Raw genomic sequence first — 72,089 nt, forward strand, 5'->3', positions numbered from 1 at the left:
ATGGAGTTTCTTTATCCAAGTCTATGTGTCCCAAGACTGATGCAGAGATAGAGAATATGACACATGTACCATATGCGTCAGCTATAGGTAGTATCATGTATGGGATAATATCTACCAGACCGGATGTAGCATTTGCTCTGAGTGTCACGAGCAGATATCAAGCTAATCCCGGTCAAATGCATTGGAAAGCCGTGAAGGACATTCTTAAGTACTTACGAAGGACTAAGAATATGTTCATGGTATATGGAGGACGAGATCTGAAATTGGAAGGCTATACCGACTCTAGCTTCCAAAGTGACGTGGATGACTCGAAGTCAACCTCTGGATTTGTGTTCATGCTCAATGGCGGTGCTGTCTTTTGGAAGAGTTCCAAGCAGGACACCACAGCGGATTCCACCACTGAGGCTGAATACATTGCAGCATCAGCTGCTGCTAAAGAGGCCGTTTGGATGAGGAAGTTCGTCCAAGAGTTGGGCGTCATTCCTGAACTTGTTGGTCCAGTCCCGGTGTACTGTGACAACACGGGTGCCGTTGCTCAAGCAAAGGAACCAAGGTCTCATCAAAGATCCAAACACGTACTGAGGAAATACCACATCATCCGGGAGATTGTGGAAAGAGGAGACATCACTGTCGAACGAGTGGCCTCTGCAGACAATATCGTTGATCCGCTTACTAAGCCCTTGCCAGGACCATTGTTTGACAAACATCGCGAAGCAATGGGTCTACGTAGTATGACTAGTTGGATATAGGGCAAGTAGGAGATTGAAAGAGTGGGTGCCCAGTGAGCCAACTTGTGGCTATGGGCTTTGATGACTCTTTGTACAAACGATCTTTTGTTTAATATAATTTACACTTTTATTAATGGCAATGACTTTATCTTTCTTCATATTGTTATATTGTGATATACTATTGTTGTTTTGATAAAGACCTTGAATATACTATAGTGTATGTAAGATGTGGTAGAACATGGGGATGTCTATCATGAAATACATCTTATAGTCACTGTATATTCTAAACTGTTCCTAGTCAATTGAGCCGTCCGATAATAAGGATAAGGATCGCTCGAGTTTGAGACTAGCATTTGCGATGCGGAGTACCACGTTTCATTGGTAGGGAACATGGAGATGTTCGAAGCATGCAAATGGATATTCATAGGATGAATAATCGAAATACCCTATCCGGACTTTCCAAGTGGTTATCACTTATCGAGTGGATAAAGTCCGCGGTTTTGGTTGTACACCATTAGTCCTTACTACTTGAAACATCATGGAGACTCTATATGCTTGTACTGTGCTTTGACTCGTTTACCGACTCTATGGGGGTCATCAGGTGTCGGGATTGGGTACAGTTACAACACATATAGGAGTCGATGCATTGTTGTCAAGGATTCACCACATACTTGCGAGTGTGGATATCCTATGCGATCTGAGGAGATATTAGTGTGACGAATCTCTGGCCAGAGTACTTGATGTGATTTAAGAAATGGTTTCTTAGTAGCACATGCGATGTCACTAATTTGATCTTCAAGATGTATTGCATAGTTGTCGAATCTTGAGCGACTCTCGATATACCAATGGTTGTTGATTCGATCGGGATATATGGATGAAGGGACCGTACTGTACGCGAACCAAAATCTACTGGTTCTTGTAGGCACTATCAGTGATACCTAGGGAATCATGGGGCGATGTTGCTAGGCGCTTTACCATGATTCGTTGGGCAAGTCGGAAATCGTTGTTCCGAGTCACAAGGAGTTGTGAGCCCACGGCTAGCTGTATCCCTGAACCATTGAGGGTCACACAGTGTAATGGAGTTTTAATCCCCGTTGAGATAGTTAAATTTAAAGAGTTAAATTTAATGAATAAAGAAGTTGGACTTCTTAAATAAGAGTAAGGGAGTAGGATTTCCTAAAATGACATAGGGATGTACATTTTTGGAAACCACTGAATTCGGATTCAGGAAAATTTATCTTGACTTTAAAATGTGCAGAAATGGTTTCTGTGCACATTGGTAAAATCGGTTTATCAATCGGAGTCACGATGAATTTTATATTAATTTCTGAACATGCGGGCTTTGCTTGTCGGGCCTCAACTTATGACTAATGGGCCCTAAGGTGTTAGTGGCCTACATTATAAATAAGTTATTACAGTACAGAAATTACACACAACTGGTCATAATTTTGAGAGCAAAATTTCGAAAACCCTAGCCTCCTCTCTCTCAAATATTTCGGCCGCCCCTTCCCTTCTCTGCGTGAGAAATTCCGGTCTGTGATTTTGAATTGCAGTCTGGAATAGCGAATCAAATTCGTTTATTCTCTTCGTAGAAAACTTCTGATAGATTTTCTAGTGCAATCTATCAGAGGGATTAAACCTCCATTCGTGGACCTGATTGAAGGAGTTCATCGGTTCCAGGGAGAGACAACAAGAGCAGAGAAATCTGTTGGAGTCCAATAATCTCGATTTGAGATTGAAGGTAAAATTTAATAATTGTTATTTAAATTTTACACACACTTATAATTTAATCGTTGAACGGTTGATACCCACAATATGGAATTGTTCCATAATAAAATTTTTAAACTTCCGCTGCACCGGGTATCAATCGTGATTGATCTGAACGCCAGTTTTCCAACAATATGACCTCTGTAGCTTGAGTAATTTTATTTTTATCAAACCTGTGCAACACGTAAAATACAACATTTTTAGTAAAACATTTAAATATAAACATATAACACTAAAAAAATACAACTTCATAATTTTAATGAAACTTTAATTTTAAAACGCAACTTTTAACATATAAATAAATACAAATTTTAAGTTTCATCACACCTCCAAACCGGCTTATTACTTGTCCCTTAGTAATAAAATTTCATAAAATCACAAGTTAGATTTTTATTCCTTATTATATATATTCAAATTTACAAACTTTCAAATTTTAAAACACACTTGTGAGGAGATCATATGTTTCTTTATAAATCTTGTTATCAACTAATATATTAATATATAATTGGATGGGTTATACATATATATTTCACACAATATCAAAATATTAAATATATATATATATATATATTATAAATATTTTCTAAAAACTTTGAGTATAATATAATCAAAATGATAATTGAAATCATTTTCATAACATGTATATCATCAAGAATATTAATGTAAAAGTCTCAACTCCATATTCTCTCGGATTATGATATTTCGTATATAGTTGTTTTTCACTCATGGAGTTGGAAGAAAATTATACACTCATTGAAAATGGCTAGTAAAGCAGACAATCAAAATACCTAATATTGAAAATAAGATAGGATAATTTGCAAAGAATAAACCCATTTTCTTTCTATTTTTTTCTATTTTTTTCTTTTTTCTTTTTTTTTTTTGGTTGGCTGCAAAATTGTTTTTACATAACCAAATACCTCCAATAAATTTTGAAAAAGTAACTTTTTTTTTTCAAAGTTTATTTATTTGTTTATTTTTTATAAGGTAAATATATTACATAGATAATTATAGTAGAGATATTAATACTCTATATTTTTACAATCAAACTTCAAACAACTTTGCATCCAATTTTTATTTGCACAATTTTTATTTTTTTTTCAAATGGGTTTAATCTAGTAATTAACCATTTCTTAATAATCAATAAAAGCTTATAAGTTGTTTTCTCAATTTTCACCTCTCTCACTCACAAAATTTATGTGAGTATTGCACTTTTACAAATTAATTCTCTCAATTATACATGCTATTATTCATTCAATCAATATCACTTTAACTATATACTCATAAAAGTTTTAGAAAATATGTTATTTGAAAACACACAATTATATATTATTTATAAATTATATCCCATCAATTATATATTTTCTATTAAATTGATAAAAAGAAGAATAAATAAGCATCTATACACAAAAACTTCATTTTTTTAGTAGTTTGCAATTTAAATATATACGAAATATTAAAATCTAATATATTGTGATAATATGATAAATAAAAACTAATGCATGTCAGGAGTTTTTGACTCCTTACTCTGCCATTGAAAAAGGAAAAATAAATATTATTATAGCAATATTCTTTTTTTATTTTTAAAATTTTAATAATTTTTTTAAAAAAGAAAAACCCTCCCCCAAACCTGAATATGACATTTTTTAAAATACAAATAAAGAGTAAATGATGAAAGAGATATCAACTGGAATTTATTGAAGATGAGGAACAAACACAAACCATTTCGCGACATGTTGAATCAATGATGACTTCAACATCTTCTTATGATTTGAGGGTTGGCTTACCATCCAATTTTCTTATAAATTGGCAAATAGGGTCTTTTTTAGTCAGATTCCCAAGACTATTATCATGAAGCTGCCTTTGAAATAGTTTTCATAAATGGAGAAGTTGACCTTGCACATCTCCACTAGAATGCATCTCAAGAGTCAATGAGATATCATCTAATGACTCTTTACTCAAATCATTCTTAATGAAATTAATTTTATCTTCTCTATTTGTGGAAACATATCCCAAAGATCTGCATCGTCTATCACAAGTCCATCTGGCGCATTTATGACAAACATCTAACCTCTTGGCCCTCCTTTTCTTCGCATAGGTGATTTTTCCTAGTCCAGACATATTTCGAACAAGTAAGAATTTTGGAACTTCACCACCAATCGAACCTTGGCTTCAATTATAAGACGAATATCCTTCGGAATTCTTTTTTGCATAAGCATTCTCAATCTTTCACATCTACCTTCATAAATCATTCTCATAACTTTTTTAGAAACAGATGGAAAATATTTACCATGTTCTTTGATAGCTTCATCCATTTTGAAAATATAATTTTTTTTTCAGTTATTTTGGGAAATTGAAATAAAACCGACTAAAAGAAGTCACGGAGTACCATTATCTGCCACTTAACCGGGAAAGTGAACTCAATTCTGCAAAAATAAAATGAAAATATAAATAACAATTAATTTGGATCATATAAAGACATAAACTCATCATTAAGAATTTCATTTTCTAAAAATGGTTTAAGCCTTTGCCCATTAACTTTAAACACATTATTATTTTTAAGATTTTCAACATCAACAACACCATGAGGATAGACAAATTTAACAATAAATGGTCCAGACCATCGTGATCTAAGTTTTTCTAGAAACAAATGCAAGCAAGAATTATAAAGTAAAACTTTTTGTCCGATTTCAAAAGATTTTCTCATAATATTTTTATCATGAAAGACTTTCGTTTTATCTTTATAAATCTTTGCATTTTCATATGCATTATTTTTTAATTCTTCTAGTTCATTTAATTGCAATTTTCTTAATTTAGATGCATCATCTAAATTAGTATTAAATGCTTTAATTTTCCAATAAGCTTTATGTTCAATTTCAACAGGTAGATGACAATGCTTACCAAAAACTAATCTATATGGTGACATCCCCAATGATGTTTTAAATGCAGTTTTATATGCCCATAATGCATCACTTAATCTTAAAGACCAATATTTTCGATTTGGATTGACCGTTTTTTTCCAAAATTTGTTTTATTTCTTTATTTTCAAGTTCAACCTGACCATTCGTTTGAGGGTGATATGGAGTAGAAACTTTATGTGTAATACCATATTTTCTTAACAACGAAGAAAATAATTTATTTATAAAATGACTTCCCCCATCACTGATTATAGCTCTAGGTATTCCAAATCGACTAAAAATATTTTCTTTCAAAAATTTTATCACAACTTTATGATTATTAGTTCTACATGCAATTGCTTCAATTCATTTTGAAACATAATCGACAACTACTAAAATATAAGTAAATCCAAAAAATAATGGGAATGGACCCATAAAATCTGTTCCCCAACTGTCAAATATTTCAATAATCATGATTGGATTTAAAGGTATCATGTTTCGTTTTGAAATTGAACCTGTTTTCCGAAAATTTTTACAAGATTTGCAAAATGAATGTGCATCTTTGAATAAAAAAGGCCAATAAAATCCACATTGAAAGATTTTTGCAGCTGTTTTCTTTGACGAAAAATGATCTCCACATGCCTCATAATAACAAAATTTAATGACACTACTTACCTCATTGTCGAGTATGCATCGTCAAAAATTTGATCAGGAAAATACTTAAACAAATAAGGATCATCCCAATAAAAATTTTTGACATCTTTAAAGAGTTTATTTTTATCTTGTGAACTCCAATGAGAAGGCATTTTATTTGTCACAAGAAAATTTACAATATTAGAAAACCAAGGCATAGTAGTAGCATAAAATAGTTCATCATTCGGAAAATTTTCATTTATTGGTATTTCGTTTTGAGATGATTTAGAAATTATTCTTGATAAATGATCGGCTACTAATTTTCTCTTTCTTCTTCAAGTTGATTGTTTCCTTCAAATAATTTTGATTCAAAAATATTTTCGGAATCAAAATTTTCCATTAAACAAACATCAGATTGTTGATTTAATTTTTCTTGTTGAATACATTCTTCCATAATAGTTTCTATTGCATTATCATTTTCATCTTCATTAATACTTGGTTGTTTACTTAAATTGAACACATTAAGTTCTAAAGTCATATTTCCAAAAGACAATTTCATTATTCCATTTCGACAATTAATTAAAGCATTTGAAGTTGCTAGAAATGGACGTCCCAATATTACTGAAATTTCATTATGTACTTCTGTCGGTTGTGTATCCAAGACAATAAAATCTACATAATATATGAATTTATCGACTTGAACTAAAACATCTTCTACAATACCTCTAGGTATTTTGATTGACCTATCGTGTGACGCCTAAAATCCAATCTATTAAATCGCATGCATTAATTTAATAAATATTAGGATTATTGTTTTTATGTTTGATTGATTTAAATTCTTTATTTGAGTTCTGTGTTAATAAATATTTTTATTATTTATTCAGTGATTTTATTTTACCAACCATTTAACTAATGTTTTTATTTGTTTAAGTTATTTGTCTAAATGATTTTATTTTGTGCAATTTAAATTGTTTTAAATATTTTAAAGGTTTAAGCTTGCATACTTAAATTATTTTTTTTATTTTAATTTTTAATAGTTTACTTTATTCTTTTAAATGATTTTTAATTGTTTAGTTTATTCTTTTAAATGATTTTAACTGGTTAGCTTATTTTTTTAAATATTTTTGAGTGTCCAACTTATTTATTTTAAATATCCTAAGTTTAGCGGTTAATTATTTTAAATTATTTTAAATGTTTAGGTTATTTATTTAAATCCTTTTTAATCGCCCAAATCATTTTAAAGATTTTAATTTTTGCTTGTGTATTTATTTAAATTTCTTTTAAATGTTTGCCTAGTTAGTTTAAATTATTTTAAATCGCTTTGCTTGATATTTAAATATTTTACTCGTTGTCGTGACATCAGGATATTTAAAGTGTTTAATTCATAGAATTTTCAAGCTTGTGTTTTATTTAGTGCATTTTAATTCATAGTCTTACTTGCTAAGTTTTAGTAGCACTTTTAAAAAGTGTGTAGCACTTTTCTATTTCCTACACACTCTATTTTAATACATAACCCTAATCCCTAAAATAACACACACATACTCACGCCTAACACACACTCAACTTCACGACTTCTCCCCTGTTCTTCATAGAAAGCCATCGGCTTCCATTTTTCTCCATATCCGCCTTACCTCTCCACTCTTCTTCTTCTCCGGCGAAACTCCACCACAGCAGGCTGAGTGAGCTCTTCCCTTCTCCATTAAGCTCGACTCCAGCTCGTGCGACGTGCAGCTGTTGGAAATTATTGAATGAATAAATGGGCTTGAAAGCCTTGTACCAAAAGTTTGTAAGAAATGAGAAATGAGCTTGAAAGCTTGTCTCAAAAGTTTGAATTTCTTGTCCCAAAAATTTGAATTGTGGTGAATAATTTGGAGGGAAACAATATCCCACATTGGAAGATTTCCAATGTATTGTTCACATTATATAGTCCAACTTTGGACTATGGGATTGGGCCCTTAGGGCACCGATGTTTTGTAAAGGGGCAAGACGCTAATTGATGCAACTAACACACGCGCGCGGCCGGCCGGCTCAGCACGGTGAGGCGAGGTCTTCTGATCCGATTATCCTTTTTGGATAAAATTTGGTTCAAGAATAATATTTTATTATTTTTGTGAGTGCGATCGATCGGTTAAAAACAACCGACCAAGCGCGGCCCTCCTCTGCCGAGACAGAATGTTTCATAAAAGTTGGGCGCTTGGTCCGCTAAATTTAACCGCTATATATACGATAATTATAACACAAAAAATAGATACAGAAACATCTGATAACGTATACATCAGATTTCTGATTTCTGAAATATCTCTCCCTCACTTTCTCAAAGAAAAGTTGAAAAACTTATTTTCGTTCGCTGAAGTTTGTGATATTTGTAGTGCTGCTAAATCACGATCGTTAGTCGTTGTATCTTAGAAACGATTGCCGCCAACGTTGAGCACTGTTAACGGGCAATTTCGTCTTGCGGATAGAGAGATTCTCTTGCCTCGACTAGTTGTTGTTGCCGTTACTGCTGTTGTTGTACACGTTTTCAGAATTCGAAGTACACCCTATTAACAATTGCAAGACGAAATTGTTGTATTTCTCGGATTCTGAAGATGTCTACCATTTCATTCACTCCGCTCGCTTCCGCCCCCGCACATGGAGAAAAGTCACCCAAGGTTTCTGGTGCCGACTTCAAACGTTGGCAGCAGAAAATGATGTTCTATCTGACAACACTCAATTTGTCTAGATTCTTGAAGGAGGATCCCCTGTCGTCATTGATGGCGATTCAGACAACCAAAGGAGGACCGCAGTTGATGCATGGAACCACAACAATTTTTTGTGCAGAAACTATATTCTGAATGGCCTTGATGACACTCTCTATAGTGTCTACTCCTCTGTCAATATGGCCAAGGAACTTTGGGATTCCTTGGAGAAGAAATACAAAACCGAAGACGCAGGTATAAAGAAGTTCGTGGTTGGAAAATTTCTGGACTTCAAGATGATAGAATCAAAAACTGTAATGAGTCAAGTGCAAGAGATACAAATCATCTTGCATGACTTATTGGCCGAAAGGATGGAAATCAATGAACCATTCCAAGTCGCGTCTATCATTGAGAAGTTGCCTCCAATGTGGAAAGACTTCAAAAACTACCTTAAGCACAAACGTAAGGAGTTGAAACTTGAAGATCTTATAGTGCGACTTTGCATTGAGGAGGACAACAGAAATACCGAGGCCAAGTCACATAAAAAGATGGAAACCGAGGCCAAAGCAAATCTGGCGGAGTCTAGTATGAGTCAAAAGAGGAAGCGCCCCCATGATGGGAAGCAAAAGGGGAAGGCGAAGAAATTCCAAGGAAGTTGCTACAACTGTGGCAAACCAAATCACATGGCAAGGGATTGACGAATTCCAAAGAAAAACAACACAAATCAGAAACGAAATCAATCAAACTTGGTTGAACAAAGGTATGTACCTTTAGCAATTTCTGATATTGATTTAAGTGCCGTTATTTGTGAGACCAACATGGTGGATGATCCGAGAGGATGGTGGATTGATACCGGCTTTACGAGTCACATTTGTGCCGATAAAGATATGTATTCCACCTATGCCACCGTTGGGGATCGAAAGTTGTTCATGGGAAACTCCGCAACATCTGAAGTTGTGGGACTAGGAAACGTGGTGTTGAAGATGACCTCGGGCAAAGAGGTGACGCTCAAGAATGTGCTACATGTGCCAGACATTCGGAAGAACATAGTTTCGGGTTCTCTTTTGAGCAAGGCTGGATTTAGAATGGTATTTGAATCTGATAAATTTGTATTAACTAAATCTGGTGTATTTGTTGGCAAAGGGTACCAAGATAGTGGTCTCTTTAAACTGAATGTAATGAATGTTTCCCGCCTTGAGGCGAAGAATAAAGTTATTAGTTTTGCTTACTTGACTGAAAGTTATGAATTATGGCATGAATGATTAGAACATGTTAACTTCAATACATTGCAACGACTTGCAAATTTAAATGTAATACATACGTTTAAAAGAAATTTACAAAACAAGTGTGAGATTTGTGTTGAAGCGAAAATGGTTAAAGCTCCATTTCATAATGTCACGAAAAGTACTACGCCACTTGAATTAATACATACTAATGTATGTGATTTAAAAATGGTACAAACACGAGGTGGAAATAAGTACTTTATAGCATTCATTGATCATTGCACCAGATTTTGTTACGTATATTTATTGAAAAGCAAAGATGAAGCAATTGAAGCTTTCAAGAAATATAAGACTGAGATTGAAAATCAACGAAGTTCAAAGATTAAAATGATTCGAAGTGATCGAGGTGGAGAGTATGTAGCTCCTTTTGAAGAATTTTGCTCAATTTCGGGCATCATTCATCAAACGACAGCCCCTTACTCACCTCAATCCAATGGCGTTGCAGAACGCAAAAATCGAACATTAAAGGAAATGATGAATGCATTGTTAATAAATTCTGGCTTACCTCAAAATATGTGGGGTGAAGCGATTCTCTCAGCAACTCACATTCTAAACCGGATTTCAATCAAAGGAAAAGATGAAACACCATATGAACAGTGAAAAGGTCGTAAACCTTCTTACCAATACCTCAAAGTTTGGGGGTGTTTGGCTAAAGTAGAAGTACCTAAGCCAAAACAAATAAAAATTGGGCCTAAAACGGTTGACTGTATATTTATTGGTTATGCATACAATAGTAATGCATATCGATTTTTAGTACATAATTCAACGATTCCTGATGTACTGAAGGCACAATTATGGAGTCAAGGAATGCTGTATTCTTTGAAAATATCTTTCCATGTAAATAAAGGAAAGAAAGTAGTTCGAAAAAGCGAACTCATGAAAACACAACTGAAACTCCACAAAACAACGAGGAACCATGACGTAGCAAGCGTGTAAGAGTTGAAAAATCATTTGGTCCTGATTTTCTAACATACATGTTAGATAATGAACCAAGAAATCTTCAAGAAGCTTTATCAAATCATGAGGCTCCTTTTTGGAAGGAAGCCATACAAAATGAAATAGATTTCATCATGCATAATCATACGTGGGAGTTGGTTGATCTCCCTCCGGGATGTAAATCTTTAAGATCCAAGTGGATTCTTAAAAGGAAATACAAAGAAGATGGATCTATAGATAAATATAAAGCTCGACTCGTGGTTCAAGGTTTTAGACAAAAGGAGGGATATGATTTTGTAGTGACCCTGCATGGTATCACCTACTAACTGGCAACTAATAGCATGCATTAAACTTAATACAGCAAAATAACTTAACAGAGTAAAACATGCGGAAACAAAACCATAATTTACATATGAGCTTAGTAACATAATCCAGGCTTAAATCTGTAGTGATACAACCAAATAGAAACCTTAAACAATAAACATTATACAGCTATATCGAATCCAGCTGTAAAATCAAAAATCCTCAAGGCTCCTGCTCCCTAGTCCTGCCTTGAACTACCAGCTCCGTCCATCCTGCGACCTGCCCCATGAAATAGGGTGTCCAAGATAACAACTAGGACGTGAGCGCTAATGGCCAGTACATAGAAATGAGTAAACATATGTATATATAATGCATGCAACATGATGACTGGTACAGGGTCATCTGAAAATCATGCTCAAAACCGGCGCCACATGAGTGCTGCCACCGCACGGATCAACCTCTGGGTGCAACCACACTCGTCTAGTACACCAGAGTAGACAGACATAAATGCCCCCGCCATCGCGGTAATCTTAGTGACAGACTATCGAGTATAGAGCTGAGCGGCTCTATAGTCAGGTATAACAAGGTATAGGCTCAACGTGTATATGCACATGACATATGAGTATAGAAAACGGTAAATCATACATCATGCCATATAATAAGGCCAAATAAATGCAACATATAAACATGTATACTCGCTGGAAATCTCAGTCAATGTGTACGTACCTCTAGGCTAGTTCAAGTAAAGTAGGATCCTAGGTTCCAAGCCTATATTCAAAAGTTCACCGTATCACTACATAAATTCTATAAGCCTTAACTAAGCTAATAAGTACTCCCAAAACTTAAATAGATTCCCGTACCATACATTCGTCCGTAGTTAGCCCTTTGGAGTCGCTAGTCCCGGATGACTATAACCACACCTTGGTTATTCCAGAACCTCTATTATAACCGATAGGGCCCTCAAGTGTATATCTCACACTATATAACTGAAGAAAGAAACTCGGGAATTCGTATTTAGAAATGAATCTGAGAAGCCATATTTATAGGCAAAATTCCCGGCCAGGATCGAAATTTCCGATTTCAGGATCGGAGCTTCCGATCCAGCTCATTGCATGCATGTGTGACACGTTGGGATCGGAACGTCCGATCCGACGATCGGAGCTTCCGATCTCGCCTCCGATCAACACTTGTCAAAACTCGTGGCTGAGTCATCGGGTAAAGCTGGCAGCCGGAGATCGGAACTTCCGTTCCAGGATCGGAGCTTCCGATATCTGTGCTTCCGATGAGGTTCCGAAGTGGCTGGGATCGGAGCTTCCGATCCGGCCCAAACTCAAAAGCCCAAATTCTCTTCTGAAGCCCAATTAAACTCAGGAATCGGTTAATTACTAACCCTTAATCATGTTTAACATATTATTATCTTAAAATAGAATCTGGGTTACTACATTCTCCCCACCTTTAGATATTTCATCCGCGAAATAACATCTAAAGACAAATCAAGATAACAATATGAAACATCAAACCATGTTTTATTACAACAACTGTAATTACAACTACATGGTAATCAAAAATACAAAGCAAACAACTCAGGATATTCCGCTTGCATACGACTCTCAGTTTCCCAAGTTGCTTTTTCAACGCCTCGGAGCTGCCACTGTACCATCACAAGTGGTATAGTCTTGTTCCGAAGGACTTTCTCCTTCCTTTCTAAGATGCGGATTGGTCATTCAACCAAAGACAGATCTGGCTCTAGCTGAATATCAGTAGACTGAATCACATGAGATTCATCAGCTATATACTGTCGAAGCAACGACACATGAAAAACATTATATATACTGGAATGATGTGGCGGTAAAGCCAAACGATATGCAACATCTTCGATCTTCTCCAGTATCTGGAAAGGCCCAATGAAACGAGGAGACAACTTTCCTTTCAAGCCGAATCTCATCACCTTCCTGAAAGGTGATACTCGAAGGAACACATATTCACCAGTCTCAAACTGAAGTGGCCTGCAACAAATATTAGCATAACTGGCTTGTCTATCTTGAGCACCTTTGATCCTATGCTTGATCAAATCTACCTTGTCTACAATCTGCTGAACCAATTCAGGACCCTCGACTTGTCGTTCCTCGACTTCATCCCAGAATAACGGAGTACAACACCGTCGACCGTACAATGCCTCAAAAGGTGCCATATCGATACTACGATGATAAATTTTATTGTAGGCAAATTTGATCAAAGGTAACTGATCCTGCCAAGATAAGCCAAAGTCCATGACAGAAGAACGTAGCATATCCTCCAAAGTACGAATCGTCCGCTCTGACTGTCCGTCAGTCTTCGGATGATATGCAGTGCTCAAACTCAGAGTGGTACCCAACGCCTCTTGAAAACTACCCCAGAAACATGAGGTAAATCGCGGGTCTCTATTACTGACTATGCTCACTGGAATCCCATGCAATCGTACTATCTCCTTAATGTATAAACATGCCATGCGATCATAAGAATACTCCCGGTTATAAGGAATAAAGTGTGTTGATTTTGTCAAACGGTCAACGACAACCCAGATAGCATCACACTGACGTGTAGTCATAGGTAAGTGGGTAACAAAGTCCATAGTCACGTGCTCCCACTTCCATTCGGGAATCTTAAGATTCTGCAGTAATCCACCTGGTCGTCGATGTTCAGCCTTGACCTGTTGACAAACCAAACATCTCAAAACAAATTGATACACACTCCTCTTTATCCCTTTCCACCAGAATCTAGTTCGCAAGTCCTTATACATTTTCATGCTACCAGGATGAACTGATAATCGACTCCTGTGAGCTTGAGAAAGAATATTATTCCTGAGCTCCGCATCATTAGGTACAACCACTCGATTAGATAAGCACAATAAACCATCTGCCTGAAAATGGAATCCAGATGTATTAACTCCATTGGCTAGACGTGCCAAACGCTGAGTCTTAACATCAGATATCTGAGCATCTCTGATCCGAGAATACAATGCTGGCTCAGATAGAATAGTATACAAACGAATCCCATTCCTCCCTTTCTCGTGCTTGAGCGTAAAACTCAATGAACAGCACTCTTGAATCATATGAGATACTTCACTAGTCTGAAGTGCAAAAAGTCTCACCTGCCGACTCAAGGCATCAGCAGTAAGATTAACAGAACCTGGATGATATTTGATTTCACAATCATAATCTTTCAGAAGATCCATCCAGCGTCTCTGTCGCATATTCAACTCCGCCTGAGTGAATAAATACTTCAAACTCTTGTGATCCGTGAATATCTCAAATTTTTCGCCATAAAGATAATGCCTCCAAATCTTGAGCGCAAATACAATGGCGGCTAACTCGAGATCATGTACTGGATAATTACTCTCATGCGTCTTCAATTGTCGAGAATCATAGGCAATAACATGTCCATGCTGTGTCAGAACACATCCTAACCCATGACCAGAGGCATCAGTATAGACAACATAACCTCCTGATTCAGAAGGTAGAGCTAGCACAGGTGCAGTAGTAAGACGTCTACGCAGCTCGTGAAATGACTCCTCACAATCCGAGGACCATATAAAGGAAACATCTTTCCGTGTAAGCTGTGTCAAAGGCCTTGCCAACTGTGCAAAATTCTCGATGAACCGACGGTAATATCTAGCTAGACCCAAGAAACTACGAATCTCAGCAACCTTCGTCGGACGAGACCAGTTCAGCAATGCCTATATCTTACTAGAATCAACAGATATCCCTTCATTAGAAATCACATGACCGAGAAACACTACTCGATCAAGCCAGAATTCACACTTGCTCAATTTCGCATACAGCTGCTTATCTCGTAACGTCTGTAAAACAATCCTTAGATGCTGTGCATGCTCATCCTTGTCATGAGAATAGACAAGAATATCATCAATGAAAACGATGACAAATCTATCCAGATACTCTCGAAATATCTGATTCATCAGATTCATAAAGACTGCCGGTGCATTCGTCAAACCAAATGGCATAACCAGAAATTCATAATGCCCATATCTGGTCCTGAAAGCAGTCGTAGAAATATCTTATTCTCGTACCCGCATCTGGTGGTATCCAGATCTCAGATCTATCTTCGAGTAAACAGAAGTACCCTATAGTTGATCGAATAGATCATCAATCCGCGGCAAAGGATACTTATTCTTGATGGTGACATGATTCAACTGCCTGTAATCAATACATAATCGCATCGATCCATCCTTTTTCTTGACAAATAAAACAGGTGCTCCCCACGGAAAAACACTCGTACGAATATATCCCTTATCAAGCAGATCCTATAACTGCTGTTTCAATTCCCTCATCTCTGATGGTGCCAGACGATAAGGTGCTCGGGATATAGGCGTAGTTCCTGGTACTAGATCAATACCAAATTCAACCTCTCGAACCGGAGGAAAACCAGGAATCTCATCAGGGAATATGTCAGGAAACTCGCTGACAACCGGTAGCTGATCAATACCCGAACTACTCGCGGACATATCAACTGCATAGATGAGGTAGCCCTCCCCACCTGACTCCAAGACATGACATGCCTTCAGAGCCGAAACAAGTGGCATCGGAGGTCGCGCACCCTCACCACAAAAATACCAGCTATCACCCTCATCCGGATGAAACTGTACCAGATGCTGATAACAATCCACAGTAGCGTGATACAAAGTCAGCATATCTATTCCCAAGATACAGTCAAAATCTATCATCGCTAATATCATCAAATTAGCTGCTAATACATTACCCTCAAACTCCATAAGGCAACCCATCACTAGACGCTTACTATCTCTTGCTCCAACGGAGTAGATACAACTAAATCCATATCTAATGATGCATAAGGTAATCTATGTCTCTTAACAAAGCGACTAGAAATAAAGGAATGCGATGCTCAAATATCAATTAATACAAGTGCAGGAATACCACATAACAGAAAGGTACCTGCCAACATGCGATCGCTTCCCTCTGTAGCCTGCTCCTGAGACAGAGCAAACACCTTCCCTTGAGTCTGGGGACGATAACCAGAAGAACTCTGTGGTGCTGGCTACTGACGTGGAACAATAGAAGCCTGAGATCCAACCTGTGATCCCGATCCACTAGAAGAACCCATGCGCTAAGGACAATCTCTCCGCAGATGTCCCTGCTGACTGCAAATATAACAAGAACCAGTAGCTCTCCGACATGAAGCTGCAGGATGCTTCCCTCCACAGTGACTACAAAACTCCTCCTTCTTCTTCTTCTTCCCAAAACGGAACATACCTCGTGAACCACGAGATCCAGATTAAGTAGTAGGAGTAGAAGAAGACGTAGGTACAGATTGCACAACAGATTGAGCTCGAGGCTCAAAAGATCCACTAGGCTGTCCTGGCATCATCAACTGTGCCCTCCTGTTGCTAGTCTCCACAAGACGGCAATGGTTCACCAAAGTCTCAAAAGATACCGGGTCATCACAGACGACAACCTGAGAGTAGATATCTTGGTTCAAACCTTGTAGAAAGATATCATACTTCGACGCATCACTCTCATTGATATTAGGACTGAAAGGTAGCAGATCAAGAAATCGTTGCTGATATTGATCAATAGTCATTGATCCTTGTCTCAGAGTAAGCAACTCCATAGATTGTGCTTGGTAAACAGCTGGAGGGAAATACAATTTCTGGAACTGCTCACAGAAATCTCCCCAAGTCACCTGTCCTCTCTCAGTACGTGCCTGAGCAGCTTTTGCATCCCACCAAAAATGTGCTCGATCCTCTAGAACAAATTCTAGAACTTCCAATTTCTGATCCTCAGTACAATCGAAAGCACGAAAAGTACTCTCAAGTTTAGACATCCAACTCCTCGCCTATTCAGGATTCTCGCCTCCCACCAAAGGTTTCGGTCCTACTTGCATGAACTTATTGATAGAGTAGCGACGTCTACCCTCATGATGACGATGTTGATCATCATGATGGCGGTGACGATGATGATGATGACCACCACCCTGGCCAACACTACCGTGACTCTCGTCAGCCATATCCTGAAAATAATTGCACATTAAAATCCCAAATGCGCAAGAATTACTCAAGAATAAACTAAATCTCAAGTACTAATCCCAAAATCTAAACATGCTCTGATACCAAAAATGTAGTGACCCTGCATGGTATCACCTACTAACTGGCAACTAATAGCATGCATTCAACTTAATACAGCAAAATAACTTAACAGAGTAAAACATGCGGAAACAAAACCATAATTTACATATCAGCTTAGTAACATAATCCAGGCTTAAATCTGTAGTGATACAACCAAATCAAAACCTTAAACAGTAAACATTATACAGCTATATCAAATCCTGCTGTAAAATCAAAAATCCTCAAGGCTCCTTCTCCCTAGTCCTGCCTTGAACTAACAGCTCCGTCCATCCTGCGACCTGACCCATGGAATAGGGTGTCCAAGATAACAACTAGGACGTGAGCGCTAACGCCCAGTACATAGACATGAGTAAACATATGTATATATAATGCATGCAACATGATGACTGGTACAAGGTCATCTGAAAATCATGCTCAGAACCGGTGCCACATGAGTGCTGCCACCGCACGGATCAACCTCTGGGTGCAACCACACTCGTCTAGTACACCAAAGTAGACAGACATAAATGCCCCCGCCGTCGTGGTACTCTCAGTGACAGACTATCGAGTATAGAGCTAAGCGGCTCTATAGTCAAGTATAACAAGGTATAGGCTCAACGTGTATATGCACATGACATATGAGTATAGAAAACGGTAAATCATATATCATGCCATATAATAATGCCAAATAAATGCAACATATAAACATGTATACTCGCTGGCAATCTCAGTCAATGTGTACGTACCTTTAGGCTAGTTCAAGTAAAGTAGGATCCTAGGTTCCAAGCCTATATTCAAAAGTTCACCGTATCACTACATAAATTCTATAAGCCTTAACTAAGCTAATAAGTACTCCCAAAACTTAAATAGATTATCGGACCATACCTTCGTCCGTAGTTAGACCTTTGGAGTTGCTAGTCCTGGATGACTATAACCACACCTTGGTTATTCCAGAACCTCTATTATAACCGATAGGGCCCTCAAGTGTATATCTCACACTATATAACTGAAGAAAGAAACTCGGGAATTCGTATTTAGAAATGAATCTGAGTAGCCTATTTATAGGAAAAATTCCTGGCCAGGATCGGAACTTCCGATTTCAAGATCGGAGCTTCCGATCCAGCTCATTTCATGCATGTGTGACACGTCGGGATCGGAACGTTCGATCCGACGATCTGAGCTTCCGATCTTGCCTCCGATCAACACTTGTCAAAACTCGTGGCTGAGTCATCGGGTAAAGTTGGTAGTCGGAGATCGGAACTTCCGTTCCAGGATCGGAGCTTCCGATCTCTGTGCTTCCGATGAGGTTCCGAAGTGGCTGGGATCGGAGCTTCCGATCTGAGTTCGGAGCTTCCGATCCGGCCCAAACTCAAAAGCCCAAATTCTCTTCTGAAGCCCAATTAAACTCAGGAATCGGTTAATTACTAACCCTTAATCATGTTTAACAAATTATTATCTTAAAATGGAATCTGGGTTACTACAGATTTCTTCGATACCTACTCTCCGGTTTCTAGAATAACATTCATTCGTGTTCTCATAGCTATTGCAGCTTTGCATGATCTTGAGATACATCAAATGGATGTTAAAACAGCGTTTTTGAATGGAGATTTGGATGAAGAAATATATATAAAACAACCAGAAGGGTTTATTGTACCCGGAAAAGAAGGAAAGGTGTGTAAACTTGTCAAGTCGTTGTATGGACTCAAACAAGCACCTAAACAGTGGCATCAAAAGTTTGACACTGCAATGTTGTCAAATGGTTTCACAATAAATGAATGTGACAAATGTGTATATATTAAAGGTACTACAAATGCATATGTAATTGTTTGACTTTATGTCGATGACATGTTAATCATGGGTAGTAACCATGAATTGATTGTGAAAACCAAGAAAATGTTGAGACAACATTTTGATATGAAGGATTTGGGATTGTGTGATATAATTCTAGGGATTAAAGTCTCTAGAATTCCTGCTGGAATTATGTTATCCCAAACTCATTATGTAGAAAAGGTTCTTGAACGATTTAATGCCACAAATCGTCCTCCGGCTAGAACACCTATGGAATTGGGTACATATTTAGCCAAAAATAGAGGAGAACCTGTAACACCCGGTATTTTTAATACGTAAATTCGCATGCATAATTAGGAAATTTATTTATTTGGAATTTTAGATTATGGGTTAAATATTTATGTGAATTATTTGTGCATGATTTAATTGATTTTCAAGCATTTAACCCATAATTAGAGATTTTCATGATTTATGGTAAATGAATTATTTTTTCGCGTTGACGGGACCGTGGACGGACGAGATGACAACTTTCTATCCAATTTATTTCATGAGCATTTTAGAGCCCAAAAATATTATTTTGAGTTTTATTTCCTCAAAATTATTAGTATTTAATTTTATATAATTTTAGGATTCCATTTTTATTCAAAATAAGCCAAAATAATGACTTTTTATTATCTTTAAAATTCCCTTAATTATTTATTTCGGGATTTTTAAATTAGTTATCAGATTTTAATTATTAGTTAGAGCTTTTAAGTTATATATTTCATAATTAAAAATCCTTATTAATATTTTATTATCCTAAAAACCTATTTTTAATTTAAAACCTTACCCTAAACCTACCCAACTCTCACGCCTCAAAGATCTTAGCCGACACCTCCCCCTCTCCTTCATCTTCTTCATCGATCAGCAGGCTCTAGGACTCCATAGCCGATTTTCTTCGAAGCTTCAAGGTTGCTCGTCGTCCCGGATTCGTTCTACATGCTCCTATCTCTTCTTTTAACGGTGCAAGGCATGTTTTTCTTCCAAATTTTCGTACCTATCAGATATTATAGAGTGTGTATTGTGTATGCATCGAAATTTCAAAGTTTTCAGAAAAAGGGTTCGTTTTTATGATTGAAGGCGCACGTTTCTTGTTGTGTTTGATTGTTCATGCTCATGTTTTCCTCCATGGTTGTGTCTAGGCTGCTGGTCAGGGTTCCTAGGGGTTGTGGGGGTGGCCTGGACTCGAATGGCTCGAGTGGTTCGAGCCAAACGAGCCCAGGAAACCACAATGTTCAGACGGCTCCCTTGGATGCGCAGGTTAGGGCTTCGTGGAAGGGGGCTCGGGGTCGGCTCTGTGGGTTGCATGGGGCTGGGTCAAGGACTAGGTTCGAACTGCCCAGACGTGGGCTACGTCTGGGCGGCGGAGCTCCGGCCAGGGGCGGCCGGAGCAGGCCGGCAGCAGCCAAGGAGTGGCTGCTGCTCACGGCCGTAGCAGAATCGGGAATAGGGGCGTCGGGTTTTAGGGTTCCAGTTGGGTTTCCGGGTCGGGTTGGTGGTCGGGGTCAAGTCAGTGGGTCATGGGTTATGTTAGTTGGGTCCGAGTTCGGGTCAAGTTAGTCGGGCTCGGGTATTTTATTTTTAAGTTAATTATTAAGTTAAAGTGTTTTAATTGGGCTAATTAGATTAATTAAATTAATGGGCTACATTTAAGTTTATTAATGGGTTTGAATAATTATTTTAAGTTAGCCTAATAATTTTTATGGGCTTGGGAGCCCATGGAAGTTGTTGGGCCAGTCCTTGGGCTTTTGGGCCCATTGGGCCGGAATAGAATGTTATTGGGCCAGGATTGTTTTAAGGGGCTTTAATTAATTATTTGGACTTAGAATAATTAATTATTGAGCTTAAGTATGTTAATGGATCAGTCTCAGGATTAATGGACCAGATTTAAGTGAATGGTCTTGAGAGTTAGGGCCAGCAGTCCAGCACAAACCATGAGAAATTGCATGTGTCCTAAATATATATTTAATTATTTTATGCATGAATGTTATTTTAGTATTTATATGTTAGTATAAAAATTAAATTAAATATATATGAAGTACACACGTTTTATTTAAGTACATGCATTCATGAAATAATTTTTATGCATGATTTAATGTTTAAGGTTGAGCAAAAGAAAATAATTTTTATGTTGGAAGTTGAAGTAGTGTGATAATTTAAGGGGGAATCGTCCCCATATGTGAACTATTGAAGGGCAGTTTACTGCCAATTTAAGAGGTGATTCGTCATCGCCATGTACGTTGGTTTACCACGCTGATCAGTATTTAATGTATGTATGGTTACACTATGGATACGACCTTTCGATGTTAGAAAATACTTTGCTCAACAATGTTTATGTATTATTATGATATTCAAGTTTAATTTAAGTTTATGTTATGTTCATGATATTTTTTTAGCATGCTCATTCATGTATATGTTATGTATTAGTATTAAAGTGATTTAAATTATTTTAAATCCTTGTTATGTTAGCATGTTGGGTCTCTAGGCTCACTACACTGATAAAGTGCAGGTGAGTATGTAGAGGAGGATGTAGTACCCACCGGCGGCGAGGACCTATGAGCAGACAAGCAGTAACCACGTGACCGTTGTCTGAGTCTACATCATGTTATGAATATTTTTATCATTTCATACATTTTATTTAAATATTTTCAGTGCATGCAAATTTTATTTATTTTTCTTATGTCAGTATTTTATTAAATGTTTGACTCAGATATTTAAATTATTAAATGTTGCATTTTTATTTAAGTTATTTATTTTTTAAATCTAATTATTCTATGCATATATGCATGGGCATGTATGTACATATTTTTACTTAGTAAGTATAAAAAAAAAAAAAAATCCGCATATTTATTTATTTATATTTAGAGAGTTAGGGTCGTTTCAGAACCTGTTTCACAAGTGGAATATGCAAGGGTGATAGGAAGTTTAATGTACTTAACTAACTGTACATGTCCTGATCTTGCATATACTGTAAACAAACTGAGTCGGTTCACAAGTAATCCAAGTGAGGATCATTGGAAATCATTAATGAGAGTGCTTGGATATTTGAAATACACTTCGAGTTATGGAATAGTGTATACAAAATATCCTGCAGTCCTAGAAGGATATTGTGATACAAATTGGATTTCTGACACGAAAGACTCCAAGTCTACGAGTGGATATGTGTTCAAAATCGGTGGAGGAGCGGTGTCATGGAGATCCTCCAAACAAACTTGTATAGCTCAGTCGACTATGGAGTCCGAGTTCATTGCTCTAGATAAAGCTGGAGGAGAAGCCGAATGGCTTCGTAACTTTTTAGAAGATATTACATGTTGGAATAAACCGGTTTCTTCCATTACGATTCATTGTGACAGCCAGTCAGCAATAGGAAGAGCACAAAGTAGTATGTACAATGGTAAATCTCGACATATTCGTCGGAGACATAATACCATAAGACAATTGATCTCGAATGGGGTTATTTCGGTTGACTATGTGAAGTCAAAGGAAAACATTGCGGATCCGCTTACAAAAAGTATAAATAGAGATCAAATGTACAAACTACTTGGAGGAATGGGTTTAAAATCCACAAATTAAAATATTTATAGCGGCAACCCAACTTTGAGAATTGGAGATCCCAAGACCTTGGTTCAATGGGACAACTAAGTTATAAATGTTAGTTTGAGTACTTGGAATAATTACTCACTCATTCCTGTAATATCCAAGTATAAATGACCTGCAAAATGTGGTGAGGTTAAGTTTTCTTTTAATGATTCCTATACCTATGAGGTGGAGTAACGCAGGATACTCTTGATAGGAGATCACCTATATAAGTGCAAATTATTGGCCGCTTTGATTGCAACACTTATGAATCTAAGATACGGTCCAGGGCCGAAATGGACACAACCTGAGAACAAAATAAGTAAGAGTATTGTTATGTAAATACTATTGTCTTAGTTTACATAAACGGTTGACTAGTTCAAGACATCGCGTCACTATGCAACTAGTAAATCCGATAGTATTTTACTAAGGTAGGTTCAAAGCCACAAGCTACCTATCCTGATGTAACAATATCTCATAAAGACTTTCTAGTGAGAATGATAATGTACGTAAAATTCATTCATGTGGGGGATTGTTGGAAATTATTGAATGAATAAATGGGCTTGAAAATTATTGAATGAATAAATGGGCTTGAAAGCCTTGTACAAAAAGTTTATAAGAAATGAGAAATGAGCTTGAAAGCTTGTCTCAAAAGTTTGAATTGCTTGTCCCAAAAATTTGAATTGTAGTGAATAATTTGGAGGGAAACAATATCCCACATTGGGCGATTTCCAATGTATTGTTCACATTATATAGTCCAACTTTGGACTATGGGATTGGGCCCTTATGGCACCGATGTTTTGTAAAGAGGCAAGACGTTAATTGATGCAACTAACACACGCGCGCTGCCGGCCGGCTCGGCGAGGCGAGGTCTTCTGATCCGATTATCCTTTTTGGATAAAATTAGGTTCAAGAATAATATTTTATTATTTTTATGAGTGCGATCGATCGGTTAAAAACAACCGACCGAGCGCAGCCCTCCTCTGCCGAGACAGAATGTTTCATAAAAGTAGGGCGCTCGGTCCGCTAAATTTAACCGACCGAGCGCACCATAGTTTGAGCAAGACAGTAGGTATGTCAGAAGAGGGGCGCTCGATCGGTCAAAAATAACCGACCGAGCGCGCCTTCTACAGTCTGAAAAGCTATGTCTCTTTCTGGGCTTTTTCTATCATGGGTTGAATTCTTACGCCTTAAAACGTGTTGTTTCGTGTATAAGCCTATATATACGATAATTATAACACAAAAAATAGATACAGAAACATCTGATAACGTATACATCAGATTTCTGATTTCTGAAATATCTCTCCCTCACTTTCTCAAAGAAAAGTTGAAAAACTTATTTTCGTTCGCTGAAGTTCGTGATATTTGTAGTGCTGCTATATCACGATTGTTAGTCGTTGTATCTTAAAGATGATTGCTGCCAAAGTTGAGCACTGTTAACGGGCAATTTCGTCTTGCGGATATAGAGATTCTCTCGCCTCGACTAGTTGTTGTTGCTGCTGTTGTTGTACACGTTTTCAGAATTCGAAGTCCATTCCTCCTTGTTTTGACTTCAGCTCAAGCGAGATCCTACCCTTCGATTTTCTGTAAATTAGGCAAGAATGTGGTTCATTTTCTTACCCCGTATATTTATTATGTCGTATGTTTGGTTTTGGGTTGCATTTCATTAATTTCAAAAATAAAAAAAAAATTAGCTAGTGCCCTGTGTTCTTGGAAAGTTCCGTACAGATTTTCGATACTTTCATGCTTGAGGATTGCGATCTTTATGTTTAATATTGAGAATGGAAATGGTTTACGAGTTTGAAATTGTGATTTCATTGTTGTCAAGTTTCTTTGAAATTTCAGAAATGTTTTTTTATTGTTTGGTTCGAAAATGGTGATGTTGTGGTGTTGATTAATTTGGTGATTTAGGAGCTACCATGGGTGATATGAAGTTCACATGGTAGTGTTTGAATGAGTGGAATTGGAATGTGGTTGTGGATGGGATTTGTCGAATTTCACGGATTCCTTAAGGATTGGTTTTAGGTTTCTTGTGAAGTGGAATATGTGATTGGTTATGATGAATGTCAAGGGACTTAGGGTGAGCTTCAATGTTGATCTTTGATGCTAGGATAGTGGCTAGAGGAGTGAGGGACAAATTGATAGGTTTTGGGATTGAAATGAAGAAGAGGGCATGAGCAGGTTTCTGGAATAGATGGGGCTGTCCGGAAGCGTGGGTCTAAGGCGGGGTTAAAAACAGAATTTGACTAGGGGCTCGGGTTTGGTATTGGGTTGAGATGTTAAGAAATTATCAGTCCGAGCGGAAACGAATTCGGTTAAGTTTAGGAGGAGTTATAGGCTATGGTTTTGAGAGGTGCAGAATTTTGTATTCTAGGCTTGCTGTCCGGAGACGGTTGTTTAAAACCGGGTTGGAATCAGAATTTGGATATGGGCTTGAGTTTGGAAATGGTCTAGGATGTTAGGAATATGTCAGTTCAAGCGGGAATTTATTCAGTTAAGTTTTGGTCGAATTCTAAATTTTTAATTGATTAGGTGCAGAATTTTGGAGCCAAATGGCTGCTGCCCGGAAATATGAATCTTATAAAATGATCACTTAGGAAATAAATCCCGAGAATGACTTCTCTACTTAGTTCTAAGTGTCATGGAGTCGTGGTTTCAAGCGGAATCCCTTTTTATTAAGAATCGAGCAAGTTATCAATTTTAAGGGCAAACCGCTCGAATTTGTCGTAAGTGCAATTTATGGGTTAAACTCTCCATCCTTTGGTTTAGTTCCTAAATCACCATCCCGATCATCCATGTGTGAGTCATATGCATGATTATTGATTAACATTTACATGTACGTCATATTTACATATGCATGCTAAGTCTCAAATTCAATAAAGGAAAGAAATATTTTTGAACGAAGTGAGATGGTTGTGACTACATATTCATGTGTTCGTGTGGGGCTGAAAGACGTTTTGGCCTCCCTTACCAATTCATTATGGGTTTTCTTATCTTAGCATGTCTTCGTGTGGGGCCGGAGCTATTCTGGTCTCCCTTACCAATATAGGGCAAGTACGGGTAGGTTTCATCTCGACCTCCTTGCTGCATTGTTCACTATAGCCATGATCATGATCGAAATCACAGAGTCACAATCAAGGATCTAAGTTCACAGTCACAGTTACAGTTACAGTTATAGTTACAGTTACAGATTCAGATTATGCAATTTCATTGATTATACATGACTTAGCCATGCATATGTTTCATTAATGTTCCCTCATTCATTTTGAAGTTTATTTACTTGTTTAAAGTAAGGGCACAAAACAAAGGTATTTTTAGTATCATCTATTTTTAATCTGTGTGTGCTTGACGTAGTACTCGTTATCCCCCCCCCCCCCCCCAATATTATTTCTGAGTCTTTTAGGCTCACAGCACTTATTGTTTTCAGGTGGGGTGTATTTCATTGAGCTCGAGAGGCAAGACTATCGAGTGGACTGCGATGCGGGCACGGCACATCCCTCCGACCTATGCTCGTCTTCCACATAGTTATTAGAATTTCTATGTTATGGATCATTTATTTTGCTTAGTTGTCAAATGCATATGTATTGTTTCGATAGCATTGTTTATGAGCATGCAAATATTAGATTTCTAATCTTGTGGATATTTGATATGTCGAACCTCTCTCTTGGGCCTCGTTCTTGCCTCGGCCTAGTTTCTGGTGTCGTCAGTCATCTATTTCTTTTATTTTTATTTTGGTTGCTGTCTGAGACAGGTTGGTTGTAATATAAACAGAGAGGTCATGCCGAAATTTTAATAAAATTTTTTTAATATTTTGAAAATCCGTATTTTATTTAATTATTATTTAAAGTTGAGTTAGGGTCGTTTAATATCGACTAGTAAAAGAGTAACAGATGTAGGTTTTAAATCTCCCAACTTAAGATTTTCATAAGCTGAATAAGGAAGTAAATTCACACTTGCTCCCAAATCAAACAAAGCTTTTTTATTTTTATTTTTTTTAATAATACATGAAATTGTTGGATAACCAGGATCTTTATATTTCAAAGCATAATTATTTTGAATAATAGAACTTACTTGTTCAGTTAAGAACGTTTTCTTCTTTAAATGCAATTGTCTTTTCACAGTACATAAAATCTTTTAAAAACTTTGCGCGCATAAGAAGGTACTTGTTTAATAGCATCTAATAATGGAATATTTATTTTTACTTGTTTAAAAACTTCATAAATATCATAATCATTTTTTGGTTTTTTATTGTTTACTAATGCATGTGGAAAAGGAACAGGTATGCTTATCTCACATATTACTTCAGATAATTTATCATCAACTTTCTTATTTTTAGGACCCAAAGCATCATCTTTCTCAAAAGTATCAGGATTTGAATCCTTACTCTTTGAGTTTAATTGATCTTTGTTTTCATCACTATATGGATCATTAACTATTTTTCCACTTCTAAGAGTAATAACAGATTTTACTTGATCAAACTTGTATTGATTTTGATTTTTTAGGATTAGGTTGTGGTTGAGATGGAAATTTTCCTTTTTCATGAATATTAAGTGCAGATGTAAATTTTGCAAGAGTTTCTTTCAAATCATTCATAGATTGAATGTTTTGAATATTGATAGACTCTTGTTTTTGAATGTATGCATGAATTTCATCTTCAAAATGTTTTATTGGAGGTGGGATATAAGGAGCATAACCTTGATGATTTTGGTTATTTTGAAAAGGTTGTTGCGAAGGTTGTGCATTATTATCGTTCCTCCAACTAAAATTAGAATGATTTCTCCAACCAAGATTATATGTTTGTGAAAAAGGATCTAATGTTGGTTTTTTAAAATTTTTAGCATAATTGGCTTGTTCATGGATACATTCTTTAAATGAAGGCAAAGTAGGACAATTTTTTGTAAGATGATCACGTGTATCACATATATGACAAATAATTTCTTGAACACTTTTTTAATTGATCACTCTTTTTCATTTCTAATGACTCGATTTTTCTTGTTAAAGATGCAAGTTTGGCTTGAATATCTACATCATCTTTAAGATGATAAATACCAAACCCATTTGTTGAATTATTTGTTTTACTTGGTGGTTCAATTGAGCCTATATTATCCCAATTTTGAGCATTTTCTACTAATGACTCCAAATATTCCATAGCTTCATTTGGGTTTTTATCTTCAAAAGTTCCATTACACATGAATTCTATCATTTGCCTATCTTTAGGTATTAAACCTTCATAAAAGTGAGAAACTATCCTCCATATTTCAAAACCATGATGTGGGCATGTATTAAGTAACTCTTTATATCTATCCCAACATTGATAAAATGTTTCCCCTTGTTTTTGAAAAAAAAGTTGTAATTTGTCTTTTAAAAGAGTTTGTTCTATGGGAAGGGAAATTTTTTTAAGTAATTGTTGTTGCATTTCTTCCCATGTTCTTATTGAACTTGATCTCAAATTTTGCAACCATGTTTTAGCTTTATCTTTTAAGAAAAAAGGAAAAATCTTTAATCGAATAATATCCATGCTACATTTTTTATCATTATAATTGTTGCAAACCTCCTCAAATTCTTTTAAATGCAAATATGGATTTTCAAAATCTAAGCCATGAAAATTTGGTAAAAGTTGAATGATTTGAGGTTTAAAATTAAAATTAGATGCATCTGGAGGAAAAAACTAAACAAGATGGTGTACTAGTTCTTATTGGATTCATATGGTGCCTAAGTGTTCTTGGTTGTTCATGTTCTTGATTATTATTATTATTATTATTATTATTATTATTATTATTATTATTATTATTATTATTATTATTATTATTATTATTATTATTATTATTATTATTATTATTATTATTATCAACTTGATTATTAGAATTATCTCCCATGTTAAAAATATTTCAGATACTCGAACAAGTCTACCACTTTGCTTATGACTTCAAACAATCATACAATTAAAAACAACATACTATTTACATAAATAACATAAATAACAAAAATTAAACTTAATTTATACCTCCCCGGAAACGGCGCCAAAAACTTGCTACAACTTAAATTGTAATTCTTCCATGTGTAGGTTGTCTGCAAGTAATATATTCGTGAGTACGAAATCGATCCACGGAGAGGATACTGTAAGTTTAATTTTAGCATTTATATATAATAGATGGAAATATTATTATAAAACTTCAAATACACAAATTATAAAATTTTCAAGGCTTCAAAGGTTCATTGTTGGTTTATTTAAGATTTCTTAACTAAAATAAGAATAAACATAAAAGAAAAATTAAATATTTAAACAAGTATATCATATAATATAGTTCCCACTATATTAATATCAGATTAACCGATATTTAATACATGGTACCCATAATATATATATAGATGTATAAATATAAACATAAAATAAAAATTAAATATTTAAAAAAGTATATCATATAATATAGTTCTCACTATATTAATATCAAATTAACCGATATTTAATACATGGTACCCATAATATATATAAATGCATAAATAAAAATTGACATAAAAGTAAATGTTAGATCAAATCACAATATATTATTTAGAACAACCGGCAGAGCCACGCTATTGTCTAAATAAAATATATGATTTTTTTATGTTAGTTGCGGAAATTAAATGTTAGTTGCTGAAATATAAATGTTAGTTACGGAAAAGTAAATGTTAGTTGCGAGAAAATAAATGTTAGTTGCCAGAAAGTAAATTTTAGTTCAAATCATAATATATTATTTAGAACAACCGGCAGAGCCACGCTATTTTCTAAATAATATATATGAATTTATTATAAATTGATACATATATTTATAGTATATAGTTATTGTAGTATTTATTGTATCATATTAGACAACAAATCAAGGTAGACACATTTAAGGTACCAAGTATTTGATGTAAATAGATAACAATAAATCATCCAAATTATACCTACAAATAAAGATCAATTAGTAAAACAAAATAAAAATAGAAAATGAAAGGAAAGGAAAGGAAAGGAAAGAATAAAATTATAGATATATTAGCAATGATATATTATAGATGAAAATATTATTATAAAACTTCAAATATACAAACTATAAAAATGTCAAGGCTTCAAAGGTTCATTGTTGGTTTATTTAAGATTGCTTAACTAAAATAAGAATAAACATAAAAGAAAAATTAAATATTTAAACAAGTATATCATATAATATAATTCTCACTATATTAATATCAGATTAATCGATATTTAATACATGGTACCCATAATATATATATAGATGTATAAATATAAACATAAAAGAAAAATTAAATATTTAAACAAGTATATCATATAATATAGTTCCCACTATATGAATATCATATTAACCGATATTTAATACATGTTACCCATAATATATATATAAATGCATAAATAAAAATTGACATAAAAGTAAATGTTAGATCAAATCACAATATATTATTTAGAACAACCGGCAGAGCCACGCTATTGTCTAAATAAAATATATGATTTTTTTATGTTAGTTGCGTAAATTAAATGTTAGTTGCTGAAATATAAATGTTAGTTACCGGAAAATAAATGTTAGTTGCAAGAAAGTAAATGTTAGTTTCCAGAAAATAAATGTTAGTTCAAATCACAATATATTATTTAAAAAAACCGGCAGAGCCACGCTATTGTCTAAATAATATATATGACTTTATTATAAATTGATACATATATTTATAGTATATAATTATTGTAGTATTTATTGTATCATATTAGACAACAAATCAAGGTAGCCACATTTAAGGTACCAAGTATTTGATGTAAATAGATAACAATAAATCATCCAAATTATACCTACAAATAAAGATCAATTAGTAAAACAAAATAAAAATAGAAAAGGAAAGAATATACAAAATATAAACAATCTTACTTGACCAACAATGAAACCTTTTCACCTTGATATAAAAAGATTTAGCTTGCCATGAACATAAGACTCAAGAGTAAGGATAAAAGAAATTTCATACTTAAACTTGGAGAAATATGGACACTCAAAATCTTATTCTTACACACACAATATTTATTTTACAAGTGAGTAATTTCTCCATACTTTTGCACACTTCAAAGCTTATACAACACATCTATTTATAGGTCAAATGAGAGCAAGAGACCAAGGCTCATTAAATGTGGAATAATAAAGTTGGTGGGTGCTTGTCTCCTTGAATGTCAATACCATGACCCAACTTTAATTGGCATGTTTGATGCCTTAGACCACCGATTCAGCCTTTCCATTCAACATAGAACACATACAAAATTTTGTGTATATGTGTTTGGACATATAATTCACCTCTTTTTGGATAAAAGGTGAAATAGGTATGATATTTTTACTACAAGCTGGTCATAGTAAAAGTAAATTTGTCTACTTTTTTATTTTTGATAATTTAATCATCTTAATGAGGTTTTTGGAATTTTTTGTCTTCTACAAAGTTGAAGATGCCTCTTTTGTGATTCTACAGGATTTGAGATTACTCCAATATGACCTCTGTAGCTTGAGTAATTTTATTTTTATCAAACCTGCGCAAACCGTAAAATACAACATTTTTAGTAAAACATTTAAATGTAAACATATAATACTAAAACAATACAACTTCATAAATACAATTTTTAAGTTTCATCAAGATTCACTTTGACTTGTTTACCGACTCAACTGGGGTTATCAGGTGGTAATGTTGGATGTTGTGTCGAAACATATAGGAGTCGATGCATTGTAGTCGGGGATTCACCGCTTACCTTCGGGTATGGATATCCTATGTGATCTCATGCATATGTAGCTTGAAATCTCTGATCAGAGTAGGTGGTAATTAAGAAAGGGTTTCTGGAATTACACCTTCGATGCAACTATGTCATGACACATAATTATCGATTCAATGACAACTCTCGATAAACCAATGGTTGTCGAATTGGTCGGGATATATGATTTGAAGGGACCGTACTATACGCTAACCATAATTGAATGGTTCTTGCAGGCACTATCATTTGATACTTAGGGATTCAAGTAAGCGATGATGCTAGACGTTTAACATGATTGGTTGAGTACCATCAGACTTGAGTTTTCTAACGTTCTTATTATCAATGAGTTGATAAATAAGAATGGATATATTTAGGGTATGCTCATATAAAGGACTTGTTGATCCCGAATCACATGAAGATGTGAACCCACTGCTAGTTGTATCATTGAACCATTGAGGGTCATACAAGTACTAGCTTTCTAGAACCCGTTGAGAAAAAAATTAGTTCAATGGGTTGAACGACTTATAAAAGAGTTTATAAGTAAGATAAATTAGAAGTATGACTTCTGACGGAGAATAAATGGGAAAGTAACTTTTAATTTGTGAATATGTTTCAAGATTAAAAGTTGACTTGAATAAATAATTATTTTTGTAAATGTGATTTACAAAACTATTATTATGAACTTAATTAAATTAATTCAAGTGTTGAATTAATTAAACACTATTGGGCCTTGTAGAGTCCAAATAATTAAATTAGTTCAAGTGTTAGATTAATTAAATACTATTGGGTCTTGTAGAGCCCAAATAAAAATAGTGTTAAATAATTATTCTACTAGTGGGCTTGAATGAGTTCAAGTTAAATTTAATTAATTGATTAAACTTAAATGGGTTTGATTTTGATAATTAATTAAATATTAAGTTCATGGACCATGTATGTATATGTTTGACATATTAATACATACAATATATGAGAGAGAGTGAATATGAAGGTTTAAAATACAAGGTGCACACTTTTTTATGCATGTTTTTACTTTTTTCATGCATGCCTTTTATTTTGTAATAACACATTTTTAAGTATCAATACACTCAATATTCCTCTCTCATTCACTCAACATGGCCGAACACTACCTCAAAAATATTCTTCAATTTTTGTCTTTCATCTTGGGAGAAAAGACAAAGAAATTATCAATGAAAAATGATCTAAATATTCTAGTACATATTTAGAGTGGATCTAGTTTGACTAGTCTTGAACCTAATTTGAAGAGGAGTCCATTTTCGAACAAGGAGTGCTCTTGTTGCATTGTTGAGCAAGGTGTGCTCTTGGAAGCTTGTAGATAGTGTCTACCTTTTCAAGAGCTAAGTTGTTCACAACTTGGTTGGAGCCATAAATCAATCTTTTGAGATTGATAGGTAAAAATTTCTTAAACACCCTATGGATGTTTAATGTTTTTGAATGCCACACAAGTTCTCGGTTTTTACAAAAAATTTAAACTTCTGTTGCGTTTTCGGGCACGAGAGAACCGATCCAACAGTGGTAACTGAGATCAACCCCATAATCTCTTTGTATATCTTTCAACATCATACATGATCGATATGACGGCTCTCCCTCAGTCTTTCCATCACAACATTGGAAACCCAAGCAGAATCAGCTCTAGGATGTCCTCTAGTACGTAGATTATCGTCTCCACAAGAATGTATTAGATTACATTTTCTAATGCCAAAGAGATTGTCAGATTTGTGTCGCGAGGCATAAATTCTCAAGGAACAATTGTTAGCAGCACATACAAGAATAATCTTCTCATTATCATTCTTTTTATACCAAAAAAAAACATCTCGTACTAATTGCATAATTTTTAGCATAAACTCTGAATTCAGCAGCATTCTTAAATATTTGACTCTCTCCACGGATGCAGTAACTCCAAACGTCTATGAAGTTTCTTAAAAAACCAACTTCAAGATGATCATCATTACTACTTACCATCTCATCATCACATTCAACCCTATTTTAAGTTATGAAAAATTTTGTTAACCTTCTACAAAATTATTAATGTAAGAAAAATGAAATAATACTGGAGCTCGAGATAACAACCAAAATGATCGGCTATTTGGCAAACTATACCTCATATATCATCAAAATTCATAAAAAACACACTCACAACATATCTCCATAAAATATACGCTATAAACAAAAAGTGAAAAATATATCATAAGAAGTTGTACTGCTAAAAAAAAAATCCCATCAAATACCCAATCCATGTGAAAAGTGTACATATTAATAAATAAGTTTTTACCTCTTTGGGTTGCGGACTTCCATTTCGTATTTTCTCACTGCCCTCATATTAATTATTGTAAATCTGTCAATCTCATGGATGTGTGAAGATGATTCATGATACGGACATCATCATCTTCATTCAATGTCACATACTTCTTCTGATGAGGGGCTAAATATTGCAGAGTCATGGTTTGTTGAGAAATATCCTTACATTTTCTCTCAAGATTAAGGAACAACTTCATCAGACTAAATCCATTAAATATGGAAATCATATAGAGCCCATTTTTATACTCTCAACTACCTAGGAATGAAAAATTTGATGATCCAGATCCAAATTCCATTGTGCCAATCAATCAAACGAGTACCTGTTTCAACTGATTGGTTAAAATTTTCAGTGGAAATGACTAAATAAATAATTTTTAAAAATTAGTCACAATAAACTAGAATAAAAAAATCTTCATTCACAAATGGAAAAAATTCATTAAAAATTGACCAAATCTAATAAAAGTCTTTATAACTACAAGAAAACTATAACAACAAAATTATAATATATACAAATAAAATAAGAGTGTCAAATCGACAATATATTACAAAAAAAACCAACAAAAAATCACACATAAATTTGAGCAAAATACACAACAACCAACGATTTGAAAAAAAATAAAGAATTCGAAGTACAATTATCACCAAACAAATAATATGCATATGAATCAAACAAATATATGTTTTAACCTTAAACCAACACAAACTAAAGAGAATCCAAATATGTTCTAGTGTCTGAGATTTATATTTTTTTTAACTTTCTAATTTTTTCATTAGAATAAAATCTTGATAAGTAAGAAATACTTATTCAAAACCAATATTTAGGAATTATTTCATGAATATAATAACACATATTAGTTATCATTGAATCATAAACAACAAGTTCACAAAATAAAAACAGTAAACCGATATTAAAAACCAACTTGAACTTAAGAAATTCATTTGCTAGAATAATTTCAATGATTTTTCGTGCAACAACACACGTTGACTCCACATAATTAATATCATCATTTATTTAACAATTGATATCAGTCTCATAATTTAAAACACAAACATAGATTATATTAATCTCTAATTCAATTCAAAAATACCACACCAAAGAAAATTTCTAATAGTTTCGATGTTACTGCTGCTTTGATTCGGACAATCAAAATCATTCAAAATAACAAAATCAATTACATCAATCTAACTATACACACGCGTCAAGAAAATTGAATCAAAATCATGGGGCATAAATGTGAAAAATCAAATCTAGCAGTACGACAGAAACATCGGAATACTTTACTGGGATTACAAATATTGCTTCAAGGATTTCTGATGTTATCTTCTTTCACAATACGCGTACAGGTTCGACTGCCCTCGTTCTCTTCCAGTCGCCTTCGTCGTCCGAGGAATTAGGGATTTACTGTAGAAATCATGAAATCGAGGAGAGGAGAAAATTGCAAGGTAAGATCGTATCAACCAGAAAAACTACATGATGGAAGGGAGGATATGATTTACCGTATAATTTTTAGCTCGGATTCAGCTTTCTCTCCAATCGCCTTCCTCGTCCATGGCTGGGGTTTTACTGTACAAATCGTGAAAGATGGGACGAGTGAAAAAGTAAAAAACATGAAGGGAAGAGATCAGCTTCCTCTACAGTGGCCTTCCTCGTCCATGGCTGGGGTTTTACAGTATAAATCGTGAAAGAATAGATGAGAAAAGAGGTGAAAAATAAACGTGATTGTGAGAAAAAAGGATAAAAATAAACGGGATGATAAAAGAGGTGAAGGGAAGAGAGAGAAAGTGAAACAAACGTGATTTTGTTGACCAAGGAGCTAAAAAAAATAACTTTGGAAGGTCAGGGAGAGTAGTACTAAGTTTAAAGGCATAAGGACTGATCGTGAAGGTGGGTTTCTGAATAGGGATTTGTCTCCAAATTTCCCTTCATCTTTATAGTGTATTTGATAAAGCTTATAAACTCTTGAAAACAACTTATAACTTTTTAAAAAATTTTGTCAATTTTTTTTTTAAGCAGCTTATAAGCTGTCAAAATAAATTGTTCGACAGTTTATAAACTGTTTTTAAACAAGTAGGGTCACCATAATTTTTTTAGAAAAGATCTTATTTTGATATATTACTTCTCCATATTATTTATATATTTTTTTGTTAAATTCCCACCATTCCTTTTGGCTATTTTTTGTATATAATTTATCAAAATTTCTAAATTAAAATAAAAAATAATTTTATTTTTTAAATATATGTTTTATATTTATGATAAAATTTAAAATTATTTATGTATCTATATTACTATTTACATTGCTTTCATTGTATTATACCTTTTTTGATAATTTTGACAATAAAAAGATCTTATAATATCAAACACATCAACATCTTTAAGTTGTTTAAAATAAGTTCGTCCAAACACTTTAACAACTTTTTTAAAAAAAAAAAACTGACAGATTATAAGCTCCCTAGAGCTTATAAGATGTTTTTAATTTTAATAAGTTTAGTCAAACAACGGCTTATATCAAAATGAATGCTAGAACTTACAATAGTATTTCAATGATATATCTTGTTCGATTTTCCAATATGAACAATTGTTGTTTCCAGCCTGTAGTGACCCAAATACATTTTTAAGTCAATAAAGTGCTAAACATGATTAAGGGGTCATTATTAAAAAAAATCAAGTGTTTAATCAAGTTCAGAACAAAAATTTACGCTTCTATCCATCGAAGAGTTCGAAAGTTCCAAAGTGTAGGTCGGAAGCACCGAACTGTTCGGGGGTGAGTTCCTAAGCATATGATGAGTTTGGTGCATCCAAACGGAGATCGAAACGTCGGTCAAATTTAGTCCATGCATTGAGGTGTACGTCAAGTCATATGCACCAACACATGGGAGATCGAAAGCACCGATCTAGGAGTTCGGAAGGTCCGAATGCAACTGTCCACTGAGGTGTCAAGAGAAAAAGACATGTCACTGCATTTAGAGTTCGAAACTTCCGAACTAAATATCGGAGTAACCGAACTCCGCCTATAAATAGGTCATGCAATATTCATTTTCAATTGTTATTCCAAGTGTTTCCTCTCCAATTCAATCAAAATTGAGGGTTTTCAGTTGTATTATCAAGGTACCTACAATAACAAGGCACTTTCGAGATAGCAGCGGAGTTGTTCCAAGGAATCGGGCCTTCGGCATCAAAGCGCTATCGACGGACACAGGTATAGTCCGAGATCCCTAGTAGATAATTGGAGTATCTATTACTTTAGTTAAGAGTTTTAAATCAATAATAGTGATATGGTAATCACTTGACTGTGGGCTTGGACCTTAGAATCTGATAGTACTCGACCTATCTAACAGAGATACGTAAGTTTTGATTGAAATAATCAATGAATATGCATTGTGATAGGGTCGCTCAACCCTATATTCATGTTATATTTTCGGGCACCGGGAGACGTCATCGTGATGACTGATACTGACGCTACAATGATTTCGAAGAGGGAGGAAGATATCCAGCGGAGTTGACCCCATATGACATTACTTACTCATTGACACCTAGTTTGAGCAGGATTGGATTTGGCTAGTTACACAATCACGTCATTTTTCATGCATCATATCGGTTTGTGTAGTGACCCACGCCGTGATCACCTACTAATCAGAACTTAAGCATGCATTTAACTTAATTAAACATAATCAGAGAAATAACAGCGGAAAATCTTAAAGATAAACAATTCCAAGATAAATAAATCTTGATACAACCAAATCGAATATATACCGAATAAAATCTTAATCTAGAAACCCTCTGATGACCCTTGCTACCATGCCCTGGTCACCGATCAACTACTGATCTCGCTCCTGGTCCACCTGCAAAACCTGGCCCGTCGAATGGGGTGTTCGAGATAAAAGCAGGGACGTGAGCGCTAACGCCCAGTACGTAAAGTATTGAATATACAGGTCTATATGATGCATGCAACATGAACTATGAATGATCTGGGTAACTGGGATCATATCTGGAAAATCATGCTCAGTTCATAGGCACCTCCAGTATGCGCACGCTGCTCTGAAGATCGAGTGGGTGCCATACATACTGAACCCGATCTTGGACTATCACCGTCCTGGGTAAAAATCGTACACGCTGTCCTATCGGTCCAGTGGGTGTCACACGGTACCCGATCGTATAATAACAACAACCCTAGGGCTGAGCGACCCTAGAACAACTGGTTATCTCAAAAGGATAACAGGCTCAACATGGTATGCAAATGCTGCATACAAATCATGAACAGTAAATCATGCATATTATGACAGATAATAATGCAACACATAAACATGTATATTCAGCTGGCTATCTCAGTCTGTACTTAAGTACCTTAGTTCTACTAGGCAAGCTATACCAGCTCTAAAGTCCAAGCCTATAATCCGCACTACAATGCAAAAATACTCATGCATTATAACAATATTCTAAAACCTTAACTACGCTATAGCATACTCCCTATTTACTATAAGGATTCAAAGCTATACCTGCGTCCGTTGTCAGCCCGCTGATGACGATTGCCTCAGAACTTGGGCACAACTCTGCAGCAACCCTGGAGCACCTCTCCAACCTCCGGACCAAGCCTAGGAAGGATGGAATCACTCCTAAACTCCTAAAACTAGGCTGAAACCGAGAGAGAAAGATAGGAATTGGTGTGAAATTGTGGCCCTCGGAACCCATATTTATAGGCCACGATCGGAAGCTCCGATCGTAGAATTGGAAGCTCCGATCTCCACCTGCAGCTACGTGTTCAATCCTTGAAGACACTTGGCACTGGACAGGGATCGGAAGCTCCAAACTGATCGGAAGCTCCGATCGAACCGCTTCTTCCGAACTGTTTCCGGGTGCTTCCGAACTGGTTTTGGACCCCCGGGACCTACCCTACCATTTTCGGACGTTCTGGATCTGATTTTCCACTTATTTTAACCAAATAAGGACTCCTTAAACATGTTTTGACACTTTTAAAATTATATGTCATTTTCTAACATGTTTAAAATCACCTAATCTTGTAAAATGGAACCGGGCTACTACATTCTCCCCCTACTTAAGATATTTCGTCCTCGAACAATCTTAAGTACTGAATGCAGTAAAATACTGAATAAACATATTAAGTTCCGATATGGACTTGAATAAGAACAACAAGTTCTTTATTCTCTCATTATCAATTATCACTGTGTCCTGATGAAAAATTGTAATCACTTGACAACTCAAAATCATATCTCTAATCTCATGGGAAAACCACCCAAATAAGTCTTACAATCACTTAATAAAAAACCCAAATCACCATGCTGGTCATATCCCCGATCACTATCTAAAACTCTGCTAAGGCCAGACTATACTGATCAAATCTCCTGGTTCTCCCCCAGTACCACCTGCGAAAACTTTCCATCCAGAATGTACTCTTGTCAAAGAATCCTTTCCAAGACCATTCTGTCAACGGAAACTAAAATCTGTATCTCTGATAAAGTCAGACGATAACTTTCAATTATCTTGGCACTAATCCAATACCAATATAAAATTCATAAGAATATTCCTTTTGGTAATTATACCCCTTGCTATAACTGTGCAAAATATCAAGACTCAGGTAGCCTCCCCCAATAGCCTATCTGGAATAAACCTCCCAGAAAAAACCGGCGTAGGTCGCGCTTCCTATCCCGTTTTTGAACAATCCAGCACAGTCCTTAGCACCTGGTATAATGCATCACTAAAAGTATGATGAAAATCCATCATCAATAAACAATTACTCAAACACTGAGTATCTGAGGAAACAAGTCAACTCTGGCACTATGTCAAATCATTGACTTTTTGAATCAAAGGAAAAATCCTAGAACTGATCATCAGAAAACTAGCACAACTCTAATCCTTGGTTATGCAAATATCAACTAATTCAACACAGTTGAATATTGATCAGAAAATACTTGGAATTTAAATTTAGAAAATTCCCAAATCATAAATCCACATGATTGTCAGAATACAACTTATTAACATTTTGCTATCACAAAATAGAATTATCAAACGGAATACTCAAATACATCATCCGTCAAAATCATTCTGAGTGTCATCATTCTTTTCTGACTGCGTCTGAGATCCCTGCAAAGCATAAATCTGACCCTGCATCCGAGACTGTTGACCATCTCCATGATGCCTACTCTGGGTCCTCTGCTGCACTGATTCCTCAGACTGTCTACTCACCTGAGATCCCATCCTAGATGCTTGTCCACTCTGTCCACTACGCTTGGGACAATCTCTCTTGAAGTGATCAACACTTCCACAGATGAAACAAGCTCCAGCAGCGGCTCTACAATTCTCAGTGGGATGATCTCTTCCACAATGATCACAATGCAACTTTTTCTTGCCCGAGTGACGAGTCTCACCAGATCCTATAGATGAAGAAGATCCGGATTCTTAAACGAATGAGTACAGGGACCCAAAGAACTCGTGGGTCTTGACGAGATGAATGACCTGTTGTGTCGAATGATGTCCTCTTCCTGGTGAGATCGACTCACTAAACCCTCGTAAGTCATGTCATCTCCCACAGCAACTCGGTCATGAATCTCCGAATTAAGGCCTTGGAGGAACAGATTATACTTCGCCTCTGAACTATCGGAAATCTGGGGGCAATAAGGCAACAACTCAAAGAACTTCAACTGGTACTCCTCAATCGACATTGATCCCTGCCGCAAACCCAGCAACTCACTTGTCTTCGTCTGTCGGAGAGCAGGAGGAAAATACAGCTTATGAAAAGCCGTGCGGAACTCATCCCAGGTAGCAACTCCTCGGGCTACAATAAAAGGCGCAGAAGTAGAATCCCACCACTTCCGAGCTCGTCCTTCGACCAGAAAATCAAGAGTCTCCATCCACTGCTCCTCAGTGCATCGGAACTCCTGAAAACAAACTTCCATACGTTGTAGCCAGTTTCCCGCATCCTCCGGTGACTCTCCTCCGACTAAAGGCTTCAGACCCATATGCATAAACCTATGCATGTTGAAACGCCTGTGATCATCATGGCGATGGTGAAGACGGCCCCGACGATGTTCTCGATCGTCCTAACCCCAGCATCCACTTATGCTGCCTTGACTACTATCGCTACCATGACCCGCTATCTACACGATGATTAAAGGTTAAACCCAATTCCAACAATCTAGTTCCCAAGATTACTATGCATGCTCTGATACCATAAATGTAGTGACCCACGCCGTGATCACCTACTAATCAGAACTTAAGCATGCATTTAACTTAATTAAATATAATCAAAGAAATAACAGCGGAAAATCTTAAAGATAAACAATTCCAAGATAAATAAATCTTGATACAACCAAATTGAATATATACCGAATAAAATCTTAATCTAGAAATCCTCTGATGACCCTTGCTACCAAGCCCTGGTCACCGATCAACTACTGATCTCGCTTCTGGTCCACCTGCAAAACCTGCCCCGTCGAATGAGGTGTCCGAGATAAAAGCAGGGATGTGAGCGCTAACGCCCAGTACGTAAAGTATTGAATATACAGGTCTATATGATGCATGCAACATGAAATATGAATGATCTGGGTAACTGGGATCATATCTGGAAAATCATGCTCAGTTCATATGCGCCTCCAGTATGCGCACGCTGCTCCGAAGATCCAGTGGATGCCACACATACTGAACCCGATCTTGGACTATCATCGTCCTGGGTAAAAACCCTACACGCTGCCCCATCGATCCAGTGGGTGTCACACGGTACCCGATCGTATAATAACAACAACCCTAGGGCAGAGCGACCCTAGAACAACTGGTTATCTCAAAAGGATAACAGACTCAATATGGTATGCAAATTCCGCATACAAATCATGAACAGTAAATCATGCATATTATGACAGATAATAATGCAATACATAATTATGCAACACATAAACATGTATATTCAGCTGGCTATCTCAGTCTGTACTTACGTACCTTAGTTCTACTAGGCAAGCTATACCAGCTCTAAAGTTCAAGCCTATAATTCGCACTACAATGCAAAAATACTCAAGCATTATAACAATATTCTAAAACCTTAACTGCGCTATAGCATACTCCCTATTTACTATAAGGAGTCAAAGCTATACCTGCGTCCGTCGTCAGCCCGCTGATGACGATTGCCCCAGAACTTGGGCACCACTCTGCAGCAACCCTGGAGCGCCTCGCCAACCTCCGGACCAAGCCTAGGAAGGATGGAATCACTCATAAACTCCTAAAACTAGGCTGAAACAGAGAGAGAAAGATAGAAATTGGTGTGAAATTGTGGCCCTCGGAACCCATATTTATAGGCCACGATCGGAAGCTCCGATCGTAGGATCGGAAGCTCCGATCTCCACCTGCAGCTACGTGTTCAATCCTCGAAGACACTTGGCACTGGACAGGGATTGGAAGCTCCGAACGGGGATCGAAAGCCCCAAATTGATTGGAAGCTCCGAACTGGTTCGGAAGCTCCGATCGAACCGCTTCTTCCCAACTGTTTCCGGGTGCTTCCGAACTGGTTTTGGACCCCCGGGACCTACCCTACCATTATCGAACGTTTCGGATCTGATTTTCCACTTATTTTAACTAAATAAGGACTCCTTAAACATGTTTTGACACTTTTAAAATTATATGTCATTTTTTAACATGTTTAAAATCACCTAATCTTGTAAAATGGAACCGGGCTACTACAGTTTGTATACTCATACTTTACGAATTGAGCTTTAGTCGCTCACGTCCTTGATTTTATCTTGGATACCCCCACTTGACGGAGCAGGTCTCGGGTTGGACGAGGCAGGAGTTTCGAGAGAAGGTTAGGAGCGGAGACATTGATCGCTAGGAGGTTTAGTTCCGTTTTTCTGTTGAGTTCGGATACATTAGTTTTCGATATGGTTGTATTATTTTGGATTTTAGCGCGGGTTGTTCTGTCGGCAGTGGCGGAGCCACCCTAGGCCCAGTGTGGCCTTTTTCCCACACTGGGCCCAAAAAATAATGTACATATATATGTATATACATATGTATGTATATAGTTTTTTTACTTGAATTTTAAAATATTTACCTACTATAATTACATGCTTAGATGTCGGATCGAAAAAACAATAATTTATTTCTTTTAATAATTTTTATACCCAAATTTTAGGCTCAAATTTTTACAAACTTCTTTACAATGTTTTCTCCTCACAATTCACAAACTTCGTACACTTTGATTAATAATTCTTTCAATTCATATTTCTTACTGTTTCACCTTCCATATTATTTATAAAATAAAAAATTTCACCAAAATTTAGGTTCGTTTTTTTTTTTCATTGTTAATCAATCATTCAATTGTTTTAAAATTATGTGTTGTTTTGCAATCGAGAATTTATTCTTGCATATTTTCAAATGTAGAGTTTATATTTTCTATCAAAAGTTTTTTATTGCAAATTCTATACGCTATGTTCTTTGTCATATTTCCGATGTTTTAACATCAATTAACAAGTGCTACTGGTTATGTGTAGATTGTGTTCAAACCTTAGAAAATATTATTTTCGACTCTCGATTAATCGGTGCTCTTTTTTTATTTATTAATTATAGTATATATTGATGCCTATACTGAATAAAAATTCTAGTTCTGCTCCTATCTGTAGGTTTGTGTTGTATGCTAATTGGTTTAAGTTTCCGACTGTTATTTTCTTTGATTAAGTTTTTTTTTTTTAATTTCATAATATAATTAAGTTTGTGTAGTAGATGATACGGGTCAGATCACTACAAATCTCACTATCAATAATTGTATTAGGTTGCAACATATATGAATGCATGCTCTTGACTATGATACTAATCATATAACTGAATACTGAGTCAAACATTTTAAATCATGTAGTGCCTTAAATATCATCAGCTTAGGAAAATATATATTTATTGCTCGGAATAAGTTCTACTCTTTTTCATTTTAACGTAAACATGTGGCCACCAAAATCCAGAACCTAAAATGAAATTTTATAAATAAATTTCCAAACAAAATATATTGAAAGTTTGAAGTAAAAAAATTACATATTCATGCCACCCGTTCTGGAATCCTCTATTGGAGCAGTGCCCTCGAAATAATAATTGCACATGCCAATTGACCCTAACATAGACGTATGAAACCATACGCAACCACACATTTGTTATTTGACAATTCTCGCATACTTCTTCGTTCTTATCTCTTTTCTTTTCTTTTCTTTTCCATTTAAATGCAGAATTCGTGAAATTCTCTTGCACGTAAATATAGGGACAAAATCTTAATGTTTTTGCTTCAAACCGTGCTACATTTTGTTCAAACAAGTCACGTTTGCAGAAATTATTTAAAATTTAACGCACTAAATATCATATACGAACAAAATATAATTAATAATTGATATAATATTCGATTCATCTATTTTAAAAAAGAAAAAAAACAATAAATTGTATATCAAGCGCGATAAATGATTAAATTAAAACAATATATTAATGATTCTTTTAATTAAGAAAATAGATTAATCGAATGTTTTGTGTATGATTTCTTCTATTTTCTTTATGTGTGTTGTTTAGTGGGTTCAGTTTTAATAATTTGTCTAAACGGAGTTTGTTTGAGCAAATTGTAACACAGTTTGAAGGAATATTTCATCGTATATGTATGTGTGTGTATGAGGAATACATATATGTTACTAATATTAGCATCCAAGCACACGCTTTGCGTATGTGATATAATATATAAATCATATGTATTTACATATATATATATATATATATATATATATATATATTAACATGGTTTATTTTTCACTATTATAAAAAAAAGTGTTTTAAGAAAAGAACGTGGAGAAGAATGTGAGAAAGTGGGATAGTGATATGCTATCTTTAGTCAATAATAGTTGAAGTAATTTAGTACAACCATTAAAATGATAAAAAAACGATTATTCTAATACTCTCGTGCATTGTAATATTGTATATATATATATATATGAGAAATTTTCAGCTGCCTAACCATGTTTTCCCACTTGGTCTGCGACCATGGGTTTTAGTGTTTTTGTTTTTTTTTCGCATCACTAAAACCCACTATGTACCGGGTTTTAGTCGTCGCGGACCAAGTAGAAAAACATAGTTGGACAGCTGAAAATTCCTATATATATATATATATATATATATATATATTCATGGTGGTTAAATATTAAAATTTTGTTAGAAGATAGGTAAAGGTCTAAATAGTTTTAGTCCCTTCACGAGAGGATCTCAAGTACAACTTGTAATTCCATCTCACTTGATTTTGGCAGTGTTGAAATCCATATATTTGAATATTCGTTCACATTTTAAATTTAATATATATAACGAATTTCAAATCCTATAAACCAGTCATTTGAAAGTCTTTTTTCAAAAACCTCATATTAGACATCTTTGATCATAAAAGTTAATCCGGCCGATGAGGCCTTACGCAAATGGTTAAGGTTGAGGTTTTGAGATCAAAGGGTCTCAAGTTCGATTCTTGATGACTTCGGGTAGTTTTCTTAATTTATTTAGATAGATTTAGAAGTTTTTTTTGTAATTCTTCTGCTCGAGATAAGCACGTCTCGAGTCCACGTTCAAGTCATGTGTGTAGTGTGGGCAACTACTTATATGATTGTAATTTGGATCACGATTGTATTGTACTCTAAAAAAAAAAGATCCTAGAAATTAATCCATCGTTGGAAACAAACAGAGAGATGATACGTACTTGAAAAGATAAGTCCGAATAATGTCTTCTATATTATTAAGTTTGAGGCATAGATAGTAACTAATTTTGATAGGTTATGTCATACCATTATTTGTCTTCAAAATACTCTTACCCATAACTATCATAATTATTTTTAAATAAAATAAATAATCAAAAATTAAATGCAAAAAACATAACATTAAATATAAATTACTCAATTCTTATTATATTTCATATAAAAGTTTGTTTTACACGAAAAAAATTTAATTTATATGCACGCATCGTGTGCATATGTTTATTAGTAATAATAATAATAATGAATAAATTAATTATGGGATGAAATTTAAGAGTATAAAATTGATAAATCTGTGGATTGTTTGGAAATTTATGAATAATAGGAATAATACTGTAGTAGCCCGATTCCATTTTACAAGATTAAATTGATAATCATATTTAGATATGATTAAGGGATTTGAATTCGATCAACCGAACCAAGAAATTGGGTCCAGAATCCCGGAAAAGCTTAATGGGCTCATTTGGGCTCAGGCAGTTCGGAGGGTCCGCACCCAAGGGACTTCGGAGACACATGGAGTTCGGAGGTTGGTGAGATCGGACGGTCCGAACTCACCCAGGGACAGGTGTCTCAATCTCGTGTAGGAGATGACGTTATGACTGACGTCACATGGCTAGATCGGATGATCCCAAGGTAAAGATCGGACCATCCGATGTGTCACCAGGACAAGTGGCAAGAAGAGTTGTACAGGTTTATCACATGTAAGAGATCGGACGATTCGAAGAGGGATCGGACCGTCCGAACTTCCATGCATGCGACGTGGATATCATGCAGAGATCGGACCGTCCGAACGTTGTCTATAAATAGGGGTCCGAGGGCTAACATTTGAGATGCAAATAGAACCTCTCCTCGGCTCATGTTAGCTCGATTTTAAGAGCTTTTGGGTACTCTTATTTTAAGAGTTGGAGTAGGTAGTAGTTTTTATATTACGGACAGTGTCCGTAGTAGCGGCTAGGCGGCCGAGCTCTAGCAAGGCATCCAGGAGTCGTAGCTAGGCTATGCCTAGGCTTTGGGGCATGCGACATCAGCGGGCTGACGACGAACGAAGGTATGGCTTTGGTTCCCTATAGTAAATAGGGATTAAGCTATAGTTTAATTAAGCCTTTTAGAGCCTAGTAGGTGATGTCTGGCATGATAGATAATGCATGGTATTTATGCATTGTAGTGCTGCATGGTAGGATTGGATCTAGAGGGGAAGCTTCTAGGATCTGTCTTAGTAAGGTACGGAAGTATTGTGACCAAGGCTGGATAGCAGGGTTTACCACTAGGTTTTGCTTACCTGATATTATTTATTTTAAGATTCCGCAGTTACTCTGATAAAGACTATTTATTGTTTAATTACATGCTTAAGCTTTTTATTAGTAGGTGATCACGATGTGGGCCACTACATTTATGGTATCAGAGCATGCAATTAGATTCTTTGGGACATAGTAATGATTTTGGGTTATCCTTTGTAGGATTGCTAGTTGGATTCAATGACGATAGAAGTATCAGGAATTGGAATAGCAAGATGCCTAGGCTTTTCCAAGATCGTCATTGCCAAGGTTGACAGTAGAGGTTCGTATTTTGTGGATTCCAGCAGGATGGAGCTGGAAGAGAAAATCCAGTTTTCAACACCAGGCACTTCTCAAGCTTGAATGGAATGTGTGTCATGTAGTCATCCATTCAGCTTCGACCAAAGAAGCCACCCCGGAAAACTTTTCACTAGTAGTTGGAGAGATTGTCAGGAAAATCTTGTCTCATCTACCAGATAAGGAACCCAACAATATTGGAAGGATCTCGTAGATTAGCGATATTTAATCTTTTAGATCTTGCGATGAAGAAGGTCTGCTGACATGAGTGACAGACGGAAAACTTCATGTTCAAGATCAGTAGACGGAATGAAAGACTTCTGCAGGAATTTAAATATTGTATTAAGTTTTGTTGTAAACAGTATTTCGATTGTAATCAATTGAATCAGATGTATTAAAATTTTAGTTATTTGATGTACTCAGTTATTGTTGTATTGTACATATTTCAGTGTAGTCTTTTGACTAAGTTATGTATTACATGAGATTGTAAAAAAGATTGTATTAGAACCTGGATTTGGTGGTTCAAGTATTGTAATCTTTAAGATTATTCTGGTTATATTGAATAAAAGATTGATCATTTGATTAAATGTGTACTTGGGATTTTGTATATTTCAGATGAATAGTTCTAGATGATTTACCTAGAATATTCTAGTATACCAAGTGTTTGTCAGGAATGATGTGATTCGTCAGGAGGCACGAGTGTTTGTTCTAGAAAGATTTCCTTAGAACAGTTGGATGTTTTGACCTTTTTAGGTTGTTGCCTTGTAATGATGGATTTTCATTAGGGTGTCAAGATAAGTAATACCAAGAGTTGTGGACTGTGACCAGGACTAGACATGAGGAGGCGCGACCCTTAGTCGGTATTACTCTAGAAGTTTTTGTTGGAAAATCGTGTTCAGATCAATTAAAAATTGATACCCGGTGCAGCGGAAGTTTAAAAATTTTTATTTTTCGATATGGAACGATTCCATATTATGGGTATCAAAAATTTACGATTAAATTATGCAAGTAAAAATAAAATCACAATTAAATTTTTAACTATTCAAGCAACGGCTTGATTATGGACACCAACAGAATTTAATCTGCTCTTCTTGTATATCCCGGGAACCGATGGCTTCACGATCAATCTTCGGAATAAGGTCCACGAACAGAAAACAGAAACCCTCTGATTGATTGCATTAGAAATCAATCAGATGTTTATCGAAGAGAATAAACAGATTTGATCTGTTAATTCACAATGTAATTTTCCAAAAAATCACAAACTGAATTTTCTCAAAAAGGGACAGAGGATTTCGAAAATCCCCTTGAAATAATATGAGTGATTTTCGAAAATTGCTAGAATTAATTCTCTTGTGATTTTCGAACACTACTCATCTATTTATAGATAATTTCTAGACTAGATTAAGTTATGATTGTATTAGGACTCTAACTCCTTAGGGCCCACAATCCATAACTTAAGCCCAACAAGCCAAGCCTGTTATTATAGAAATTAATATAAAATTCATCATGACTTCGATTGATAAACTGATTTCACCAATGTGCACAGAAATCATTTCTGCACCTTTTAAAGTCAAGATAATTTTTCTGAATCCGAATTCAGTGATTTCCAAAAATGCCCATCCCTATGCCATTTTAGGAAATTCCACTCCCTTTTAGTTAAGAAATCCAACTTCTATTTCATTAAATTTAACTCTTTAAATTTAACTATCTCAACGTGATTTAGTAATCCATTACTTGTGTGACCCTCAATGGTTCAGGGATACAGCTAGTCGTGGGCTCACAACTCCTTGTGACTCGGAACAACGATTTTCGACTTGCCCAACGAATCATTGTAAGAGCGTCTAGCAACATCGCCCCATGATTCCCTAGGTATCACTGATAGTGCCTGCAAGAACCAGTAGATTTTGGTTAGCGTACAGTACGGTCCCTTCATCCATATATCCCGATCGAATCAACAACTATTGGTGCATCGAGAGTCGTTCGAGATTCGATAACTATGCATTACATCTTGGAGATCAAATAGTGACATCGCATGTGTTACTAGGAAAACCGAGTAACCTAAAACACATCATGTACTTTGTCCAGAGATTCGTCACACTAATATCTCCTCAGATCGCATAGGATATCCACACTCGCAAGTATGTGGTGAATCCTTGACAACAAAGCATCGACTCCTATATGTGTAATAATTGTAACCAATCCCGACACCTGATGACCCCAATAGAGTCGGTAAACGAGTAAAAGTACAGTACTAGCATATAGAGTCTCAATGATGTTTCAAGTAGTAAGGACTAATGGTGTACAACCAAAACTGCGGACTTTATCCACTCGATAAGTGATAACCACTTGGAAAGTCCAAATAAGGTAGTTCGATCATTCATCATATGAATATCCATTTGCATGCTTTGAACATCTCCATGTCCATTACCAATGAAACGTGGTACTTGGCATCACAAATGCTAGTCTCAATCTCGAGCGATCCTTATCCTTATTAGCGGACGGCTCAATTGACTAGGAACTGTTTAGAATATACAGTGACTATAAGATGTGTTTCATAATAGTGATCTCTCTTTATTCACTATCTCATCTTACTTACACTATAGTATATTCAAGGTCTTTATCAAAACATCAATAGTATATCACAATATAAAAATATGAAGAAAGACAAAGAAAATGCCATTAATGAATGTAAATTATATTAAACAAAGATTGTTTATACATAGAGTCATAAAAGCCCTTAGCCACAAGTTGGCTAACCGGGCACCCACTCTTTCAGTTTTCATACTTCAGAAGTTGTTTGGAGGCCTTTGTGCTCCAGGGACTATATCGGGAAGGCTACTCAGACTGGGAATTTGGCAACAGTCACAACAAGGTATGGCTTTGGATTGGATAGATATCAGGTGAGGTATCAAGGTTTAGTTATCGTCTGATAGAGATACAGATGTCACATTGTCAGAACAGTCTTGGGGAGGATTTTTCCTTGATAAGTAATCGTTCTGAACAGAAAGCTTTTGGTCTTCAATTTGGGATTTCGGAATTTAATCCAAAAGTTTAGTTGAATTGATATTCAATTGGTTTGTTTGACAGATGCTTGCAAACTCAGGATTTGAGTTGTGCTTCTGTAAAGTTAAGCAATTTTCGTTGACCAATGATTTTGGTCCAGATAGGAATGTTGCTTAGTAATGATTTATTAGAGACTCAGGGATGAGTTATGAAAGTATGCTGATGACTGTCGGGTTTTTGAGACGGTATAGTAAGTGCGACCTTATGTTGGTGTACTCTGGAAGGGTTTTTCTATTCTAGCTTGGCATTATAGGAAGACTTACCTCAGTCTCGATGTATGTACAGTAATATCAAAGGGTATAACTATCAGGAGAATATTCAAAATTTATTTGAGTCTTCTAGAATTATTCTTGATGCTGGAATTAGTGCCAAGGGGTGTGATGAGTTATCGTATGACTTCGTCAGAAATACAGGTATTGAATCCGTGGATAGAATAGTCTTGGAAAGGGTTCCTTGACAAGTGTTTATTCTGGACAGATAGTTCCCGCACGTGATACTGGGGGAGAACCAGGAGGTTTGACCAGTATTGTCTGATTCTATCTGTGAGACCTCGGTTCTAAACAACTAATCTCGGCTTAAACAACAATTAAGCATACAATGTAGAGACCCTTACCCGGATCACCTACTAAACAGAACTTAGGCATGCAATTAACTTAATAAGACAGATATCAGAATAAACTTGCGGAAACCATAAATAAATACAATCCCAAGGAAAGTAATCTGTAATTTATCCAAATAATATACAACCAAATCGAATAGCTGTATCAACCCAAAACAACAGAAATAAAACCTAGACGAAGCTCCAGCTGGCCAATCACTGCCTAGCCCCTCTTGAAACCACCCGCCTTGTCCAATCGCAAACCTGCCCCGTGGAATAGGGTGTCCAGAAACACAGAGTACGAGACGTGAGCATAAAACGCTCAGCACAAGAGTATGAGTATACATGCATCCAAAGTGAACTCCCTATAAACTCGAGGTCAAGGATCAGATAACAGAGACAGACCGGGCCCTGGTATGTAGCACGCTGTGCCGTCGCTTCAGGAGGTGGCTCCCATACCATAATACCAGTGGATATGCCGAACCCAAATCGATGGAAGTCCAACCACTAACAAGATAGGGAAAAACCATACTAACAGACATCTCGAAGCAGATAGCTCAGTATGCAAATGAATGCAGCATAAATCAATGACATATAAACCATGCAGTCACATAATACATGCATACTCAGTCAGGATATCTCGAACAGTACTTTCGTACCTCAAATCAGTGCAAGCTCTATCAACTCTAGGTTCATGCCTATAGTCTGCTCTACACTGCCAAATGATACTACTATCATTAAAGTGCTCTAAAAGTCTTAACTAAGCTGCATAATCCTAAATATTTATAGGAAGTAAAAGCTATACCTTCGTTCGTCGTTAGCCCTTTGATGTCGAGTGCCTCAAAACTAGGCCACAGCTCCGCTACGACGTCTGGATCGCTATGCCACTTCCGGATTCCCCACGGAACGCCTAGAATTCCCAAGATCTGAGCTGGAAGGCTAAGGAACTGAGAGAGAAGAGGTGATTGGTGTGTTTAAATCTGAATCTCGGCCCTTCTATTTATAGACGGAGTTCGGATCGTCTGAACTGGACTTCGGAGCGTTCGAACACGATCGGAGCGTCCGATCTCGACTTCGAATCGTCCGATCCCCAATATTACGTCATTGCTTACGTCAGCATGATGACTTCGTCCATGACGACTGTCGGCAGCATGATCGGAGCGTCCGAACCACTCTTCGGAACGTCCGAACCCTGACTTCAGACCGTCCGATCCTTAACTTCGGAGCCTCCGAACTCGACAACCTTCAAACCATTTTCAAGTGTTCTGAATCCAATTCCGGACTCCGATAATCCATTAAGAGTTCCATTAATCACGTTTACTCTTACTTAATATGATTAATGATTTGATTACGCTAAATCACTGATTTTGGGTACGGGCTACTACATTCTCCCCCACTTAAGATGTTTCGTCCTCGAAAACAGATCTTAAGTACTGAATGTAAAACAGAAATCAGAAACATTCTTTATTCAAATCAAACGTTTACAAAATTTTGCAGCTGAATACATCTTAAGAATGAAATCAAAACAACTCAGGATGGTCTTCACGCATCCTGTCCTCAAGCTCCCAAGTAGCTTCCTCAGTGCCTCGGCGCTGCCATTGAACTAAAACCAAAGGAATGGCTTTTTTCCTCAAAACCTTATCCTTATAATCCAGGATACGAATAGGTTTCTCAACATAGGTCAAATCCTTGTTCACCTGAACCTCAGACCGCTGCAGAATATGAGATTCATCCGCCACATACCGTCGCAACAGAGATACGTGGAACACGTCGTGAATACTGGATAGATGCGGTGGCAAAGCTAGTAGATAAGCCAAATCGTCGATGCTCTACAAGATCTCAAACGGACCGATAAACCTGAGAGACAACTTGCCCTTAAGACCAAATCTGAGAATCTTATGGAAAGGTGACACTCTCAGAAACACTTTCTCCCCGACATCGAACTGCAAAGGCCTACGCTTGATATTAGCATAGCTGGCCTGACGATCCTGTGCAGTCTTAATCCGTTTCTTGATCTGATCAACAATGTCTATCACCTGCTAGATAAACTCCGGTCCCTCAGCCTGTCTCTACCCCACTTCTTCCCAGAAGAGTGGAGTACGAAAATGTCGCCCGTACAATGCCTCAAAAGGTGCCATCCCAATACTAGTATGATAGCTGTTGTTGTATGCGAACTCGATCAATGGCAAATGATCCTTCCAGGCTGAACCAAAATCCATGATGCACGCTCTAAGAATATCCTCCAAAGTACGGATAGTGCACTCCGACTGACCATCAGTCTCCGGATGATAGGCAGTACTCAAATTGAGAGTAGTACCCATCGCACGCTGAACACTCCCCTAGAATCTAGAAGTAAACCTGGGGTCCCGATCGCTTATAATGCTCACAGGCACTCCATGAAGTCGAACGATCTCCTGAATATACATCCGTGCCATGAGATCCACAGAGTACTCTCGGCTATAGGAAATGAAATGCGCTGACTTGGTGAGTCGGTCCACCATAACCCAGATAGCATCACAGTTCCTCGGGAATACCGGCAAATGGGTCACAAAGTCCATTGTGATAAACTCCCATTTCCATTCAGGAATAGGCAGACTGTGAAGCAATCCTCCAGGTCGTCGGTGCTCTGCCTTGACCTGTTGACACACCAAACATCTCGAAACAAACTGATAAACACTGCGTTTCATTCCTTTCCACCAGAAACGAGTACGTAGATCCTTGTACATCTTGTTGCTCCCAGGATGAATACTCAACTTAGTGCGATGTGCCTGAGACAAAATCTCCTCTCGCAACTCTTCATCCTGCGGAACCACAAGCCTACCAGACAAACACAGAAAGCCATCTGACTGATAATGAAATTCAGACGAGCTAACCTCGTTAGCTAAACGAGCTAAATGCTGGGTCTTCGAATCAGACATCTGAGCATCTCGAATCCGCGAATACAAAGCTGGCTCAGATAATATCGCAAACATCTGGATACTCTGCATACCTTTCTTATGCTTGAAGGTATAACCTGAAGTACAACAGTCACTGATTGCACTAGACATCGAACAAGTCTGAAGTGCGGATAGTCGCACCTTGCGACTCAAAGCATCAGCGGTGAGATTAGCAGCTCCCGGATGGTACTTAATCTCGCAATCATAGTCCTTAAGCAAGTCCATACAATGTCTCTGCCTCATGTTCAACTCCGCCTGAGTGAACAAATACTTGAGACTCCTATGGTCGGTGAAGATCTCAAATTTCTCGCCATACAGATAATGGCGCCAAATCTTCAAAGCGAACACAATGGCTGCTAACTCCAAATCATGGACTGGGTAGTTGTCCTCGTGAAGCTTCAGCTGTCTAGAAGCGTATGCGATCACATGCCCATTCTGAGTCAGAACACAACCTAACCCCCGAAAAGAAGAATCAGTGTATACCACATACCCTCCAGATCCTGACGGTAATGCCAACACCGGCGCAGAAGTCAACCGCCGTCAAAGCTCACAGAAATTCTCCTCACACTCGGAGGACCACTCGAAGTCCGCACCCTTGCGGGTAAGCTGCGTCAAAGGTCGAGCTAACTGAGAGAAGTTCAGAATGAAGCGACGATAATACTCTGCTAGACCCAGAAAACTACGAATCTCCGCAACCGTCATTGGACGCGACCAATTAAGTACCGCTTGCTTGGATCAACAGAAATCCCCTCCCTAGATATGATATGGCCAAGAAAGACCACTCTATCCATCTAGAACTCACACTTTTTCAGCTTGGCGTACAACTGCTTATCTCGAAGAGTCTGCAGTACCAACCGCAAGTGAGAAACATGCTCTTCCATATTACGCGAATACACCAAGATGTCGTCAATGAAGACCACGAAAAACTTGTCCAAATACTCCCTGAAGACACGGTTCATCAGATCCATTAATATAGTCGGCGCATTAGTCAAACCAAATGACATCACTAGGAATTCGTAATGCCCATAGCGAGTACGAAATGCAGTCTTGGCTACGTCCTGATCACGGACTCTCAACTGATGATACCCAGATCTCAAGTCAATCTTGGAGTAAACTGACGTGTCCTGCAGCTGATCAAACAAGTCATCAATACGAGGCAACGGATACTTGTTCTTCACAGTGACTCGATTCAGCTGCCGATAGTCAATGCACAACCGCATCGACCCATCCTTCTTCTTTACAAAAAGAACAGGAGCTCCCCAAGGAGATACACTAGGACGAATGTACCCCTTGTCCAAAAGATCCTGTAGCTGATTCTTCAACTCGCGCATCTCTGACGGAGCCAGACGATACGGTGCTCGAGAAATAGGTGAAGTACCCGGCATCAACTCTATGTCAAACTCGACTTCCCTAGCAGGAGGAAAACCCGGAATCTCATCAGGAAAAACATCTGGATATTCATCCACGACCGGAATGCTCTCTATCCCAATGCTCTCAGTGGACAAATCAACTGCATAGATAAGGTAGCCTTCCCCGCCAGACTCTAGAGCTCGACAGGCTCTCAAAGCTGATACCAAAGGCATCGGGGGTCATGCTCCCTCTCCATAGAAAAACCAGTTATCACTCCCCTCCGGATGAAAGCGTACTAATCTCTGATAGCAGTCCACTGAAACTCGATAGGTAGTCAACATATCTATTCCCAGAATGCAATCAAAGTCGTCCATCGCCAGGACCATGAGATTCGCTAACAGAATGTTCCCTTCGAACTCTAAAGGGCAACCCATCACTAGACGCTTAGCCAAAGCATATTGGCCCGTCGGAGTAGAAACAGACATCACTACGTCTAGTGCAATGCATGGTAACTTATGCCTCTTAACAAAACATGCAGAAATGAAGGAATGAGATGCACCAGTGTCAATAAGTACAAGAGCAGGTATACCATAAAGCAGAAATGTACATGCGATGACTTTCTCATTCTCCTCCACTGCCTGATCATGTCTCAGGGCAAACACCTGGCCAGAAGCTCGTGGCCTCAAATGAGAACTCCCAGCAGGCTGTTCCTACGACCTCTGCTGAACGGTGGCCTGAGAACCAGATCCTGAACTAGAACCAGAACCAGAACCACCTCCCCCAGATAGTGGACAATCCCTCCGGATATGACCAGTCTCTCCACAACGGAAACAAGCTCCAGAAGCTCTACGGCACTTGTCGGATAGATGGTTCTTCCCACAGTGATCACACTTGTCCTACTTACCGAAACGGACAACACCAGCAGAGCCAGAGGAAGAAGAAGTAGATCCAGACTTCTTGAAATATTGGGCACGGGGACCCAAAGAACTAGCAGGCCTCGACTGAGGGAAAGACCTGTTCCGCCAAATGCTGTCCTTCGCCTGGTGAAAACGGCTCACCAAACCCTCGTAGGACATGTCGTCGCCAACCGCCACACAATCATGGATTTCAGGGTTAAGGCCCTGAAGGAACAGATTATATTTCATCCCAGAGCTGTCAGCAATCTCGGGGCAATAGGATAGCAGATCAAAGAACTTCTGCTGATACTCATCAATAGACATGGCTCCCTGTCGCAGACTCAGTAGCTCGCCCGCTTTCGACTGACGAAGTGCAGGAGGAAAATACAGCTTCTGAAAAGCTGTGCGGAACTCGGCCCAGGTAGCCACTCCTCTCACCGCAACAAAAGGTGCAGAAGTAAACCTCCACCACCTACGGGCTCGCCCATCCAGAAGATAGCCAAGGGTCTCCATATTCTGCTCCTCGGTGCAGTGGAAAGTCTTAAAAGTCGTCTCCATGCGGTCTAACCAATTCTATGCATCCTCCGAAGACTCACCTCCAATTAAGGGCTTAGGCCCCATCTGCAAGAATCAACGTACACTGAAACGGTTCCCATCTCGATGATGATGGCGGCGTTCCCGACGAGGCTCCCGGTCGGCATCACCTCAACGCCCACCAATACTGCCATAAGAACTCTAGTCGTCATGATCTGCCATCTACAAAATTAACCTAACGGTTATCTTATGTAGAATCTAAATCCCAAGAATACTTTTGCATGCTCTGATACCATAAATATAGAGACCCTTACCCGGATCACCTACTAAACAGAACTTAGGCATGCAATTAACTTAATAAGACAGATATCAGAATAAACTTGCGGAAACCATAAATAAATACAATCCCAAGGAAAGGAATCTGTAATTTATCCAAATAATATACAACCAAATCGAATAGCTGTATCAACCCAAAACAACAGAAATAAAACCTAGACGAAGCTCCAGCTGGCCAATCACTGCCTAGCCCCTCTTGAAACCACCTGCCTCATCCTTCGCAAACCTGCCCCGTGGAATAGGGTGTCCAGAAACACAGAGTACAAGACGTGAGCATAAAACGCTCAACACGAGAGTATGAGTATACATGCATGCAAAGTGAACTCCCTATAAACTCGAGGTCAAGGATCAGATAACAGAGACAGACCGGGCCCTGGTATGTAGCACGCTGTGCCGTCGCTTTAGGAGGTGGCTCCCATGTTGGAAAACGGTGTTCAGATCAATTAAGAATTGATACCCGGTGCAGTGGAAGTTTAAAATTTTATTTTATTATATGGAACGATTCCATATATGGGTATAAAAACTTTTACGATTAAATTTGTTCAAGTAAAAATAAAACACAGTTAAATTTTTACCTCGTCAAGCAAAGGCTTGATCGTGGACTCCAACAGAATTTAATCTGCTCTTCTTGTAAATCCAGGGAACCGATGACAGTCACGATCTATCTCCGGAATTAGATCCACGAACAAAAAATAGAAACCCTCTGATTGACTGCACTAGAAATCAATCAGAAGTTTTACGTAGAGAATAAACAGATATGATCTGTTAATTCGATTTGTAATTTTTCACAAAAATCACAAGTCGAATTTTCTCCAAAAAGGGATAGAGGATTTCGAAAATCCCCTTGAAAATTCTAGAGTGTATTTTCGAAAATTGCAATATACAATGTGTCTAATTTTCGAACCCAACACCTTTATTTATAGATAATTTCTAGTTATAATTGTATCAGGACTCTAACTCCTTAAAGCCCACAATCCATAACTTAAGCCCAACAAGCCAAGCCTGTTGTTATATAAATTAATATAAAATTCATCGTGACTCCGATTGATAAACTGATTTCACCAATGTGCACAGAAACCATTTCTGCATCTTTTAGAGTCAAGATAATTTTTCTGAATCCGAATTCAGTGATTTTCAAAAATGCCCATCCCTATGTCATTTTAGGAAATCCCACTCCCTTTAGTTAAGAAGTCCAACTTCTCTTTCATTAAATTTAACTCTTTAAATTTAACTATCTCTACGGGGTTTTAGTAATCAATTACTTGTGTAACCCTCAATGGTTCAGGAATACAGCTAGCCGTGGGCTCACAACTTCTTGTGACTCAGAACAACAATTTGCGACTTACCCATCGAATCATGGTAAGAGCGCCTAGCAACATCGCCCCATGATTCCCTAGGTACTACTGATAGTTCCTGCAAGAACCAGTAGATTTTGGTTAGCGTACAGTACGGTCCCTTCATCTATATATCTCGATCGAATCAACAACCATTGGTATATCGAGAGTCGTTCGAGATTCAATAACTATGCATTACATCTTGGAGATCAAATAGTGACATCGCATGTGTTACTAGGAAAACCCATTAACCTAAAACACATCATGTACTCTGGCCAGAGATTCGTCACACTAATATCTCCTCAGATCGCATAGGATATCCACACTCGCAAGTATGTGGTGAATCCTTGACAACAAAGCATCGACTCCTATATGTGTCATAACTGTACCCAATCCCGACACCTGATGACCCCAATAGAGTCGGTAAACGAGTCAAAGTACAGTACTAGCATATAGAGTCTCAATGATGTTTCAAGTAATAAGGACTAATGGTGTACAACCAAAACCGCGGACTTTATCCACTCGATAAGTGATAACCACTTGGAAAGTCCGAATAGGGTAGTTCGATCATTCATCATATGAATATCCATTTGCATGTTTTGAACATCTCTATGTTCCATACCAATGAAACGTGGTACTCGACATCGCAAATTCTAGTCTCAATCTCGAGCGATCCTTATCCTTATTTGCGGACGGCTCAATTGACTAGGAACAGTTTAGAATATACAGTGACTATAAGATGTGTTTCATGATAGCCATCCCCATGTGCTACCACATCTTACATACACTATAATATATTCAAGGTCTTTATCAAAACAACAATGGTATATCATAATATAACAATATGAAGAAAGATAAAGTCAATGCCATTATAAAAGTGTAAATTATATTAAACAAAAGATTGTTTTACATAGAGTCATAAAAGCCCTTAGCCACAAGTTGGCTAACCGGGCACCCACTCTTTCAATCTCCTACCTGCCCTAAAGCCAACTAGTCATACTACGTAATCTCATTGCTTCGCGATGTTTGTCAAACAATGGTCCTGGCAAGGGCTTAGTAAGCGGATCAACGATATTGTCTGTAGAGGCCACTCTCTCGACACTGATGTCTCATCTTTCCATGATCTCCCGGATGATGTGATATTTCCTCAGTACGTGTTTGGACTTCTAATGAGACCTTGGTTCCTTTGTTTGAGCAACGGCACCCGTGTTTTCACAGTACACCGGGATTGGACCAACAGCTTCAGGAATTACACCCAACTCTTGGATGAATTTCCTTATCCAAACCGCCTCTTTAGCAGCAGCTGATGCTGCAATGTATTCTGCCTCAGTGGTGGAATCCGCTTTGGTGTCCTTCTTGGAACTCTTCCAAGAGACAGCACCGCCATTGAGCACGAATACAAATCCAAAAGTTGATTTCGAGTCATCCACATCACATTGGAAGCTAGAGTCGGTATAGCCTTCCAACTTCAATTCTCTCCCTCCATAAACCATGAATAAATTCTTAGTCCTTCGCAAGTACTTAAGAATATCCTTCACGGCTTTCCAATGCATTTGACCGGGATTGGCTTGGTATCTGCTCGTGACGCTCAGAGCATAGGCCACATCCGGTCTGGTAGATATCATCCCATACATGATACTACCTATGGCTGACGCATATGGCACGTGTGTCATCTTCTCTATCTCTTCGTCAGTCTTGGGACACATAGACTTGGATAGAGAAACTCCATGACACATAGGTAGATGTCCTCTCTTGGACTCATCCATAGAAAACCTTTTCAAAATGGTGTCGATGTAGGTTGATTGAGTGAGTCCTATCATTCTTTTAGATCTATCTCTATAGATCTGAATTCCTAGAATATAGGATGCCTCACCTAAATCCTTCATCGAGAATCTACCTGATAACCATATCTTTGTTGACTGCAACATCCCTACATCATTCCCCATGAGTAGGATGAAAGAGTGGGTGCCCAGTGAGCCAACTTGTGGCTATGGGCTTTGATGACTCTTTGTACAAACGATCTTTTGTTTAATATAATTTACACTTTTATTAATGGCAATGACTTTATCTTTCTTCATATTGTTATATTGTGATATACTATTGTTGTTTTGATAAAGACCTTGAATATACTATAGTGTATGTAAGATGTGGTAGAACATGGGGATGTCTATCATGAAATACATCTTATAGTCACTGTATATTCTAAACTGTTCCTAGTCAATTGAGCCGTCCGATAATAAGGATAAGGATCGCTCGAGTTTGAGACTAGCATTTGCGATGCGGAGTACCACGTTTCATTGGTAGGGAACATGGAGATGTTCGAAGCATGCAAATGGATATTCATAGGATGAATAATCGAACTACCCTATCCGGACTTTCCAAGTGGTTATCACTTATCGAGTGGATAAAGTCCGCGGTTTTGGTTGTACACCATTAGTCCTTACTACTTGAAACATCATGGAGACTCTATATGCTAGTACTGTGCTTTGACTCGATTACCGACTCTATGGGGGTCATCAGGTGTCGGGATTGGGTACAGTTACAACACATATAGGAGTCGATGCATTGTTGTCAAGGATTCACCACATACTTGCGAGTGTGGATATCCTATGCGATCTGAGGAGATATTAGTGTGACGAATCTCTGGCCAGAGTACTTGATGTGATTTAAGAAATGGTTTCTTAGTAGCACATGCGATGTCACTAATTTGATCTTCAAGATGTATTGCATAGTTATCGAATCTTGAGCGACTCTCGATATACCAATGGTTGTTGATTCGATCGGGATATATGGATGAAGGGACCGTACTGTACGCTAACCAAAATCTACTGGTTCTTGTAGGCACTATCAGTGATACCTAGGGAATCATGGGGCGATGTTGCTAGGCGCTTTACCATGATTCGTTGGGCAAGTCGGAAATCGTTGTTCCGAGTCACAAGGAGTTGTGAGCCCACGGCTAGCTGTATCCCTGAACCATTGAGGGTCACACAGTGTAATGGAGTTTTTAATCCCCGTTGAGATAGTTAAATTTAAAGAGTTAAATTTAATGAATAAAGAAGTTGGACTTCTTAAATAAGAGTAAGGGAGTAGGATTTCCTAAAATGACATAGGGATGTACATTTTTGGAAATCACTGAATTCGGATTCAGGAAAATTTATCTTGACTTTAAAATGTGCAGAAATGGTTTCTGTGCACATTGGTAAAATCGGTTTATCAATCGGAGTCACGATGAATTTTATATTAATTTCTGAACATGCGGGCTTTGCTTGTCGGGCCTCAACTTATGACTAATGGGCCCTAAGGTGTTAGTGGCCTGCATTATAAATAAGTTATTACAGTACAGAAATTACACACAACAGGTCATTATTTTGAGAGCAGAATTTTCGAAACCCTAGCCCTTTTCACTCTCACAATTCGGCCGCCCCTCCTTGCTCTGTCAGAGAATTTCCGGTCTGTGATTTTTAATTGCAGTCAGGAATAACGAATCAGATTCGTTTAATCTCTTCGCAGAAAAACTTCTGATAGATTTTCTAGTGCAATCTATCAGAGGGATTTAAACCCCATTCGTGGACCTGATTGAAGGAGTTCATCAGTTCCTGGGAGAGACAACAAGAGCAGATTAATTCTGTTGGTGTCCAATAATCTCTCTTCGAGATTGAAGGTAAAATTTAATTAATTGTTATTTGAATTTTACACACACAATATAATTTAATCGTTGAATGGTTGATACCCACACTATGGAATTGTTCCATGATAAATTTTTTATACTTCCGCTGCACCGGGTATCAATCGTGATTGATCTGAACGCCAGTTTTCCAACAGTGGTATCAGAGCCAGGTTGCTCAGATCAAACGATTAAATTAATCGATTGTACAAAAATTTTTGAGTCTCGGTTTTTGAAACAAAATAAATATTTTTAAATAAAAAAAAAAAAAAATTTCGGAGCAAAACCCGGGCAGCGATTGGATCGCTGCCCGGTGGGGCAGCAATTGTTGCTGCCCCGGGCGGCGCACGGCGTCGCCCAGGGGCGGCGCTCAGCGCCGCCAGGGCAGCGCTCGGCGCTGCCCAGCGCAGCGCTGTGCGCTGCGCAGGGCAGCGCTGGGCGCTGCCCAGGGCGGCGCACGGCGCCGCCCATGGGCGACGCTCGGCGCCGCACAGGGGCGGCGCCAGGCGCCGCCAGGGCAGCAACTGTTGCTGCCCTAAAGGGGCAGCCGGGCTGCCCCGGCCCGCGCCCACGGGTGCGGGCCGGCCCGGGAGTGTCCCGGGCGGCCCGCGGGAAAAATTAAATTTTTATTTAAAATTAATTTTAATGTGTTAAAATTTTATTTTTTGTCCGGTCAAAAATTGTTTTTGATTGGTTCACGAGATTTCGGATCGAATTGTTCGAGTCCGTAAATTTTAAAATTGATTTTTGGATAAATTTGAATTTTTGGAAAATTTTAATATTTTATCCTTAAATTGAATTTTGAAATCAATTATTTTGGTACAATTGATGATAAGATTTGATCTTATGATATATCAAGTAAAATATGATTTTATCTATAAAATTGGATTTTGTAGATAAAATATGATTTTATTTGATAAAGAGATAAAATATGATTTTATATGTGAAATGAGATTTTATATGTAAAATATGATTTTATCTTGTTTAAATTTGAATTGCCACTGCATGTTATCCAATAAATTAATTTTGAATTAAAAGTTATTGGATAAGGATGATCGATTGCCATGACCAATTTTGTAGGTGTATGTTAGGAATTTACATTTTGTTTTATTGTTGTTGGTTTTATTAATGGGCCTGGTTTATGGCCCAATATGAATGTCATATGTAATAAAAGTGGGCTTGGTTTATGGCCCGTTCCCACCCCTAAAAATGTATCCCCTACTTGTCATTGCTATTTATTGTAAATACATTAGATTTAGTGGGAGATCAAGATTTGAAGATGGTGGGCCCAGCAGACAATAAAGACTGAAAAAATGTAAATTGGAAGCACATGTAATAGGATTGCATTGCATACTGCATATTACCTAGGATTGGACTAAGACTCGTGATTGGCAACCACGGGTCAATTAGAAATGGAATCGATCATCCTAAATAATATATGATATTATGATTGTATGCATGTTTAGACATAATTGCGTGAATCCGGCAAGCATGCAATAAATTGAATATGATGAGACAAATTTTCATAATTAAAAATCCCTCATTTTAAATATGATTTAAAATTGATATCAAGATAAATAAAGGAAATTTAAATTTGTTTAAATGTTCCTACCTTCCATCAACGGTCAATGTATGTGATGCTACCCGCGGATACGGTCCGGCTCATATTATTGGGGGGGCCCGTCCGTCGGAAAGCTGTACATTGGATCGACAAATGTTGTAAGTTGGGTGGAACTCCCATGGGATCGGCTCATATTATTGGGGGATCCACATGGCGACCATCCATCACAACTTAATATTGATGGGTCATCTTGACATGTCACTTTAAACGGCGTCATATTATTGGGCCCTTATTGGACATGAGGTAAACACATGGGGGTTGCTTTGGAAGCAATTGGGCTCTACCTTTTGAGAATTATGGTTGGCTGATATTATTCGGGACCATAAGTTTGTCAATTGGACTCCATGTTCTCACTAAGGAAAAAGTTTCCCGTTTTCACTAGAGGGTAGTGAAATCGTTAAAATAGTGGGAGTGAGATTCATAAAATTAAATTCGCCTATTTTATGTCTTAGTAAATTGCTTAAACAATCATCGATAATTGTCTGTTTCATCTCAGTAATCCACATGTTTCTATTCTCCAACAAAACAAACTTATTGGCGCAAACAATACAGAATGATTCCATAAGTTAAGATTGTCTTAAGTTCGGAAAAGATTTTCTAAAGTGTTAGAAAAGGCTTCTCCGAAAACAGCCCCGGCTGATGTAACTGCCGAAAGGTTGGCCGAACTAGAGAAATGGTTGGACCATGATCTCAAGGCCAAATGTTACATGCAAAATTGGACAAGTCTAAACAAGTTTTCCATCACTTCAAGAAACCCGGTCATTGGAAACGTAACTGCAAGGAATACCTCAAGCAGTTGCGAACTGCAAAGGGTATGTTTTACATTAAAATGTTTTTCTTGGGTATTGGATACCAGATGTAGATCTCATATTTGCAATGAGTTGCAAATGATGACAAGAAGTAATAAGCTAAGGATGGGTGAGACCCAGTCAAGGCTCGGGAATGGTTCCAGAGATAAATCCAAAGCTATAGGAGACATTTTTGCAGAACAATTTTAAGTTTTTTTGAGAGATGTTTTATTTGTTCCAGATTTGATTAAAAACATTATTTCTGTTTCTATGCTTGATAGAGATAGTTATTCTTGAAATTTTGTGAATGGGATTTGCAATATTTACAAGAATGAATGTTTGATTGGAAATGGACAACTTGAAAACGATCTATACAACTTAAAACTAAAAGACGTTCCAATAAATTATATTGATAAACCGGCGACAACAAACAAAAGGAAAATCGATAGTCAAAACCCGGCGAACCTTTGGCATGCTAGGCTAGGTCATATTTCCTCAAGGAGGATGAACAAGCTAGTGGGAGAGGGCATGTTTGATATGTCTGATATTAACTCTCTACCTACTTGTGAATCCTGTCTAAAAGGGAAAATGACTAAATCTCCTTTTAAGGGGAAGCCTGAACGTAGTCAAAATCTGTTGGATTTGATCCATACAGATGTTTGTGGACCATTTAGAGTTGGGACTCAATATGGCCACACCTACTTCATTACCTTTACTGACGATTATTCAAGGCATGGGTATTTATATTTAATGAAATATAAGTCTGAAGCATTTGAAAAGTTCAAAGAATTCAAGGCTGAAGTAGAAAACAAGCTAGGTAAAAGTATTAAAGCACTTCGATCGGATCGAGGTGGAGAATACTTAAGTACCGATTTTTTGGACTATCTAAAAGAGAATGGGATTCTCTCTCAGTGGACTCCTCCTATGACACCACAGCAGAATGGTGTATCGGAGCGTCGTAATCGAACTTTGTTGGACATGGTTCGATCCATGATGAGCTTCACTGAGCTTCCACCTTCGTTTTGGGGCTATGCGCTTGAAACGGCGGTATTGTTGTTGAACAACGTCCACACTAAAGCAGTGGACAAAACACCATACGAGTTATGGAATGGCAAAGCTCCTAAGTATTCGTACTTGAGGATTTGGGGATGTCCTGCTTACGTGAAGCGGACAGTGGGAGATAAGTTGGATAGTCGATCCAGCTTATGTTATTTTGTAGGGTATCCGAAGAATTCAATCGGATATTATTTCTATTATCCTGCTGAAACAAAGGTGTTTGTTTCTAGGAATGCCACCTTCTTGGAGAAGGAGTTCTTATTGGATAAGAAAGGCGAGATGATGGAACTCGAAGAAATTCGAGAAGAACCCGAAATACAAAATAACGATCCTACGCCTCAGGAAACATTACTGGACACGCCTGAACCTAGAAGATCCGAGAGGACTTCTAGACCTCCTGTTCGATATGGTCTTCTTCTTGAAGGGGATCAAGATGAACCCGACATTGGATGTGATCCAAGAAACTTCAAGGAAGCAATTTCTGATGCGGATTCAAATTTATGGCTTGAAGCTATGCAGTCTGAATTGGATTCAATGCATACAAACCAAGTTTGGTCTTTAGTAGATCCTCCTGATGGAATTGTTCCAATAGGGTGTAAATGGATCTACAAGAGAAAGCTTGGGCCTGATGGTAAGGTATTGACCTACAAGGCGCGATTGGTGGCGAAAGGTTACACTCAAAGACAAGGAGTTGACTATGATGAAACTTTTTCACCAGTTGCAATGTTCAAGTCCATAAGAATCCTTATTGCCATAGCTGCATGGTATGACTATGAGATATGGCAAATGGATGTGAAGAGTGCTTTTCTTAATGGAGACATTAAGGAAGAAATCTATATGAAGCAGCCAGAGGGGTTCACATCCATGGGAAGCGAGCATAAGGTATGCAAGTTTCAGAGATCAATTTATGGTCTAAAACAAGCATCAAGAAGTTGGAACCAGAAATTTGATGAAACAATAAAAGATTTTGGTTTCATCAAGAACCCGGAGGAACCGTGCGTGTACAAGAAAGTAGTTAAGGATGCTGTGACATTTTTAGTACTTTATGTTGATGACATCCTACTCATTGGGAATGATGTAGGGATGTTGCAGTCAACAAAGATATGGTTATCAGGTAGATTCTCGATGAAGGATTTGGGTGAGGCATCCTACATTCTTGGGATACAGATCTATAGAGATAGATCTAAGAGAATGATAGGACTCACTCAATCAACCTACATCGACACCATATTGAAACGGTTTTCAATGGATGGGTCCAAGAGAGGACATCTACCCATGTGTCATGGAGTTTCTCTATCCAAGTCTATGTGTCCCAAGACTGATGAAGAGATAGAAAATATGACACATGTACCATATGCGTCAGCTATAGGTAGTATCATGTGTGGGATGATATCTACCAGACTGGATGTAGCATTTGCTCTAAGTGTCACGAGCAGATATCAAGCTAATCCCGGTCAAATGCATTGGAAAACCGTGAAGGACATTCTTAAGTACTTACGAAGGACTAAGAATATGTTCATGGTATATGGAGGACGAGATCTGAAATTGGAAGGCTATACCGACTCTAGCTTCCAAAGTGACGTGGATGACTCGAAGTCAACCTCTGGATTTGTGTTCATGCTCAATGGCGGTGCTGTCTCTTGGAAGAGTTCCAAGCAGGACACCACAGCGGATTCCACCACTGAGGCTGAATACATTGCAGCATCAGCTGCTGCTAAAGAGGCCGTTTGGATGAGGAAGTTCGTCCAAGAGTTGGGCGTCATTCCTGAATATGTTGGTCCAGTCCCGGTGTACTGTGACAACACGGGTGCCGTTGCTCAAGCAAAGGAACCAAGGTCTCATCAAAGATCCAAACACGTACTGAGGAAATACCACATCATCCGGGAGATTGTGGAAAGAGGAGACATCACTGTCGAACGAGTGGCCTCTGCAGACAATATCGCTGATCCGCTTACTAAGCCCTTGCCAGGACCATTGTTTGACAAACATCGCGAAGCAATGGGTCTACGTAGTATGACTAGTTGGCTATAGGGCAAGTGGGAGATTGAAAGAGTGGGTGCCCAGTGAGCCAACTTGTGGCTATGGGCTTTGATGACTCTTTGTACAAACGATCTTTTGTTTAATATAATTTACACTTTTATTAATGGCAATGACTTTATCTTTCTTCATATTGTGATATACTATTGTTGTTTTGATAAAGACCTTGAATATACTATAGTGTATGTAAGATGTGGTAGAACATGGGGATGTCAATCATGAAATACATCTTATAGTCACTGTATATTCTAAACTGTTCCTAGTCAATTGAGCCGTCCATTAATAAGGATAAGGATCGCTCGAGTTTGAGACTAGCATTTGCGATGCGGAGTACCACGTTTCATTGGTAGGGAACATGGAGATGTTCGAAGCATGCAAATGGATATTCATAGGATGAATAATCGAACTACCCTATCCGGACTTTCCAAGTGGTTATCACTTATCGAGTGGATAAAGTCCGCGGTTTTGGTTGTACACCATTAGTCCTTACTACTTGAAACATCATGGAGACTCTATATGCTAGTACTGTGCTTTGACTCGTTTACCGACTCTATGGGGGTCATCAGGTGTCGGGATTGGGTACAGTTACAACACATATAGGAGTCGATGCATTGTTGTCAAGGATTCACCACATACTTGCGAGTGTGGATATCCTATGCGATCTGAGGAGATATTAGTGTGACGAATCTCTGGCCAGAGTACTTGATGTGATTTAAGAAATGGTTTCTTAGTAGCACATGCGATGTCACTAATTTGATCTTCAAGATGTATTGCATAGTTATCGAATCTTGAGCGACTCTCGATATACCAATGGTTGTTGATTCGATCGGGATATATGGATGAAGGGACCGTACTGTACGCTAGCCAAAATCTACTGGTTCTTGTAGGCACTATCAGTGATACCTAGGGAATCATGGGGCGATGTTGCTAGGCGCTTTACCATGATTCGTTGGGCAAGTCGGAAATCGTTGTTCCGAGTCACAAGGAGTTGTGAGCCCACGGCTAGCTGTATCCCTGAACCATTGAGGGTCACACAGTGTAATGGAGTTTTTAATCCCCGTTGAGATAGTTAAATTTAAAGAGTTAAATTTAATGAATAAAGAAGTTGGACTTCTTAAATAAGAGTAAGGGAGTAGGATTTCCTAAAATGACATAGGGATGTACATTTTTGGAAATCACTGAATTCGGATTCAGGAAAATTTATCTTGACTTTAAAATGTGCAGAAATGGTTTCTGTGCACATTGGTAAAATCGGTTTATCAATCGGAGTCACGATGAATTTTATATTAATTTCTGAACATGCGGGCTTTGCTTGTCGGGCCTCAACTTATGACTAATGGGCCCTAAGGTGTTAGTGGCCTGCATTATAAATAAGTTATTACAGTACAGAAATTACACACAACAGGTCATTATTTTGAGAGCAGAATTTTCGAAACCCTAGCCCTTTTCACTCTCACAATTCGGCCGCCCCTCCTTGCTCTGTCAGAGAATTTCCGGTCTGTGATTTTTAATTGCAGTCAGGAATAACGAATCAGATTCGTTTAATCTCTTCGCAGAAAAACTTCTGATAGATTTTCTAGTGCAATCTATCAGAGGGATTTAAACCCCATTCGTGGACCTGATTGAAGGAGTTCATCAGTTCCTGGGAGAGACAACAAGAGCAGATTAATTCTGTTGGTGTCCAATAATCTCGCTTCGAGATTGAAGGTAAAATTTAATTAATTGTTATTTGAATTTTACACACACAATATAATTTAATCGTTGAATGGTTGATACCCACACTATGGAATTGTTCCATGATAAATTTTTTATACTTCCGCTGCACCGGGTATCAATCGTGATTGATCTGAACGCCAGTTTTCCAACATAGGATTTCATCAACATAAAGTACTAAGAATGTTACCGCATTCTTAACTACTTTCTTGTACACGCATGGTTCCTCCGGGTTCTTGATAAAACCAAAATCCTTTATCATTTCATCAAATTTCTAGTTCCAACTTCTTGATGCTTGTTTGAGACCATAGATTGATCTCTGAAGCTTGCAGTGTATCCCTCAGGCTGCATCATATAGATCTCTTCCTTAATGTTTCCATTAAGAAATGAAGTTTTTACATCCATTTGCCATATCTCATAGTCATACCATGCTGCTATGGCAATAAGGATTCTTATGGACTTGAACATTGCGACTGGTGAAAAGGTTTCATCATAGTCAACTCCTTGTCTTTGAGTATAACCTTTTGCCACCAATCGTGCCTTGTAGGTCAATACCTTTCCATCAGGCCCAAGCTTTCTCTTGTAGATCCATTTGCGCCCAATTGGAACAATTCCATCGGGAGGATCTACTAAAGACCAAACTTGGTTAGAATGCATCGAGTCTATTTCCGATTGCATAGCTTCAAGCCATAAATTTGAATCCGCATCAGAAATTGCTTCCTTGAAGTTTCTTGGATCACATCCAATGTTGGGTTCACTTTGATCCCCTTCAAGAAAAAGACCATATCTAATAGGAGGCCTAGAAGTCCTCTCGGATCTCCTAGTAATAGGCGTGTCTTGTGATGATTCTTGAGGTGTAGGATCGCTATTTTGTATCTCGGGTTCTTCTCGAATTTCTTCGAGTTCCATCATCTTGCCTTTCTTATCCAATAAGAACTCCTTCTCCAAGAAAGTGGCATTCCTTGAAACAAACACTTTTGTTTCAGCAGGATGATAGAAATAATATCCGATTGAATTCTTTGGATACCCTACAAAATAACATAAGGTGGATCGACTATCCAACTTATCTCCCACCGTCTGCTTCACGTAAGCAGGACATCCCCAAATCCTCAAGTACGAATACTTAGGAGCTTTGCCATTCCATAACTCGTATGGTGTTTTATTTACTGCTTTAGTGTGGACGTTGTTTAACAACAATACCGCCGTTTCAAGTGCGTAGCCCCAAAACGAAGGTGGGAGCTCAGTGAAGCTCATCATGGATCGAACCATGTCCAACAAAGTTTGATTGCGACGCTCCGAAACACCATTAAGCTGAGGTGTCATAGGAGGAGTCCACTGAGAGAGAATCCCATTCTCTTTTAGATAGTCCAAAAACTCGGTACTTAAGTATTCTCCACCTCGATCCGATCGAAGTGCCTTAATACTTTTACCTATTTTGTTTTCTACTTCAGCCTTGAATTCTTTGAACCTTTCAAATGCTTCAGACATATATTTCATTAAATATAAATACTCATACCTAGAATGATCATCAGTAAAGGTAATGAAGTAGGTGTTGCCACATTTAGTACCAATCCTAAATGGACCACAAACATCTGTATGGATCAAATCCAACAGATTTTGACTACGCTCAGGTTTCCCTTTGAAAGGATATTTAGTCATTTTTCCCTTTAGGCAGGACTCACAAGTAGGTAGAGAGTTAATATCAGACATATTAAACATGCCCTCTCCCACTAGCTTGTTCATCCTCCTTGAGGAAATATGACCTAGCCTAGCATGCCAAAGGTTTGCCGGGTTTTGACTATCGTCCTTCCTTTTAATTTTTGTTACCGGTTTATCAACATAATTAATTGGAACGTCTTTTAATTTTAAGATATATAGATCGTTTTCAAGTTGTCCATTTCCAATCAAACATTCATTCTTGTAAATATTGCAAATCTCATTCACAAAATTGCAAGAAAACCCATCTCTATCAAGCATAGAAATAGATATAATGTTTTTGACCAAATCCGGAACATATAAAACATCTCTCAAAAATAACTTAAAATTGTTCTGCAAAACTAAATAAATGTCTCCTATAGCTTTGGCTTCGACTCTAGAACCATTCCCGAGCCTTAGCTGGGTCTCACCCATCCTTAGCTTACGACTTCTTGTCATCACCTGCAAATCATTGCAAATGTGAGATCCACATCCGGTATCCAATACCTAAGAAGAAGTATTAAGCGAAACATTTATTTCAATGTAAAACATACCCTTTGCAGTTCGCAACTGTTCGAGGTATTCCTTGCAGTTACGTTTTCAATGACCGGGTTTCTTGCAGTAATGGCAAACATTTTCATCTTTTATCCCAATTGAAGCCTTGGCCTTTCCCTTCTTATTTGGTACAATATTCTTGGGCGGGGCAGAACGTTTCTTACCCTTTCTACTTGGTCCTTTCTTAGAGTTAGAATAGGAGCCAACCAAGAGTACCGGTTTATCCTTCTTTAGTGTGGCTTCATATGTGACAAGCATGTTGACCATCTCTTCAAGGGTGGCCTCTATCTTGTTCATATTGAAGTTCATCACAAAACCGTCAAACGATGAAGGAAGTGATAGAAGCAACAAGTCCGCGCTAAGTTCATGCTCCAAAGTCAAGTCGAGTGTTACCAACTTTTCAATGAGCCCAATCATGCGCACCCCATGCTCACGGACCGAATTCCCATCTCGCATGCGGCTCGTCATGAGCTCTCTGACGGTGGCATACCTCTCCGACCTTGACTGAGCTCCAAAGAGTTCCTTGAGGTTCTTGTGAATGTCAGCAGCATTCACGGTATCCTCGAATCTCCTTTGAAGCTCATCAGACATCGAAGCCTGCATGTAGCATTTGGCCTTGATATCATGGTCCCACCATAAATCAAGTTTGGCCAACTCTTCCAGACTTGTATTAGCCGGGGCTTCCTTCGGAGGTGGCTTCTCTAACACGTAGAAAGCTTTTTCCGAAGTAAGAATGATTTTCATCTTACGGAACCATTTCGTATAGTTTGCGTCAGTCAATTTTTTTTG

This window comes from Henckelia pumila, chromosome 4 (genome assembly GCF_033568475.1).
Source record: "Henckelia pumila isolate YLH828 chromosome 4, ASM3356847v2, whole genome shotgun sequence".
Classification (NCBI taxonomy): domain Eukaryota; kingdom Viridiplantae; phylum Streptophyta; class Magnoliopsida; order Lamiales; family Gesneriaceae; genus Henckelia; species Henckelia pumila.